This window comes from Arvicola amphibius, chromosome 3, assembly GCF_903992535.2.
Source record: "Arvicola amphibius chromosome 3, mArvAmp1.2, whole genome shotgun sequence".
Classification (NCBI taxonomy): Eukaryota; Metazoa; Chordata; class Mammalia; order Rodentia; family Cricetidae; genus Arvicola; species Arvicola amphibius.
Window position 1 is genome coordinate 151,631,811 of NC_052049.1, and position 60,948 is coordinate 151,692,758.

At 42.1% G+C, this 60,948-nt stretch overlaps 1 protein-coding gene across 4 annotated transcripts; it reads right to left on the minus strand.

The window, feature by feature from the left end:
• Positions 1-14,775: 14,775 nt before the first annotated feature.
• Positions 14,776-56,074, minus strand: Elovl4 (ELOVL fatty acid elongase 4). Of its 4 annotated transcripts, XM_038322571.1 has the most exons (10): positions 55,542-56,074; positions 54,983-55,113; positions 50,865-50,985; positions 47,056-47,164; positions 41,514-42,022; positions 25,684-25,871; positions 23,927-24,007; positions 20,748-20,919; positions 19,194-19,321; positions 14,776-16,882 (listed from the first exon to the last, which is right to left on the minus strand). In XM_038322571.1, exons 5-10 carry the CDS (start codon positions 41,611-41,613, stop codon positions 16,607-16,609), a joined length of 945 nt encoding a protein of 314 aa, XP_038178499.1. In that variant the 5' UTR covers positions 41,614-42,022; positions 47,056-47,164; positions 50,865-50,985; positions 54,983-55,113; positions 55,542-56,074; the 3' UTR covers positions 14,776-16,606. The 4 variants fall into 4 exon arrangements, with proteins under 4 accessions (XP_038178499.1, XP_038178501.1, XP_038178500.1 ...); XM_038322573.1 differs by having other exon boundaries at positions 41,514-41,840; positions 54,983-56,074; XM_038322572.1 differs by lacking the exon at positions 54,983-55,113 and having other exon boundaries at positions 50,865-50,988; positions 55,542-55,556.
• Between the last annotated feature and the right edge of the window lie 4,874 nt (positions 56,075-60,948).

Here is a 60,948-nt window from a genome sequence, read left to right on the forward strand (position 1 = left end):
CTAATATAACCTTTTTGAAAATGAACTTAAAAGTCAGATTGGGGATAATTTACTAAAAAATAGGCTATCATTCACTTTCTTTTTGCTACTATGGAAAGAATAATAACCATAAAAAGCACCCAACTTTCTCCAGAACCATTATAAACAAACTAATAATAATAAAACTAGTTTAAAAAATGGAGGATGAGTAGAACTTTCTGTACAATTCTGAGTTACATATATACTAAAGACTATATACACATTTTTACTTACGTTGAGTTAGAGATCATTAGCTACATTTGAAACAAATCCAGAAAGATTCAGTAACTTGTTCCAGATTACACCTAAGTGACAACGCTCAGATTTTAATCTCTCTCAGTTCAAAAAATGCTTTCAGTTTCGTTTTGAGAAATATCAACACGTTTTCTATTTTGGATAACAGGAGAAGCTCATCCTTGATTTTCTATCCTCTGATAGCTCTGCTAAATATATAGCAGAGATGAGCAAAATGTCAAAACCCATGTTAGCGGGAAGAGTAATAAGGAATCACAGCAGGTAAATTTCAATAACTTTTGATAAGATAGAATGCAGATCCTTAGCTGTTAAACACAAAATCCACTCAAAGAGAGCTGTCGTGAAAGAAGCAGCAAGCTCTTCTCCCACGGTTCCCAAACACAAGACTGATGGACTGTCAGAGTGGGAAGTGGGTCTGAAAGAGTAGATGGGTTTAGGAAGGCTTATACAGAGCCCCTCAGCCATCACTTCCTGGTTACCACCCTCAGCCATGAAGTTCATTCCATCAATTAACCTTTCAGAACTCTTTTAAAAAGATTATAGTGAGAATGGGGGTTGGTATATGTGGTGGTTTAAATGAGGTGTCTCCTGATGTCTTTTGGATACTCGGTCCCCAGTCAGTGGCACTGTTAGGGAAGGTTTAGGAGGTGTAGATTTGTTGGGGGTGTGTCACTGGAGATTTGATTTGAGGGTTTAAAGACTTGCACAATTTGAGTTCACCCTCTCAGCTTTGTGTTTGCAGTTCACGATGTGAGCTCTCTGCTTCACTCTTGCATAGTGGACTCTGATCCTCTGGAACTATAAGACCAAGTTAGACTTTCTTCTACAAGCTGCCTTGGTTATGGTGCTTCGTCCCCAAGATAAAAAACAAACTAAATTCAGATAGATGTGGAGTCTTGTAGGTGACATTACATGAATCTACGAGAGCCGGAATAAAAGGATAACAAAGATTTATTAAGGAATACTTACGGATAACAGCAAGGTAGAGAAGTGCCTCAGTCTTTCTGCCCTGGGGTCAATGATGGATGCAGTGATTGGATCTCCTCCACCACACAAGAGAGCAAGAGAGCCCCCTCCTCTTCCTTATAAGAGATTACATCCATACATAGAAGCCATGCCCTAAGGCTGGTACCCCAAAACTATGGGTGGAATGAATTTCCACAACAGAGTCTCTTCCTTCTGGCACTGGGAAGCCCTCGGCGTGGCAGCCTTGCCCACTCACACGAAGTATGTCTTCACAGCCAGCACACCCTGCATGACTACAGTCTTTGTCTTGTGTCATACTCAAACGGGGACATCAGGCGTGAGACAGACAGAACAGAATACATACACCAACTATCTGAGCACAGAGGAAACAAATGCAACTAAGGGAAAAAGACAGTCTTTGAAAATTTCTCCAATTAAAAATGTTAGAAACAAACAAACAAACAACAACCCTGAACGAGGAAGGAGGCTTGGTGGGTGCTTCACTTGCTGTGAAGGGTGAGGACTGAAGTTCAGATTCTCAGAAACCAAATAGAAGCCAAGCAGGTGTAGAGTCCGTTTGTGATCCCTGCTCAAGGAGGCAGAGATAGGCGACTCCTATGCAAACTGGGCTGCAGACTAGATAGAATGGTGAGCTCTGGGTTCAGGGCAAAACCATGCCTCATACTGGAGAGGATTCAAGGAAGGCTTCTGACATCAATTTCAGACCTCCACACCTGCATGTTGTACAGTGAGAGGCCCTATCTCAAAAAAAAAAAAAAAGGTGGAGCTGAGACTGGGGAGATGGCTTCTCAGTTAAAGTGCTTACCAGTAAAGAGACCAGCGTTCAGATCCCCAGAACTCGTGAAATGTCAGGTGGACTGGGAGCCTTGCCTGGAATTCCAGCCCGGGAACACAGAGATAGGAGATGTCCCAAGCATGTTAGTCAAGAGACTAGTCATAACAATGAACTCTAGGCTTGACTGCAAGACCCTGCCTCAGTGGATACGGTGGAAGAAAGATTGAAAAAGATTCCTGATACCAACTTTAGGTTTCTACATGCATGTGTGCACATTTGAGCACACATAAACTCAAAAAAAGAAAGAAAGCAAGAAAGAAAGAAAAAAAGAAAGAAAGAAAGAAAGAAAGAAAGAAAGAAAGAAAGACCCAAAGTCAGCCTCTGTGCTCCACACATATGTGCACATACATGCCTGCATACCTTCAAGCACACATGCACATGCATACACAAACATATCATGCATTCATATAGCATAGGCTAACACAAAAAAATAAAAGTAAAAGGTAAGAATGTTTATTTTCAAATACTATAAACCATTCAACTTCTCATGGCGGTTACAGCCTGAGAGTGGCAAAAATTTACAACATATTGCGATTTAACAACAATTTAAGTGTTTATTGGGGTTTTTTTTTGTATTTACCTATAATCTTCAACATTCAGTACAAGGAACAGATACTAGAGTTCTTAAGCAGAAAAGGTTTAACAGAGGAAATTGTGTTCCTTAAGGCACTAGGCTGGATGAACAGAAGTCAAGCACCCCTCATTCTGTTTTCTTGTCCATGGGGTTGTTGCCCATTGACTTGGTCAGGAGGCACTGCAGGCAGTTGCTGACTCTAGTGCTGTCAAAGCTGCTGCACATTAAAGGAACAGATGATGTGCATGACAAACATGGGATCCAGCCGGCATCCGGTGAAGTCTGCCTGAGCTGTCGTGGTACCCATCCCCTCCAGAATACTCACTCCTTCATCTTTTGCTGACAGAAGATGAATATTGAATACCCAGCACTGTGGCCTCAAGTGCTCCTGGGAATGGGGTTTGTTGAACACTACTCTTGTCCTAGATGAATTAGGGAGAGTGTACCGGAAGGGTAGGATGGGATGCCAGAGTCAATAAACAATATCCCACACAGTCTACCTGCCATGCACAGTCTTCTCCCAGGGTTTATCTTCCAAACAAAACCAGAGCAAAATCAACACATGGTGTTCAAATTTGCATAGTACAGCTGACTCTCACATAAGTCGGGTGCGTCCAACTTTCGGCCCACCACCCACATGTGGTACAGCATATGCATGAACGGGGCCCACCCAGCACACACACACACAAAAAAACTATTTTAAACATGAGTTTTGTGCTATAATTTATGCCTCAATTGTGTGGTCATTAAACATGAACTTGTAGAGAACGACTCACACCACACTGTTACACAAAGCAAACATTTCACGTTCTCAGTACATGCTTGCACACACAGCTTCAGTTTTAGTGCGGTGTGCAGCTTCTTCCGTGTTCTTTGCCAAGAGCACTGTAGAACTGGAACCCATAGATGGCACATGTGTTTGCAGTGACTCAGAAGGTCAAACAGAGCTCAGCAACAGCGTTTTAACCTGCCATTGCAAACAGTAGGCATCTAATGAGGACAGTTGGGGGACGTAAGCATTCTCATGTGGTTATTATGGGCACTTGCACATCTCAGTACATTTCAGTCACTGCCTGCCAGCTTTACAATCCACCTTCTGCTTCATGCAGCATCAGAGGCTAGATGTGGAAGAGCCCAAACCTTGCTTTCTACATTTCTGTCAGTTAATTTCCACAGGAGAAGAAGAACTAGTCCTTGGGCCACAGAGAATCCAACCTTAGTTCCTAGCACTCATATGCGGTAGCTCCCAGGGGATTTGACACCCTCTTCTGACCTCTCAAAGTGCTGCCCTTATGCACATGTACCCACACTCAGACACCACACACACACACACACACACACACAGAGAGAGAGAGAGAGAGAACTAAAAATGTTTTTAAACATTGAAGTTATCCATTGCATTTTGTTCTTTTTATTACAACATGACTTCTATAATGTCTCAAAAGAAAGCAGAAGCCCAAGAAAGCAAAGTTACACAGGAAGGAAGATTACACAATAGACCAATGGTCATGGTAAAGTATAAGGCATTCTGATTAATTGATAGGGAATTCGTGGAAGTTTTCGAGACTGTAATGTGAGAAGGTATACAAAAACACGCAGCCAAGTTTGGTTTGTATCAGGGACTGTGCCAGGAGAATCAGACAACAGAATAGAAAATAGTCTGTCTGCTCATAAAAATTGTGTTTTTTTTTAAAAGCTCATAAAAGTTCTCTTGTTATGTTGTAATACATTTAATGGCAAGAGAAACCAAAATCATTTTCTGATGGTGAGTTTATTAAACAATGTGCAGAGAGCACAGAGGATGTAACACACTCTGGAAAAAGGGGGAGAAATCTTCTCAAATCAACTTGTCTTCAACCAGCCGGAGGAACTAAAGAAACTAGAGGAACCTATCATAAGAGTCAGAGAGTAGCGCCACCAATTTTACTTTTATGCCTTGGCCGTGAGTGACAGCGCTGATGCCACAGATGTGATAAACTTGCCACTTTGCATGTGGGGTTAGATTATGTGGGGGAGGTTCGTGTGTGAGTGTGCATTGTGTGTGCAAGCCTGCATGCCCGTGTGCGCTGTGGAAGCCAGCAGTCACCCTCCGGGGTTGTTTCTCAGGAGCTGTCTGTCTACCTTGTTTTTGAGGCAGTGTGTTTCACTTGGCCATGAAGGTCTCTAACTAGACTCGGCTGCTGGCCAGAAAGCTCCAGGCATTCGCCTATCTCCCCACTCCCATCCCCCAGCCCCACCCCCAGCACTGGAGTTATAGAGACATGTCACCACACACAGGTTTTTACATGGATGCTCGGTTGAACTTGAGTCTTCCTTGCTCGTATGACAAGCATTTTACCCCATGCCCACAGCTGGCCACTAGAGGCAATAAAGATGAGTAGAATTATGTCGAATAAATGGTTTATTTGGTGCCATTAAAAGACACAGCTAAAGAGATCTATATAAAACCATGAGTAAAAAGTATATTAAAGCAATTTAATTTTCTTTGTCTGTTGTCAACATAGCTGGTAGAGTGCCCATTGATGGTAAGGAAGCAAGAGGAACTAACTATAAATAACATTGATAGGAGTCAATGCAGACGCTGCCCCAAACTCATGTTTAAGTATCATTGTATAATGTTTTAGGAAAATGTGCGTGCAAAAGTATAAAATGAATAGCAACATGCAAATTGCCATCAAGACTGTGAGCTTCATAAAGGCCGAGAGATTAATCACTCCCAGTTCCAGGAACTGGCACTGACTGAGGCAGCATCACTTACTAACAGAAGAAAGGGGACTGAGTCGTCGAGGCCAGATATTGAGATTTATTATTGGTAACATGTTTTCAAGTCCTTTATGGTATCAAAAACAACATTTGCATAAGAAACTGACAATAAGAACTGGCTTACAGATTTAGCATTTTTAGTGAATTAAATATTTAAATGAGATAAATGCATGTCTTTAAGGTGAAAATCAAGCTAGCAATACAGCTCAAGTGACTGAAACTAAACTCATGAGCAGCTCAAACAAAGGCCAGTGATTCTGTGCATTTAGACAGGGTGGCTAAACACAGTCCCATGAGCAATGAAAAGGATGTAACTGACGTTCCAATCAGATGCAAAGATCAAAAACAGTTTTAAGATTTCTTGGAAAATAATCAGTATTTTGTTGCAGCTGCAACCCCATTTTCAGCTGACGTAAATATATTCCTTACCTTTTCAGGTGGAATGCCTCTAGTTTCAATCTGGCATTTGACCTAAAGGCAAATTTTATTGTGTCTTTTTATTAGATTTTATAGGCTGTCTTTCCAGAGACAGACGCCCTTCCTGCCCTTTGCCGACAATCCTGTCGTAGTCACATCATCTCTGATAGCAGCTGTGTGAGCCGCTGTTTTCAAGAAGAAAGTGCTGATGAGCCCTATGGGAGGTCCAAGCACTCCCACTGAACCAAACACTAATGTATTAGGTCAGCGGTTCTCAGCCTGTGGGTCGCAACCCCTTTTGGAATTTAATGGCTCAACATCCTTAGCCAGCGGAGAAATGCAAATCAAAACAACTCTGAGAGTCCATCTTACAGCTGTAAGAATGGCCAAGATCAAAAACTCTGACGACAACTTATGCTGGAGAGGATGTGGGGTAAAGAGAACACTCCTGCATTGCTGGTGGGAGGGCAACTGGTACAACCCCTTTGGATATCAGTATGGTGATTTCTCAGAAAATTAGGAAACAATCGCAAGACCCAGCAATACCACTTTTGGGTATATACCCAAAGGATGCTCAATCATACCACAAGGACATGTGTTCAACTATGTTCATAGCAGCATTATTTGTCATAGCCAGCCTGGAAACAACCTAAAAGCCCCTCGACTGAGGAATGGATAAGGAAAATACGGTACAGTTACACAATGGAGTACTACTCAGTGGAAAAAAGTAATGACATCTTGAAATTTGCGGGCAAATGGAAGGATCTAGAAAACATAGTGAATGAGGTAACCCAGATCTAGAAAGACAAATATAATATGTACTCACTCATAAGTGACTTTTAGATGTAAAGCAAAAAAAAAAAAAAAAAAACAGCTTATAATTCACAATCCCAGAGAACCTAGACAACAAAGAAGACCCAAAGAGAAACATTTATGGTGTTGTAGGAGGCCGCTTGTTTTGTTCCCGGCTGCTCAGCCCCGAAATAATCACATAGAAACCATATTATTTGCAACACTGTTTGGCCATTAGCTTAAGCATATTTCTGGCTAACTCATATCTTAAATTAACCCCATGTCCATTAATCTGTGTATTGCCATGAGGCTGTGGCTTACCGGGTAAAATTCTCTCCTTGACTCTGCCTTCTTTCTACCAGTATTCAGTTTAGTTTTCTCTGCCTAGCTGTGTTCTGCCTTGCTCTGCTGTAGGCTCAAAGCAGTTTCTTTATTAACTAATGGTATTCACAGCATACAGAGGGAAATCCTACATCATATATGGCTCTAATCTACACAGGAAGTAGAAAAAAGACAAGATCTCCTGAGTACATTGGGAGCTTGAAGATCATGAGAGACGGTAGAACGGGAGGGGAAGGAAGAGAGGGAAGTGGAGAAAAATACATAGCTCAATGAAAACAATTTAAAAAGTTGGAAAAAAGACTCTTCATCATACCTACAATACATTTTTTTCCAAGACTGGTAACATGTCTAGGCTCTGGGGGCTACAATTCAGTCCACTATACAATCAATCTCTTTCCCATAAGCTACAGAGTAAACATAAACTGACTAGAGAAAGTAATGGATAGATAACCTGACATTTGTTAAAGACCTCTGTACAGTGAACATCCACATGGAAAACAAGATTTGTCACATTCAGAATGTCACAGGACCCCTTGTCACCAGTCTTCAATGTTAGTCTTTCCTAGTCCTTCAGAATTTGGCCAAATAATTATCAAAATTGCAATTCCGGCCATTTTTACCTTTAGAAAAAGTCACCAAGCAGATGTACAGCCTAAAGTCTTCTCCCAGAAAATTTTCCACACATCTTTTGGGGCCATCTCTTTGTGTGTGTGTGTGTGTGTGTGTGTGTGTGTGCGCGCGCGCGCATGCGTGTGTCTTGCATGCTTGGCTTCTTATGTGGGTGTTGGGTATTTGAATTCATGTCTTCACACGCTTAACCACCAAGGCATCTCTTTGGGGACCACTCACAAGCTCAGTTATAATGCTGCCACAGCCGATTTCCAACTGGTGTTTGCTTGTTACACAAAATGATTTGTAAGCCAAGTTTATTTCCTTTTCCAGTTTCTCAAGAAGGGGCCCAGCATAAATCAGAATCCCCCCCCCCCCACACACACACACACACCTGGCTTGGGTGAAGAAACTTTAGTGAAAGGTGGTATGTGCAAGTGGAGGCAGAAAGTAAGGAATAAACAGGGAGAATTGAGGTTCTGGGATGTGCGCAAGAGCTGGGTGCTGTTCTCCTGGTAGTGCAGGAGCAGAAAGGGACACTCTGTGAGAAGGAGGGAAGAGGCTTCACCAGAAGAGGCTCTGTTTTTGAGAGAGAGAGACAACCCGAAGTAGGGAGAGAGCATGGAAGAATCCTTCTCACTCTGGAATCTTTGGGTCACCTGGTCATGATCTGTTGACTGAAATCAGCTGGAGGCCAGTTGGCCAGAGAGCTTGCCATTTTCCTCCGTTTTCGGGGGCTGTTGCAAAATTCCACACCGTGGATATTTCACAAAGAAAGGGGTTAATGAGATTAAGGTCTTGGAAGATTGCCTGGCACATGGAGAGGGCCTTCCTACAGGTTTAAGACATGATACAGGGTATCACATAACAGAGCAAGCTAGCCAGAGAGTTCACTTACCTAGCAAAGCCACACTTGATCCATCCTACATTCATTCATCAGGGGCAAATCCCTCTGGCCCAAAGATCCCACCTCCAAATACCATTAACACATGACTTCATCACTTAAATCTCAACCTCCATATGAATTTGAGGGCTGCATTGAAGCCACAGAAGGAGCTGAGATAATGTAGTCGGTGTGGTTTAGCGTTTCAGGACATGTATCAGAGGTGTGCAGTCTGTCAGCCAGTATTTAAATAAAGCTCTGAATGGAAATATTGTGAGGTGGAACTGTGCTGTGAGGAAGATGAGGTGTGCAGCCAGGGCAAGCACGTTGGTAATCTCAGGGCAGCTCAGGCCATGTCCCTGCACCCTCACAGCCTCCCACTCGAGGAGGGAGCACTGCTGTGCCTGCTCTAGTTTATGAGATGGTGGGTCGGATAACACCTAGGCCAGGGTGAGCAGCTCAGTTTGCGGGATCATTTCATATTCTGTAGTCAGATACACAAATGCAAAGCAAAGCCCAAGCGTAATCTTGGAACTGTTTCTTAATAATTTGGGGACTAGGTCATGGCTTTTTACACCAAACCTAAAGTATTGTACCTTGATTCTAAATCAAGGGCTTTCAGCTGTCACCCCCAGAATGACTTTCTGTCAAACACTTTCAACACCATTTAATATGTTGGCTCCTCGGTCTTAAATAGAAGAGTAGCTTACACTGCAATTCATGGTGCTGCAAATCCTCTTGCCTTTGACCCCATTCAGACCTGGTAGGCTAATGGCCTACTTAATGAGAAAGAGATACACCCTCAAATGTGTGTGTTATTACAAAAGGCACGTGGTGGTTCTTTACTGGTGATGGGCAGTAGACATCAGCAGTTTGCTTACTCTGGAGGGAGTGTCAGCCTTCTCCAGGTCAACAGATGTAGTGTAAACTTTACTAATGCCATGACTGCTGTGGGAGGTCCTTCTGTCTATGTGTTGCTTTTTATTGGTTAATGAATGAAGAACTGGCTTGGCCTATAGCATAGGAGGAGGAAGGCGGAGTTAAGAGCCGCCATGGAGCCGCAGGAGAAAGACACAGGCATCTTTATCTGGTAAGTCACAGCCACGTGGCGATATACAGATTAATAGAAACGGGTTAAATTAATGTAAGAGTTAGCCAATAAGAAGATAAAGCTAATGGGTTAAGCAGTGATTTAATTAATACAGTTTCTGTGTGATTATTGCTGGTCTAAGCTGGCCAGGCGGCCGGAAGAGCAAGCAACCTCCCTGCAACACATCATCCTTGAATTTACCATTTATTTTTCTTCCTATATGAAGTGTCATTCTCCAAGAATCTTATTTTTCTCTTCAGGAAAATCAGGAAGAGTTAAATGAGAATGTGACAGAACCCATTACCTTGACTCTCTCAGACCTTCAGGAGGGCAAAGTCAACGGCTGACATTACCAGGTAAGGTGACGCTCGTTAATTTGGCCTACTGTTTCAACTGGGGGAAAGTGTTCTTTGACTTGGTCTCCCATAACATCCCTCTCCTCATTTCATGAGCTGGGGAAGCAGTGCAGGACCCAAGAAAGGTGGTGTGTTTAATTTAGCTGTACATGTGGTAACATGTGTACGTCAATGTGCCCCAGTGGGATGGACTCAGGCCAGAATTCCATTTGCCACCTGGCCTCTACTACCCCCATTTTGACTGGTGGCCTTATTATTAACTTGGGTGGTTAATGATGTAGCTGTTGCATGCTCCAGTGTCCCCCAAACTGCTTCTCTTCTCTCTTGATGAAAGGTCAAAGATTTATAAAGTATCCTCATGGACCATCCTGGGAAATCCCTTCACTGAGGTCACTCTGCAGTCAGACATCACGGGGCATGCCTACAGCCCTAGCCCTCAGAAAGACAAGGTAGGAGAAAAGCTGAAGCCCCCAAACACAAGACCAGCCTAGGCAACATAGTGAGACCCTGTCTCACATTCAAAAAGAAAAGGGAGACGGGGGAGGAAGGAAGAGAGGGAGGGGGAGGAAGGGGAAAGGAGAAACAGAAATGGAAGAAGGGAGCTCCAAGTCTGTGCTCTGGATCAGATATGAGAATTGGTAAGGGGACGTTCCTCACGACTGTGGCAACTCAGGCCTGAGGTCACCAAATTGCCTGTCAGTTACACCAATCAAGCGGACTTTAGTAAGCTGCCCATTTATTTCTGTTCCAGGCACATGATAATCAATTATAGCCATATCCTCGAGCTAAGCCATTTGAATGTTTGTTCTGACTCTACTGTTGTGATGATAGCTATGGCCACACTATCACTGCCATGTAGGTACCTCACTGAAGGGGCCACTTCAAAGACAGCTTCCTTTCCCCATCATCCCCAGCCTACAGGAAGTAGGCACTAAGCACTTTTTAAAGCATGTTGGTAGTCCTTATCAAACAGTGAGGGAATGGCCAAAAGGGTCACACATGGTAAAACCCCCAACCTTACTAGCTCTATAAGTCTTTTGATTCTCACCGGCATAATATTCCAATGCCTTCCTGATGTCATCACATTGTAATGAAGGTTGTTAGGTTAGACAATTGACAAACCATTAAGCCACTCCTCACTGGGGAATGCTATCCTCAACTCAAGAATTTCTGGTACGTTATACATCTGTTAATAACCTCAGTTCATTCTACAAATGTTTCATCCTGCTTTGCTTAATCTCCTGAGAGTCTATGATTGTGTGTTACTCCAGACCAAAATCTGCCAAATCCTGCCACTGCCCACCATCTCCCACCAGGACAGTTTCCCTGGAGCATGCCATGCAATTCTCCTGGATGCGACAGCACAAAGAGGAGCAGCATGGGAAGGGTCAGCCTCCCTTTGTGGGGTAGCTACCTCGGCTAAACTCATAAGAGTCTATGTAACCAAGGCCTATGGCACCCGATAAAAGAAGAGGGCCTGCTTTACCTGACCAGGCAAGGTCAACAGGATTGAGAGATTCATTTATCAGATGCAGCCAAATCTACTCAATACTCGCAATGCAATACTCACAATGCTTTACCTGACCAGGCAAGGTCAACAGGATTGAGAGATTCATTTATCAGATGCAGCCAAATCTACTCAATACTCGCAATGCAGTTTTGTGTCCTTGTTTCACATTTGCATAGGAAACTCTCGAGGTTGTGAACTTAAGTTTTAGCTCTTCAACCCGCAGGAATAAACTTTGGATCTCGTTTGGAGGCATTTCCGGTCTGCAACTACGAAGTACATGAGAGCCTCTTGTGGCACTCGTAGAGGCGCCTTGTCCTACCCTGAACCAAGAACTGAAGGTGGGAGCCACCTCTCCGGCCTCTGCAGTGCAAGCAGGAGCAGCCTTGTCACTGTCCTTGAGGTCCTCAACGCATCACGCATCACGATGCTACAGTGTGGCAGCCTGCCACCTGCCAAGTGGTCGCCTTTAATTCCAGTTCCATTCTAGATGACTTAGCTATGTGCCTTATGAAAATATTACCACATTTCCCATAAATTGCGGCTCCCTGTAAACTCAACTAAGGCAGGCAACTAATTCCATATAATCTTTAAAACCATTTCTTGATCATGTTTAGTGCTGTGCACATGCTGAGTTACATGTATGGAATTCAATGTATGAAACAGATACCATTCGAGGTACCTCAGACATACACATAGGCTGTCTCTCTCTGTCTCTCTCTGTCTCTCTCTGTCTCTGTCTCTCTCTCTCAGAATTAAATGCTCTTACAATTATTAGTAACTTGGAAACACGAAGGTCAGAAAACCTCCTTTAGCTTTGACTCTGACTTCAAATGCGCATGACTAAGTCTGCGGTGTCTGCTGTTACCATAACTGTCTGCATCCACAGCATTGATGTAGACAGCAGAGCACACAGGCCGGTTGTTGCCAATTTGTCTCGAAGAGCCCATGTTTTATCTGTACCACGAGAAGATGCACCTGCATCCTCTGCCTTAAAATTTCAGTTGGTTACCTTGTGCTGACAAAAGTTGAAGTTGTCAGAGAATCACAAAGGAATATAAGGAATGTAAATTTAGCTTTCCAGTCTGTGCTATGCTGAGGGAAAGCAGAGAGATCTCATTGTGCCAGTAAATGTCTAGCACACTAACAAAGAGGGAGCTAGAGTTACGATGTAATCAATCGTTAGGGTAGACCTCTAGGATGAGGTCTCTACTGTAAGAAATCTGTTCCTCAAACTCATCTGCTTGCTCTTTTGCTCCAAGCCCCAGGATATTTTCTTAGTGCAGAAAACATCATAATTCTTCAAGCCAAACCACAGCTTCCTGCCCCCTGCCACCCCTCAAATACAAAGTTGAAGAGGTTACTTTCTCTTTTGTGATCATGGAACATCTTTAAAAGCTTTCCTAATTTGAACTGAAATTAGAGAAACGTGAAATCTAGGGATGTAGTTCAAGGGTAGAAATCTTGCCTAGCATGCATGAGGCCTTAGTTTGATAATCATCACTGGGAGAGAATATATTTATTTATTAAATGAAAGCATGTATGAAGAGCTAATGCTCTTAACTATATAATATGCCTGTGGAATGTGTTGTCCAGGATGCCCAGATTAAGGACATCAGAACATAAGCCACAAGGTGGGGCACGACTTGTTAGCATAATGCTTCCATATCATGCAAGACTCATCATCTACCCACACTCCCTCATTTCCAAATAGCTAGGTAATCATTATTCTTGAAAGACTGGTCTGTAGGATCCTTTCCTCACAGGGAGGAGAGACTCGGCTAAATCTAATGTATCACAGGTGACAAAGGAGTTCTAGCCAGTTTCCCTTCGCCCCCTGGCAAACACAAAGCAAGGAATTTTAAACTAAGCAGAGGAACAAAGAACCGAAAGGCAGGGAGGGAAGAAGGGGAGTTCAGATGGTTGAGGAGAGACTGTAAGGAAGAGCTGAGAGAACAGCTTAGCTGTGTCCAAGATATGTGTAATAAACTGGAAACAAAGCAAAATTATAAACACTGGTAAGCTCTAGAATATTAAAAATCTGTTTGCATTTATTAGGAAAATCCCCTTATGCTGTCAGACATAAATACAAGTGACAGACCATCTCAGCCTGTCACCATCTGCATCCTCTCTCATGTGTAGGCCTTATTAACACAATCACCTCAGATATGGGGGACACACACCAGCCTGGCAGGCAGCCTGGGGCCTGCAGAAGGTCCAGGAGCAAGTCAATGGCTCTGCTAACCCTGGCTTTTATGACAAGCTGGGGAACGCAGAGGCACAAGTAAGCAACATTGCCACCAAGTGCCACCCAAGGGACAGCTATATGACTCCGTTATAATGTCTTGTCTCTTTCTGCTCTTCAGAAGCTAGAACTGGAAAATTACTGAAAGCCCTAAAAGTCTTATGACTATCCACCTGCACCAGGCTTTCAGGACTGCTTCTGAGGGCACTGTGGCTCTCGATCCCTCCCTGAGCAGCAGCCCTCGGCCACAGACAACAGAAGTCACTAGCAAGGGCCATGACAATGGCAGAGTCCACGTTTCAAGATGTGACCCTTTCGAATGTTCAGATGCCTGGAGTGTGGAATGGAAGAATTAATGAATTAGTAATGCCGAAGCCGAAACTAGCAGCTTGTCAGTGTCTGTCAGGAAACAGATACAAGAGCACAGGAGAAAAAGAAAAAGAAAAAAGAAAAAATGCTACAGTCATTTACTGCACTCGAGAGCTAGCTGTTTCAGGTGTTTATAGTCAAATATTTGAATGTGTAAATATTTAATAATTCCCTATTTTCTACTTAGGAAGATATTTTCATGAAAGAAATTTTAATACAAAGGAGGTGCAAGCCTCTTTCACTGGGCGTCAGCAGCGAGGCCTATGACTGTTCTGTGATGATTCAGAAACTGTCAAAGCTATTAAGAAGGGCTGTCATTTCAGCATTTAAAGTCATCTTCCATAAACTTATAATAAGGACTAAGTGATTTAAATATGAGCTTTCTAAGAGCCTCCTCAGAATTTTTTAGAATGATTATGTTTCATGTCTGAAAACAAATAGCACTAATTTTTAATTTTAAAAAAAAATGTGACCATAAAAACAACTTCTTAGTTCTACTGTGCTCCTGTAATCCCAGGGCTCTGCGGGGAGAGTGTGCGGTGAGTTCATGGATGGCCTGAGCTACACAGCAGCACCCTGCCTCGAAAATAAACAAATGAATACATACAAAAATAATAAACTGTGAACCAAAAACTCCGAGACCCAAGATCTGGTCTCATTGTTTTTCTATGTAAGAGGTTGGCAACAGAAAATAAATTAGAACAGAAACAAACAAACTGATTAACAAAAAGAATCACTTTTCCCACATCAGTAGTATATTTATTGTGCTGAAATCTGAGAGCAGGGAATGAAGGGGTCCGGGAAGCCAGTACAGAATGTTCACAAAGATTCACACATCTCTAGTCATTACACACTGGCGAGAAACAAAGTGTTGAGCCTCTTAGACGGCACTGATACTGTATGTGTTGCTAATTTTCTGCAATGCTCATGACTGCATGCCTTCGGGGGAAATGCAATCTCAATGCACAATAAATATAGTTTACAAAATATTCAGAAAGTCTGTACACACAGCAGACATCCTACACATGCAGTTTTGACAAGTTGGAAGGTTTAGAAATATTCATGCGATTTGTCACATTTTTTTCTTTCCATATGATCCCTCTGTGACATACCAACAAATTAATCTATATAAAAACAATGTGGAACAACGTCTCTTCCGCAGCTTTTCAGCTGTTCGCTTCTATTTCATGAAATCCGTCTTTTTTCCAGTTGTTCGTTTCTGTTACATCTTTTGTAAACACCAAATTTGATTTGAGAGACCAGCCTCGGTCTCCCATTTCTCTCGTCTTGCATTAACAAGTAACACCTTGTAACGGCAAGCACTGATGTACCGATCATTAGCACCAAGGAGTCAAGGTATTGCACCAAAATGCATTTATACTTCATTTCTAGTTATAGAGAAGATTTCTGCAACGTAGTCACAAGGGAAGTTAAGCGTCGCTCAAAATTAGACACATTGAAAGAGATGGGTAACATCGCAGAAATGCTTGGTGTGTGCTATTCATAAATGAAATAATAAAATAAACAAAAAAAGCAAGTTTGAAAGTTAAAATTAAATTTTACATTAGAAGACTCCTTGATTTTTTTAAGTAAAATTTATTTCATTTTGTTGTATTTAAATGTTCTTTCCAACAGAAGAGGTAGGTGTATGTCCACATATGAAAAATCAGCAACAGCCACAAATCAAAACAAGGAAAGCCTGATAAAATCAATATATACCCTTAGCATTCTAACTGCATGTAAATGTGACTACCGTAGATGTTACTAACAAAAACATGAGTTGTTTCAATCATTCAATAATCTTGATCCTCATAATACATTTCTGCTAATAATAGGAGTATTCAAAGGCTATCTTCCTTCCTCATCACAAAAATAAAAAAAAAAAATTGTTTCCCACAGTGATTTGTGCCGTACGTCATGGTGGCCTTTGGGTCACAAGACAGGATTTTATTGTTATTCTTTCTTATTTTTACCAACACCATCATCATCATCATCATCATCAAGCCTCTAAGATTCTACAGAGATTAGCAGAGTTTTCAAATTTAATTACAGCCAAAAGGGAATATTCTGACTACGGGTGGAGAGATTTTACCACAAGGGTCAATAAGTGAATTCAAATTCAAATGTATCCACAGTTTATCTCTGGACAAGAAAATGTCAGATTTGCAACCAGTAGGGAACTAGTGATTTTAGCCAAAAAAAAAAAAAAATTTCATAAAATTGTGTTTCTATGATCATCTAAAATTCAGACTGAAGAAGGGGTGAGTGTAAGACGGGTGACATTTTCACCCACTCGACAGGTGAGTGTGAATAAGAGGAGGGGCTCCAAGGTCACAGTGGGATTGCTTTGGTCTGGACAACATCAAGGCTAATAAAAAATGTTTAAAATAAAAACTTCATAAATAAAACATCTGGGTACCATTTGTAAAAGGTGTGCTCAGTCTGAAGGCGCACAGACCACATCTGCCTCTCTCCCCACCCCAGACCCTCTGCTTCTGTTGCCCCTGAAAGTTTCTATGACACAGGAGTTTCCTCACTGTCAGCCGGGTGAGGCCCAGGTCAGTCTACTCTCCTTTTGGCTTTCCGTTTTTCTGGGGTTTCCCATTTTCTAGCACTAGCTGCTTTTCTGACTTGTTCACACCGTTTGCTGAAATACCATTCGTGGCCGTCTTTCCCGCTTTGGACTGCTTGGGCTCATTGTATGTCCGCGTGTAGAAGTTGAGAAAGAGGAATATGAAACTGATTGCATAGGCGATCAGAGCCCAGTGCATCCACTTGGGGAAGGGGCAGTCGGTGTAGAGAGACAGCGCCGTGTGCCCAATGGTCACATGGAACTGGACCTGAAAAACAAAAGCAGCAGGACAGGGAACATTTTTAATCAGAGTAGTAAAAGGCTTCCAGTGTGGGTGTCACAATCTCCTATACAGTGGTCACGAGCCACTGTACTGTTTGAAAGTGTGCTACACTGTTGGAAAGGTCAATAGTCGCTGTCTCTCCCTCCTTGAGATCAGGGCTCCGGTGCCACCTGCTTAGCAAGGGCATTCTCGTGCTTTCCATAGATCTCCCACCTGTCACTGTGCTTTTGTGTTTAAACGTGAGCTGATAGCCATCTGAAGCTGATCCTGTCTCTGTCAACTGTCTAGCTCCTCATTAGACTGGAGCTCCCAGACGCAGGGTTCTGCCTTGCTGGCTCATTCCTGAGTCCCTGGCACACAATTTGGACATTTGAATACTCACTGAAGGGCATCTAAGGAGAGGGAACAAAACGGCGGACAAGAGTAAAGCAACAGTATCTGTAGGATCTTTTTAAATCCCTACAGTTTAGACTTCTTTTCTTTTACTAGGCTGTCAGCAAGCAGATACATTGACTTCATGCTTTTTCATTAAATTTTTAGGCAGGAACACAAAATAATGAGGTTTGGTGACATTGTCATACACGTGCATCCCAGTAGCTGGCTCAGCCTCCTTCTCCCCTGCCCACTGGTCTCCTCCGTCTTCTAAATATTCCTCTTTCTGACCGTGTCACAAAAGGATGCTCACTTAAACATGAACCTGAGCCCATAAAGCTGGCTCACTGCCTTTCTCTGGTAGGTAAGGGACAGGCAAGTTCACATCTGAACGAACACCATTCTTTAAAAACTTATATTCCAATTAAAATCAGTAAATGCAAAAGAAGAATCTTCAATTTTTATGAATTCTTCAAGAAGTGAAAATTCAAAGCGTTACGACATGCTTCAACAACAAACTTAAATTCTGGTGCACGGGTCACCGAATGGTCTGAGGCACAGGACTACAGGTTCTGTAGCGTAAGGGTTACCGTTTTGTAAGATCCGTATATTATTAAATTGCTTGGAGAAAATCAGACTCAGAAATTGAAGGTCAGGATCCTATCTGATGTAATGGGCAACTATAGTTTCTTTGTGAAAGATAGCATGACCCATATTTCTATTTCATTAAATATTAAGGTAATTTGTTCCACACGCATGATCAGTTTACATGAAATTTAACAATTCCCATGGCAAAAATCCAAAGTTTTAGAACTTTTGATTTCACAATGGCTCTTAGAACCTGTAGCACCGAAATAGGGTGTGTGTAGGGTGTGATTGAGTATGACGTAGCTCAAAGACAGCCCGGGGCAAACCCCCACACAAGAGATTAAACCATTTATATGATTTGGGTCCCTTTTCATTTTCTGGGGCCCACTTGGCTCTCAATGAGAGGCATGAGTTCTACAGACCATCTCAAGAGCTTCCACAAATTCTAGAAGTTTCTTGGAGCATCTCTTTGCTAATGAGTCCCTCACACCCAGCATTCCCCAAAGGTTGTGTTTCCTGTTTGGTTAGGCAGCTGTGTAGCAACTCCAGGCAGAGAGGGATATTTCTAAATGCGATCCCACTGATAAAAAACTGTGTGTACACTATGATTAAAGCATATTAGAATACACTCTGAAGCCTGGAGATTAGCCACCAGCTTGGATTTGCATTTTCAGTTTGATTACAGGCCACACCCAAGTTCTGAACAGGACTTTGATGCCTGCCCTGGGATGCAATGAGAAGCCCTACAAAGAGGAGTAGCTGAAAACCATCTGCCTAGAACACAAGAGTTCAAATCCTTGGCTCTGCTCTTCAAGCACAGAGTTTTACAGAACTAGAAAGAGCTCTCAAATCTGTGTTGGATCCCATCCCCCGCCCCTACCCTTTCTTGGCTTCGTGCTTTCTTTGCTACGCATAGAGGGTCTATTGGCAAGAACCAAAACATGGAGAAACTGGAAATTTACGCAAGAACAAGAAGAACAAAGAAAATAGTAAGTTAGGAAAAAGAAGACACTCGTGGAAAGGATTTTTCAGTCACCTATGACTCTATATACTTTGTGGCATATTTATATTTAACCATCCTGTCCACAGGTAGTTTTACAGACTTTCTGTCAGAGGGACAGGTTCTGAAACCAATCTTTAAGGACATTATAAAGCAAGCGGCAGCTGCTAGTTCACCCAAACCAGCCGTGACGCTGCATCTTGCTTATAAAGTAGATTTTGTGATGGAAAACAACCTAAAACACCTTGGCACTGTACAAATAATAAACTTCAAATATTTTAAATATTTTTGGTTTGGGCAACAACCAGAAGTAACTCTTCCAAACATTTAACTCACCAGCTGCAGCATGGTCAGGTATCGCTTCCACCAAAGATATTTCTGGATCCAGGGGCCAAATGCAGTCAGCCCGTAGTACGAGTACATGATCACGTGGATGAAAGAATTCATCTGGGCCCCAAAAAACGCTGTTGAGAAACGAGAGGCAACTGTAAGAAAAGAGATGCTGGGCAGGACAGCACTGGGATGGGAAAGCGAATGAGTCTACAGTACCTTCTAGGCTAGTCCCCAATAAGCTCAGTGATGCTACAGAGAAAGCTTCTCAAATTGAGCTTGACACTTTTCACCATTTAGCTTTGAGGGTTTTTTTTTTTTTTTTGAAAAAAGACATATAAATAATAATGTGTATTGCTAAAATTCAAAGGGTTTGTGAAGCAGTAAATTCTCAAATGGGGTATTCCGGCAAGTTTCAACAAACAGAAAATGACTGCTGCCCCCTACTTTCCTCTGTTTTAATCCTACCTAGCAGTAATTCCTTGGAAAGAGGCTATGGTGCTTTTAAGTGTTTATGGAGACTCGTGATACATTACATTACGGTCTCTAGAGATAGCAACATGCACACCAGTGCCGAAATAAAACTAATTTCTTAGGTTTCTACGTAGTTTTAAATGTGACAGCATTACATATATTGAGTGATGAATCCGTTTAGTTTACACAGATCTAGCAATATCCTACTCAGTCAAATGCAACAGAACTATTCTCTTTAGAATATTAAGTAAAAATACACAGTAATGTATTTTGCCGTGACGTGAGCTGTGGGGCAACTCTGAGTTTTGCTTCAAATTTCCTAGTGATTCTTAAGTGTGAAATGCTTAGGTTGTAAACAGCAACATAACGCCAGCCTGTGTCCTGTGTCCAGAGGAAAGGGCTGTTTGCCTTTCGTCCTAGGTAGGTTTCACGATAGCTCGTTTTTACTGAAAGAGTGACATTGAATTTGACTGCATGGATATCCACTCACTGCAGTGGGTAGAGTCTGTGAGTGTCAGCAGAATGGATTCACAACCAGCAGGATGGTAATTTTCCAGCTTTCCCCTAATAATATTAACAGACTGCCTTATCCAAAGGGCGTCGTCCTGGGAGAAGGGAAGTCGGGGCCTCTCTTCCCACTTTGAATAGGCGTGCACATCACCCTTAGTCTACAGCCATCTGAAAGACCAGACTAGAGGCTAGACTAGATTAGACTAGAGCTATGACGTCTCATCCTCTTCAGCATTAATGAGCTATGTCAAAGTTCACTTAAATGAGAAGCAATGAGGTCATATAAGGTCATATCAGAGCAGGAGTAAGCTGGACTGAAAATGAGGCATTGCGTCTTAGTTTCTATTGGATCAGAGCTGCCAATCAGTACCGTTCCCCACTCAAATTAATAGTTTTCTGGCATTTGGGCTTTGTGGTTTGTGTTCATCTTGGGAGTCGTCTTTAGGAGCTCAGTTCTTCCCAGATGAAGAGCTGAAGTTTTAAAGAAGTGAGAGGCACATGAATGGAGATGATTAACCATGAAACCAAGCTAAATGGCACGCTAGGGGGGTTCAGAGAGGCAGGCGGGGTCCTCACCTTGGCCGCCTGCCACCCACTTGATTCCGATCCACCACAGTGTGAACATGGTGCAGTGATGGTACACGTGAAGGAAAGAGACCTGGTTGTTTTTCTTCCTCAGGATGAAAAACACAGTATCCAAATACTCCACTCCTTTTGATACAAAGTACCACCATAAGGCAGCAGCTATCTGTAAGAGAGGAGAGGAAGATCGTCAAATACAAACTCTATTTCACGGCTTCCACTAGGTGCTGACAAATGCAGGACACCACACACAAAATGTACAAGGTGTACAATCATTCTGCGGCCAGGTGGGTTTGATACCTAACCATGTACCCGCCAGAAAACAAATCTGTGCTTTCTCGGCTTAGAGCCAAGCAGTGGTCACTGCTGAACACGGACTGAGCCGCCATCCCACCGCTGTGCTCTGCAGCTTGTACAGAAACCACATCTGTATACACTTGAGGGGTTCCTACAGGGCCTAGGTATATACAGCAACTAGTTTCCATATATTAATAAATCTCTCCAGTCCCTTTAGCTGTACAATACAGCATCTAATCACTGTAGCCTGTGTTAGTAAAATCTTTTAAATGATCAATTAAAAAAAACAAACAACAATAACAACAACTATTTCCTAGGTCACAAATATAATCCTGTTTACACAATGAAGTCTTTTCTCCGGCTCTAATTAAGACACCAGATGGTACAAAAAGATTATGTGACATGCTGGGGGATTAAGGATCCAGCAAGAGGTGACCTCTATATATGTTTTAAATCATTCCAAAAGGATCTGATTGTAACAATGAACAAAATGTAATGTTCCTATAGTAAACGTTTTCTTAACATCATATATATATCATATATAAAAATTAAAATATAAGTCAGTTCACAGCTGAAATGTATTTATAAATCTTTTTGTGACAGAGGCTAAGATCCCTTCCCTCAATTTACACCTTCATCTAAGGCCTATAATGTGTTTTTGTTTGTATGGTTTTTTTTTTCTTTTGAAAAACAAAACTCTTTTTTAAGTGCTGGGATCATCACTGGGGCTTCAAGGCAATTTGAAGTTCTTAATTCTAGAATCAGGCATCACTTAGGATAAGCATTCTCTAATATTACAATTATTATTACAATTTTAAAAGCTAGAGGAAGAAAAAAGAGAAAAACCAGAAACAAACATAGTGTTATGTTTAACCAGCTGACGAGCATCTACTTAACCTGAGCAATGCTGCTAGAAACCAGGGAATGAACTGAAAATCTGCTTGACATCACTTCGTCTGTCCACAGCAACACTATGTTTGATGCCCATGGTTACATCGCTGTAAGATGAAGTGACTACCCATTTTAGCATGGTAAACTGTAGGACAAAGTCTGCTTTCTCCTCCATGTGGACCTCCAAACTAGCCCGGGTCACACGTAAGGGCATTTCTGCTTAGTCGGTGATCTACACAGGCTGTCTTTGAATGGGACACGTCAAAATGAGGAATAATACCTCCTGGTGCATGCAACGCACACAAAAGGAGTCTCGGAGTAAACTGCTCACTTCCCCCACGTTCTCTCTTAGATGGAGATGTGGGTAGAATGAGACTCCGAACACAACTGGCTCAATTATCAGAGTTTTCGTCCTAGGTAGGTTTCACGATAGCTCGTTTTTACTGAAAGAGTGCTATTGAATTTGACTGCATGGATTTCCACTCACTGCAGTGGGTGGAGTCTGTGAGTGTCAGCAGAATGGATTCACAACCAGCAGGATGGTAATTTTCCAGCTTTCCCCTAATAATATTAACATACTGCCTTATCTAAGGGGCGTCATCCTGGGAGAAGGGAAGTCGGGGCCTCTCTTCCCACTTTGAATAGGAAGCCAACTCTCCACTTAGGAGATTCCTTGGCAATGCAGTTATCAGAAGAAAATCTGTCTCATAGCCTGTGAATCCGAATGAAGCGACCTCGCTCATTCTCTCAGTCACACCCCAGGTTTTATTTTCTTAACTGTTTCTAGACATGCTGATTACCTGCCTTCCAGCCCTCACCAGAATGTGAGTGCTTTGCAGGCAGCGACGTAATCTATCTTCTTGCTTGTGTGGTCAAGGCCCTGCCACTCTATACATATAATGCACATTATACATGCACTGAGCGAATGAAGTCAATGTGCCAAGCAAACATGTGACTTTTCATAAGTCTTTTGGTAGGGAAATTACATAGATATGAAGTACTAGGTACATCAGAACAATTTAGTTACAGTTCTTGGTGAATGTCTGTATATCTACCCTAAAATGCATACTAAAATGTATTTTTCTCAATGAATGTTATTACACACATATAGCTTTATTGCATACATATATAAAACATTCATAGAACATACAAAACATGCATTTATATAAACTGGGTTTGTTGAGTATAATTTTTATAGCAATCATAGGTACAAGAGATCATTAAATACTTAATAAATTACTATTTCTTTCACTAAAATTGAATGATAATTTTACTAATTGTAGGTGACTGGGAAAACAAATAGTATTTTATTAGTAGTGATTATTTTTTACAAATTTAATAAAGACCAACTCCATACCCGTACAAATTATCTTGTACCTCCTAAACCCTACATAATGAAAATATTTTCCTCAAATAAGTTAAGCCCTTGAGTTTCTATTTTTGACACAAAAGTTTAAAAACAAAATTGGAGACAGGATCTCACTATATAGCTCTGAAAGGCCTGGAGTTTGTTATAGAATTGGGTTGTCCTTGAACTCATAGAGATTAGCTCTCCCCAGTGCTAGAATTAAAGGTGTGCACTACCATGTCTGGCAAAAATCAAAAATACTTAGCTGGGCAATGGTGGCACACACCTTTAATGCCAGCACTCAGGAAGCAGAGGAAGGCGGATCTCTGTGAGTTCGAGGCCAGCCTGATCTACAAGAGCTAGTTCCAGGACAGGCTCCAAAGCTGCAGAGAACCCCTGTCTTGAAAAAGGAATCAAAAATACTGTTTACAATCAAATATGGAATGAACCATTTGTAAAGTACTACAATCCAATAATGTTCATTCTTACAACACCAAATAAAAGGGGGAAGAGCAGAGATTTCTTGATCTCACTCAACTCAATACATTTCACTCCCATACAACACACCGTTTATATCCTGAGAGTCCATAAAGTCAAACTGATTTTAGCAATCAACAGTATTCCGTGGTATACTCACCCTGACTTCATTGACGTTATTAGAATAATCCACTGTCTGGCAAATATAGCTGTATCCTGCGTTGTAGGATCCCATGAACAGCTGGGGACAAAAGGAATAACGCTGGAGTAAAGGTGTAGTGGACACAGCACTGAAAACAGTAAATCTGACACACAATTCGAAAGCTGCTATTTTCCTTAAAAACATTTCAACTACATAAAATATTTTAAGGTTAATTTTTTCATTGTTTTGTGATGCTGGGCATCAAACTCAGGACTCACATATGCTGGGGAAATGCTGTACCTCTGGAGCTGTATCCCCAGCCCTTGAATGGACATGTAATGTGTTAGAAGTTCTGAAATCCTTGGTGCAGTAGCTTTTATTATAATTTTAATACAGACTAAGTTTTAAAAAGCATATTCTTTTCACAAGTCATCAACTCCATCAAATACATAATAGCTTTTCATTATTTAGAGAATAGTTTATTAGTTCCTATAATTAAACTTGCTTGGGCAAGACCTTACATATTTGGCATAGTCCACTATTCCTACAAAAACTAGAAAAATACATTTAGTGTATTTTTAGTGTAGACCAATATGGATGTCGATTCTATACAATGCCAACTCAATTGAAGAAAATTTTACCGTCACTGTGCTGGCTAGTTTTATGTCAACCTGACACAAGCTACAGTCATTTGGGAAAAGGGAAAATGCCCCCACCAAACTGCCCTGTGGGCAAACATGTAGAGCACTTTTTGATTACTGGTTGACATTGGAAGGCCCAGCTCACTGTGGGTACTCCAAGAAAGCAGGCCGAGCAAGGCAGTGAGCAGTGTGCCCCGTGGCTTCTGCTTCAGTTCCTACCCTGACTTCCCTTTGTCCGGACTGTTGCCTGCAGAAGTAAGATGAAATAAACTCTTTGGATTCTGAGCCGAGACCTGTCCCACCTTAACTGATTCATATCTGGATCCAAAGGGGCATGTGCCCAGCACACCAAGTGAAGGTATCCAAATAAAGCGAATAAAAGGGACTGTGAAGCTGAGATTCTAGGGGCTTCGTTGCTGATGGTGGCTTGTCTAAAGAAGGGTTAATTTCTTAGTACCCATGCTTAGTTATCAGCTCACACAGAATTGTAGTAAGTCTCTTAGGAACGAATTCCTTAGGCTTTAGCAACTTAAAAATGTGCCAATCCAGCCTGCAGGATTTTCTTTCAAAATATCCTGGAGAATTTGCTGATGTCCAGAAAAGAGTGATGATTACCAGCCACGCCTGCAAGACAGCCAATTCCTTTCAACTCCAACACACAGCACAGTAAATTACGTAAGACGGCTCAGTGTGAACCTGGTACTTCCAAGTATTTGACCAGGTGTCAGGCCTGGAACTGATGAAGAAGGGCTCCAGGTCGCTTCGCAGCTCACCAAGTGCCGACATCCCCAAGAGGCACCTCTCTTGCCTCTGGGAACAGCCTTCCATGCTTGGCAGGTATTTCACCATTTGAGAGATGAGAAAGATATGACCAAAACAGCTGGACAGCTCCCAGTGTCAAACCAGTTGCTCAGAGTATGCTGAGAACCCATGCGTGCTTCAGAGTCCTGTCTGAACAACCCTCTTACTCTCTGCTTCCTATTTCTGTTACCCAGAAATTCTAAAGGTCTTCGAGTAGCTAACGGCCATGCTGAGGTGCATGCTGAGGCTGCAAAGGTAGTTTCAAGGGGTCTCAGTTTTCAATCCTTTCCAACAATCCCGGGGGAACTATTTGAGCGACGGTAGTAAACCTACCTCTCTGAAGATGAAAAGGTTAAGCAAAACCATGCCAAAATTATAGATGATGAGCACTAAGCGCATTTGAAATGGCTCCCGGTCTTTCATCCACTTCGGACCCAGCCACACGAACAGGAGATACAATGTGCTTATGCTTAGCGTTGGCCATGGAGACTGCATCAGCGGCCAGTTTTCTACGCGCTTATCTGCCGAGAGAATGAAACAGCAGGAAATTTACAAAACAAAATTTACTTAGGAACTGAAATGCCCTAATTTCATACCTGGAGTAAGTACGGATGACCGCCCCATGAAAATACGTGGTGCATCAAACAAGCACCATCAAGCTCTACAACTACTGTTGGAAAATAACTTTCCTTACTTAGGTTACATGGTATGTTTTATAAAGAATCAAGAAACGGGGAAGGGATGCACTAAAAATATAGGCAACAAGCTTGAGGCGAAAGCGCAATAGGGAAGTGATAGCTTTAAGATAATATTTTAAGGAAATACTCGGTTTCCGCACTAGGTATGTGAAATTTACTAGGCAGTATGGCGCAGCTCTCTATGTCCATCCCGGAAGCAAGCACAAATCAGACTGATGAGGTACTGGGCCATGGGAGCCATGAGATGGGATCGCTCTGGAAACGGGAGCTGCCATACAATCATATTTGAGGAATTAAGGTAATCTCTCTACAACTCTAACTTACCGTCAATAAGAACCATACTCAAGATGCGCTGCTACTTTTCCATTGGTGGTGTGTATCACTTTCACTGTCTATGAAGCTATCTGTATGCTTCACTTCCCTTAATTCGCAGGTGCATAAATATATAGAGTAGAAAAAGGAATTTCACTTAAAGTAAAGTGATTGCCCATAATATTTAAATATGTAATCAAGAATCAATTTTATAATTCAATATTCTCAAAATATTGGTAAAACACTGATAAATTAAGAAATTATAATGTAATAACAGATTAAGAAAAATCCATTTATATATAAAGTGTATTAAGATTAAACTTTATATTTCTAGAGTTAAACAGCATTTCACTCACTTATAATCAAATATCTAATTTATGCCTAGCAATACAAAACACATTTAACATTCTATTTTTAGCATAGTTTATTTTGAAAAATTAAAGAAAAAGTCTTTCAGCAAGTTCCTAGAATCCAACCTAAACAAATTTAATGTAGTGCTAATTACAGGAACTTCTATGTAAACTGACTTGTTTACTAAGACTATTTATGTAAAATGGTCTGCATTAGATAATTAAATACTAGAATACTGTTTTAAAATATACTAAGCAGGCTGGGTGTGGCTCAGAGGTAAAGAAAGGATCTCCTTCCCTCTGTAAACATATATATGCACACAAATCTATACATATGCTTAAATGCACACTAATCTATTTCTATAGATTGTCAACTGGAAATACAACACAAGAAAACATTAAGTTTTATGAAATAATCTTCCAGCTCGGGAAGAGCCATAATTACTATAGTTTCAATGAAATAACAGTTAATTAAAAGTGAGAAATGTAGGGGAGCATTTAAGCAGAAAGATTTTGACTTTGAGGCCAGTCTAGCAAATTGCAAGAGATATCATGTCTCGACAAAACAAAGAAGGGAATTTCCTTCTCTAGGGTCTAGCCAGATATGTGCAGTTCTCACCCCACATCAAGGAAACTTTTCTTTTCAACAGTCAGTGGCCATTATAGAAAACAACACCAAATCAAAATGCAAAGTTATAAAGCCCAGTCCCAAAAGATACATCTACAACCCAACCCCCACACCAATGGCTCAGGGATCGCTGCAGAAGAGGGGGCAGAAAGTCTGCAAGACCTGTGAGGTTGTCTCTACACAGGAAGTCTCACCAACATGGCTGCCTAAATGTGAGTTGGAACAGGATGGTTCTAGGAGCCACGTGAACGTGAACGGGGCGGGGGTGGGGGGGAACCCTCCACAAAGGGCTACAGACAACCAAGGGATGCCGAGAGTGGGAGAACAGTCTTCCCCAGAGAAGAACACGATGACTAGTTATCCAATAGCAAACAGTCAGCTCTGAAAAACATATACAAAGAAGGAACACACACACACCACCACCACCACCACCAACAACAACAACAACAACAACAACAGTTAAAGAAAAAGAGACCATGAATTTGAAAGACCAAGGAATGGGAGTACATGGGAGAGTCTGGACGGATGAAAGGGAACATGGAAATGACGTCATTATATATTAACCACAAATTAAAAAAAAAAAATGAAGGAAGTAGAAAAAGACAAGCTCTCCTGAGTAAACTGGGAGCATGGGGACCATGGGAGAGGGTAGAAAAGGCAGGGAGAAGGAAGGGGAACAGAGAAAAATATATAGCTCAATAAAAATAATTTTAAAAATAAAAAAACAAAAATGAAAAAGGAAGAAAAGATAATTACTTTAAGGAAAAACATCCATGGAAACAAGGAAAACTGCAAACATTTTATTTCCTTCTTCACAAAAAAAGGTACATCTACTGCTCATGGTAACTATGATCATACTGATTTAAATCAAATACTACCCAAATACTACCAGGTTTAAATTAAAATATTTCAAAAACAGAGGAAATAGTAAGCCAATCAGAAGGAGGAAGAGACTAAAACCATGTTGACTTGTGGTGACATTTGTCACAGGCCATGTGATTATCATATATGCTCGTTTATGGCTTAGAGTACATGTTATCCTTCAGTGATAATTATTGTCCTATAAATTTTTTCTGCCAGAGGCCCCCACAGAAATCAGTCTAGGTCTTCAGTGATGTGGACAAACTCCCGAAGCCTAGAGTCTTGTTCTGGGTTACAGTGGAGTTGCTGTAGGGTCCTATTTTCCACAAATGCCAGGGCAAATACTGACCCATCAGATGGAAGTCAAGAGCCAAAGCCATGCTAATGGGACAGCCGGTGTGGCTAGGAAAGAAGATGCATTCTGCAGAGAGACCTTAATGTCTAAGATCCTAGAGTATGGCTCACCTTTTATCTCACCACACAGAGAACTCCTACTGACTTCACAGAAAGTTCTGAGCAGTAAGTGAAAAAGAAAAAAGGAAGGAAGGAAGGAAGGAAGGAAGGAAGGAAGGAAGGAAAGCTCGGTCAATAAAATCCTTGCCATGTGAGTATAAGGACATAAATTTGATCCCTAGAATTCACATCAAACTGGCAGTGCCTCTGCATGCTTATAATATAAGTGCTGGGGAGGCAGAGACAGGCGGACTCCTGGGGCTTGTTGGACAACTGGTCTAGCCCGGTCCATGAGCGCCACATTTAGTAAGAGACCCTATCTCAAAAAATGAGGTGCCAAGTAATTAAAGAAGACATCTATGCATAGAAAACACATACACCTATATGAATACATATACACACATAGCTTATACAAACAAACACACACAAAAGAAAGAAAATAGGAAAAGAAAACCAGGATACCAAATTAGTTAGAAATTAAGAGTAGACAACGTACTTCTTTAATTCTTTTTTTTTTTAAATTTGGTGAGAGGTAGGGCGTCTCACTCTGTTTTCCAGCCTGTGCTTAACCCTGTGAGTTCAAGTGATTCTCCTGCCTCAGCCCCTCAAACAGTAGATAGAACTATAGTGTCCCGCTGGGTCTAGCTTGCTTCATGCTGATGTGCGGTGTGGGACACTGTCTCATTCCCTCATTCATCACAAACACTTAGAGAGGACTACCAGGGAGAGGCAGAGGATGACACAGGTCAGAAATCGAAGGCTCTACCACATCAGATGCTGAGGGAGGCTGAGACACAACTGAGAAGCCAGATGAGAGTAAGAAACTACAGGAAGCATGCAGGACACAGCCAGTGGATGACTGAGCTCCAGCTCTGGCCCTGTCACAGCGCACAGGACTCTAGGGCACAATCCCCCGAAGGTCCTTCATCTACAGACACGGGAGGGGAGAAAAGGAAGTAGATTAGCTTTAATGAAACAACAAGTTCTGGGAGGAGTTGACATGCACACTGGTGCTTTCATGGGTGCTGCAGTCCATTTCCAGGGCCGCTGTATTTTCTGTGAAGCCTCAACGGAGGCCTGGGATTCTCCACACATGAGTGATCTGCCTTCATTTCTAATATGTCCCTTAGTGATTGGCCTGGAGCTCATGATTCTCTTACCTCAGTCTTCTTGGGCTTGGCATGACAGGCATGCGTCATCCTGCCTTGCCCTCAAAGCTTATAATGGTTTCCATTTGTAACAACGTATTTACTGTTTCTTGAGGCTCATGACAAGCTGAACCAACCTGTTTACATGTGTCAGTATGGACAGTAACCACGTAATTTTACCTATGCTGAAAAGTCATATACAGTTACTCAACTATGTTGTCAAAACTTTCAAAGTGTTGTTAACTATTTTAAAAAGACAAGGGGTCCATCCACCTGAAATGAGTATGTATGTATGTATTATGTATGTATGTATGCATGTATCTATCTATCTATCTATCGATCGATCGATCGATCGATCGAGACAGGGTCTCACTACATAGCCCTGGCTATCCTGGAATTTCCTATGTAGACTAGGATGGCCTTGAACTCACAGAGATCCACCTGCCTCTACCTCTAACCAATGCTACAATTAAAGATGTGTACCACCATGCCCAGAGCATGAGCTTTCTTGAACACATCACTGACACATTTTTGTTTCCACCTTGATCTGTACCTTAAGATCACACAAACTAAATCCAGTCACATTGTGACTACGGGGGGCGGGGGGTGCAGATTACTTGGTCGCTGACCTGTGGAAATTCACCATTTATTGGAGGAAGGGACAGACTTGAAAACCCAACTGCTCTGCAGCAGGAGCAGAGTCCAAGTTGAGCAACAGGACAGGAAAAGGGACAAGACACAGCTCAACAACAGACATCTGAACTTTTACTCAATGAATAAAAGTATGCTAGCAGACAGGCAGGCAGAGTGGTCCTGTTTCAGAGACGGGAATTAGAGACTGACTCAGAGCTCCTTAGTTGATTGACAAGACCCTAGTAGCAGTGAAAGATAGACTGCAGGGGAAGGGGATCATCAGCAGTCATGGAAACCATGTCAGGCCTACTGATATATGTCTCTACTGGAGACATAGGAGCAAGAGCTGTTTAATGCACTGATTCCCAGGCCCACCCCAGGTTCTGAACTGACAACTCTGCAGTCAGGGCTCAAGCGTGGCTTCGGTGCTCCCATGGATTCTGGCTTGGCTTACGATGCATGTGTGATGGAATCCCAGGCTCCAGGCATTGCTCTTCACAGGAGACAACAGGAAGATAGATCACAGGGCAACATGTATAGATGTGGGGACAGTTACAGATGTGAGAGGAAAAGGGGAAGCAGAGTTTAGGACTCCAGCCATATTTATGGCCAGGAGGCAACTGAGAAAGTCAGAACAGTGTAGACTACACCAGCAAGAAGAGTAGGTCTGGGAGGAAGTGAGCAGGAAATGCTAAGCATCCCCATGTGAGATCCATCCCCTTGTGAAGTCCATCTTTGTGTAAGGTCCATCCCCGTGTGAGGTCCATCCCTGTGTGAAGTCCATCCCCGTGTGAGGTCCATTCTCATGTGAGATCCATTCCCATTTAATGTCCATCCCTGTGTGAGGTCCATACCCATGTGAGGTCCATCCCCGTGTGAGGTCCATCCCTGTGTGAGGTTCATTCTCATGTGAGATCCATCCCCATTTAATGTCCATCCCCGTGTGAGGTCCATCCCCACATAACGTCCATTCCCGTGTGAGGTCTATCCCTATATAAGATACATCCCTGTGTGAGGTCCATCCCTATGTAATAATGTCCATCCCTGTGTGAAGTCCCTAGGTGGGGATGCCAGGAGGCTCTGGGCTTACAGAGGGATTTCCAGGCAGGAGACAGGGGGAGGAGTCACTGACCATGAAAGTCATACCAGAGCTTAAGGTCACAACAAGGGCACCCAGAAAGAGAGGGCGAAATGGGAGCAAATCAGGCAGGGAGGCAGGGGAGAGAAAATAGCAGACACTGGGAATCAACTGTGCCTGCCTTCTGTCCCTCCCTTCTTTCTTTGAGGAACTCACTACCTTGAGGGTTGATAGAAAGGATTCAAGAACTGAACGGTTCCTGGTCTCTAAGGATCCCACAACGTCCCTCCTCCTTTCCAATGCACCTGCTCTCTCACAGGGTTGCCTGACATCCAAACAATATGGGTATCCCCCCTCACAAGTCCTTGGTATCATCTAGGGCTTTTTGTCTGCTTCCCAGTATCTTCTAGCTCACCAGATCGCCATCCAGCTGAGAGACTCCCCAGACTCACAGGTGATCGCAGCACTGGAAGCGTTACAGATAGGCAGTGTCTGACGTAGTGTGTTCTACCCTGGCTCTGTGACTCTACAATCGATAGCGTAAAGGGACACTGTTAAGACTGGGCATGCGGGGGCTGGAGAGATGGCTCAGAGGTTAAGAGCACTGACTGCTCTTCCAGAGGTCCTGAGTTCAATTCCCAGCAACCACATGGTGGCTCACAGCCACCTATAATGAGATCTGGTGCCCTCTTCTGGCATGCAAGCATACATGGAAGGAATGTTGCTGTATACATAATAAAAAAATAAATCTTTTTTTAAAAAAAAAAAAAAAGACTAGGCATGCGGTCTCAAACTCCACAGACCACAGTGAGCTCCTTCCTTTGCTGGGGATATCTGACTCAGTTTTAAAGCTAGCACATCTGCTAAAGCCAGTTCAAGAGAAAGGGAAATGTGCAGTAGGGGAAATGTACCCACAGAGAGATCTGAAAAACAAAATGATGCTGCTCATCCTAGAAGTCGAGAGCAGAAGGCAGCAGGTCCCTCTTATCCCTGTTTTATGAACTCGTAGTCAGGGGTTACCGGTCCATTCGACACTCAACGCTGCCAGTGATCTCAAAGCTTTAAGAAAATGACAGTGATGCCTGCCAGTTGTTAACGGGGCTCGCATTTGCATCTATGTGTGCATGTGCAGGTGTGTGCATGGGTGGGGCACTGTGGCTTTAACAGTCCTATGAACTAAATATCCACTGATCAAAATACTACCCCATTCTGAATTTTCACAAACAGTAGCTGGTAGCTCTTATCTCACGCCATCTGGCAAACAAGATCATAGTCACTATGAATGCAATTTTTAACAGTTCTAACTACTCCATCTTATGGAAGATTACTTCATCTCAGAATACATGTCTTTATATCTTAAGCATAGATTCCCATATGCAATGTCAGCATAGAGATTTATCAAAAAAAATCACTTTTTAGTTTCTTTTTGAAAATATGTATATGTGTTTTTCCTACATATGTGTCTGTACAGTGCATGCATGGCTGGTGCCTACAGAGACCAGAAGCAGGAGTGGATCCCCCTGGAACTGGAATTACAGATCTTTGTGAGCTGCCAGGTAGGTGCTAGGAATTGAACCCCAGCCCCTTTCACGGCTGAGCATCTCCAGTCCTTATTTTAATTTCATATACTAGACCAAATATTAACTTTGAGTTGGGTCTTTTTTGTCTATGATTTTGGTCAGATTTATTATGTTACAGGAATACAAATTTAGTAATGCTCTATAAGTAGTAATGAAAAAGTGAACTTAATGATACATAGGTGAAAGACGCAAAATTTCCCTCTTGGCGGCCATGATGATGGCAGGAGCATCAGCTAATATGAATAGCGCGTTATCTCATTCCCATGAACCTTGGCAGCTTGTATGCATATGGAAGGAAATAAAACGTTTCAGGCCAGTCCTCCAGGGTTGCTGTAAAGCTAAAGAAAAATGCAAAGCCCAATGTTCTGCTTCCTTGTTTGCTGCTTGCTAGCCAAGCAGGTACTTCTTCAAGTCAATCAACACCCTTGTGTTCCTTTTATAAAAGCCATTTTACAATAAGCTGAAAAAATTTTTTTAAAAAAATTGTTTCACCATCCAATACTGAAGAAAAGTCAAGTATAGGAATGCCATTATATTAATTTTATAGTATGTTGCTATGTTTTATTAGGCTATATTAATTATACATAATGATGGGTTTCATTTTGTGCATTTATACATGCACACAATATTCTTTAATTACGTCTCCTGTTCCCTTTCTGGTCCCCATGTCTCACTTCCACAGATCCCCGTCCACTTGCACAATGTCTCTTTCTTTCAGTGTCCCAGTGAAGTTTCCTGAGTGTGAGAAATGACCACTGTAATTGTGTTAAGTACATACTGGTGTTAGCAAGCGTATTTGTGATGTTGTGCAGCCAATCTCCACAACTAGTTTCACATTGCAAAACGGAAACCTCATACCTGTTAGATGCCAATTCCCCAGCCAGCTCCTTCTCTTTCCAGTCCCTGGCAGACACTGTTTTAATTTCTGTTTCTAGTCATTACTTTAGAAAGCTCTTGTGAGCGGGATGGCATGTCTTTGTCCTGGTGTGTTGGAGTTCAAAGTTCCTTAGAGGCATCCACATGGAAAATACTCTTTTATCGCCATGCTACATACTGCATCCATCAGCTCACCCATCAGCAAACATATTCCAATTGCTCCTACTTCCGCTACGGTGCAATGTGACCATCAACAAGGAGTAACCAAGATGTGAAATGCATAACACACATGTGTGAGCCTGAGTTTACATTTGATAAATAAAAAAGCAAACAGAAATGCTTACTCCTTCAAATGTTCCAGTTCAGAGTCACAAAATTAGCTATTTTCTGAAGAAAAATAAAGGTAATAATATTAAGTTTAGGCTTATATTTAAGTTATTGTTCTAGGAAAGATGAAAATTTGATTTAAAAAAAGTGGATTACACAGAGGATCTGACAATAGATGCCACGTACTCTATAGTTCAATCTTCATATGATGCAGGTAGCAAGAAGAGACCTGGGGCTGAACAGATGGCAGTGCCTAGGGAGCACCTGCTGCTCCTGCAGAGGAACTGAGTTGGACGTCCAGCTCCTACATGGATAGCTCACAATTACCTGTAACTCCAGTTCAAAGGGCTCTGATTCCCTCTTCTGGCTCCCAAAGACACACACACACACACACACACACACACACACACACATGCTCGCACACGTTTACACAGAGATACAGAGGCACACATGCCCATAAGTAAAAATAAATTAAATCCTTAAGAAGAGAGGCACAAAGAAATATGCCCAGACTATGTAAGAAGCCATCTTCAGAAGCTGCATACCACGTGATAAGATCACTATGTAATTGTGATTACTTTACTTTTTTGTTACTGCTCCTCCTCTTTTTACCAAATTAGTTCATTTACAGTTATTCGAGGAATTCTGGGATAGTTACTTGGTCATTACGGTGGAGCACCACAAAGAGCTGCTCCAGCTGTTACCCAGTGTCTTTATCCTTTTCTTATTCCTCTACTTGGCTCTTGCAGAACAGGCAAGACAAAGCAAAAACGACTAATTACAAATCTCCTCTTTTTACTAATGGAGGGGCACTAAAAAGGTTTTGGAAAACATTTAAATCATAAAAGATTTTCAGATTAATAACTGACATATATGTCTTTGAAACTTTGCTCTCTACTTGAAGAACAGAAATGTAGCATCTATACAGAACTCTGGATCCAGCTGGGTGTAGAGGTGCATGTCTGCAATCCCAGCACTCAGGAGGCAGAGGCAGGCAGATCTCTGTGAGCTGGAGGCCAGTCTGGCCTACATCACAGAACTATGGATCCAGGAAGATCCTAAAATATTATTACCCAATTAATCCTTGGAATTTCCAGGTGAGAAACGTGAAGTTGAGGTGAAAGGGACTTGTCCAAACTCTTACACTAAGTAGCAGCAGCCTGGTGACTGAAGCCAGGTCACCTGAAGCCCAGCCCCTATGTCTCTCCACTCACTGTGTAACACTACCCTAAAAGCCCACATCACAGTGCTTCAGCGTGTACGATGACAAGGAATGAGTGGCCAGCTGACTGTGTACCTCTATTTTGTTCTACTAAATGAAATGATAGTTGATTTTTTTAGATTTAGAAGACATTGACAGAAATTATGATTAAAAACAATTATTTTTTTTAAAAAAAAAAAACTTTCTACAGGGCTGGGAATAAAACTCAAAGGTAGAATGCTTTCTTAGCATGTATGAGGTCTGAAATTTAATGCCGACCACCCCCAAACACACATACACAAGGGGAGGTGGGGAACCTTTCTGCAATTCAGCATCATCTAAAACTGTATTACCACAACATGTAAAGTTACATGCGATTGCCAGGTGCAGTGGTACCTGAGGAGGCTGGGGGTGAGGGGGTGGGGAGAATCACAAGTTCAAGGACTGGACCACAGCAGTAAGACGTTTTCGAAAATGAAAAACAAAGCTAGATTAGGGGGGTCGTCTCTTGCCACGTGCGTAAGAACAAAAGAGAGATTCTCTAGGGCATGTTGAGGGGCAAACCATGAAACGAGGAGGCAGATCATACGGATGGTTTATATAATTCAGGACTAGAGTCATAAAAAAGAACAACCGTGGAAGCTGTTTTTCTCTCCTCATTTCCACGGGTCAAAACCCATATGACTTTTAAACAATAGATTCTGGTACAGAAAAAATCTTGGCTGATTTTATAGATGGAAAGTTGTAATAGCTGGGGAAAAAAAGAGACACGGAACGAGAGGAATGACACAATTCACTAAACAACTCTTGTCTGCATGGAAACAGAGACGTAACTCAAGAGTAGCGGCTCAGGTGAAAAACCTTACTGATGGTAAATCATTCACAGGTGACATTATTATATTATTTTAGAAAAAAATATAAAACATTGAATTTTTAAAATTATGACCGAGTACTTTGTACCTTAGATGATCACAAAAATCACTGTCCAAGATCTGTCACCCTGTCACCCTAATTGAAAGACTCTAACCACATAAAGCTGTCCTGAAACCAGTCTCAGAACTGTACTATTTGCCCCGCTGGGATCTGTGCATGAGGGGTGCTTTGTTATATGCTGTGGGTGAAGAGGGTATAGGAGTATCAGTCATTTAAGTGCAAGGGTGTACTTATCAAGTCAGACTGTGGTAAAGGAAAAATATCAACCTGAAAAAAACCCTAAAACTATCTGGGCCTCCCAGAAGCTTCAGAAAGGCTATGAGACAAAACTTCAGGAAAAACACTGGCTAGGGGAGAGACTAGAGGCCAGCCATATTCCACATATTTGTTTTCATGCTAGTGTGCAAGCGTGTAATCACAATACTTGCAAGGTGAAGGCATAACGATCTTGGGGCTTACACTGGCTACAGTGTGAGTTCAGAGTTGGCCTGATTCACATATCAAGACCCTACCTCAAACCCAACACCTTGTAGAGTGAGAGTGAGCGAGCAAGAGAGAGAGAGACAGAGAGAGTGAGCGAGAGAGCGAGAGAGCAAGAGACAAAGAACGAGAGAGAGAGAGAGACAGAGAGAGAGTGAGCGAGAGACAGAGAGCAAGAGACAGAGAGCGAGAGACAGAGAGAGAGAGCGAGAGACAGAGAGAGAGGGAGAGAGAGAGAGAGAGAGAGAGAGAGAGAGAGAGAGAGAGAGAGAGAGAGAGAGAGAGAGAGAGAGAACAGACATATAGACATATCTCCAGGGCTAATCCAAACACAAAATCTACTATAGAAATTAACACAGATGAAAACTACACATTAACTATGTGCAATAAAATGAATATCAACATGATGTACAACATTTAAAACCTGTATTCCTCCTCTGCAGCCTGGCAAGCCATGGGCTAAACCTCCTCTGACTCCAGTTTATTACAGCTGAATTAAGCATCCCCTCCCACAACAGGTTTAAATGACTCACTGGTCCTTTTGCAGTCCCAGTTTCCCTGGTTCAGTCCCCAGTTCATCCCCTGGGCCCTTAGCCTTTGGCACCTTTGCCCTGGTCTACCAACTCAAACATTTTCTGACTGTTCCCATCAGCCCACTCCTGGCCAGTGGGAAACTGATAAAATACTCAGAAAACAGAGCCAGGTAGTCTGCTGCTTTCGCCACTCATGACTGACACATAGGGCGGGGACACTGAGATAATAGGAGAGAACTCTTCTGGTTGTCCTGGGGCCCTCAAACCAGGATTTGGGGGGGGGGGGCAGAATAGCAGTTATTTCTCCTAGACTTCGTAAGCTTGTGACCCAGTGGCCTCTGTCCCCGGCCCGTATTCTGCATGGAAAGTACATTTGGAATAAAGAACTATGCATGACCTGAGTGCATTTACTTACACAATACAGCCTGGTTTCTCTAGTCTCTCATTACCTTATAGGAAACACCCTCCCTCCTATGCCACGCCTCTCACCCCCTTTCCTTTCTTCCTCTTCCAAAGTGAATTCAGGACCCCGACTGTTTATGCTCTAATTTTAACAATACACAAACAAGTACTCATGATCTATAAAGCCACTAAGTAACCAGAAGGAAACTGGCAGGAATGGATGAAGTGGACAGTGTAGCACTGAACAGAGGGGGGAGACTATTTAGATGTGTCGGTTTAGATGTTTGGATGGGAGTTTAATTAGTTATACTTTCTAGTCGTTTTCACAAATACAAGGTCAAATCAGAGAATCAAAAAACAGATGCGAGGGCATCAGAGCTGTCGCGCCCCTGAATGAAGTTTTACATCGGCCCATGCCTTCTTCCAATGTAAACAACAGTAACTTCCTTGTGGCATGCAGCTAGATGCCTAGTTTAGAAAATTCAAATTTATTTGTACTTTTTAAAAAAAACTGCACTCTTTTTAAACCTTACATTTCAATATATAAAGTGTTAATAATACAAGAAAAGTGACATTGTTCCTGTGAGCACAGAAACTCGTTGTTGGCTAGATATATGCTGTTGAAAAGCCCAGTTTGTAGACCTCCCTGTGGCTGTGTTCTATTAAATAGCACCATTTGATAGAGTTCGAAATAATAATTCACCAGAAGCTATTTGCTCTAAGAAAAATGTCTTAGGCTGCCAAATAGACTCTACAACCCTGTACCTTTCTTATTACAACAACACAAAACAGAACTACTTTACTTGTGCTCATGGGGGAACTTCAAGAAGAGGAAAACCCAAGGAACCAGTAAAAGGAAAAGCAGCCAGCATACTCCTCCAGTGAGGCACTCGGGGCACGGCGCCCAGCCCAGCTTGCTCTTCCTGAATAATGTCACCCTTTCGTCACACTCCGCACCATTTCTCAAGAGCATCCCTGTCTCCCACCCATTTTTATTTCCCTCTTTCCAAACATCTGACTCATCCACTTTTCTCCAGCATCAGTGGCGAAGCCTCCCTTTCTACTCCGTAGCCCCCTTATCCACATTTTCAATATTCATGGGAAAAAAAATAAATGTTCTTGGAGAAGAGAGGCAGTGTGACCTGGTTCCCAGAAGGAACATGCAGCACACAGAAGTGTCAGGGAAGCACAGGAGATCCAGATGTGAAAGCAAAAGGCAAGCAAGCAAACAAACAAAACCCTGAATAATGGTCCTCCGTATGCCCAGAAGCACCTCTGCCTGCACTGGGCAGCTCGTTACAGAAGCAAGGAGGGAGTCTCAGGTTTCGTAAGTGGATAGTCAAGAGCATGGACGAATATCTTCCCACTGAGCTGCTAGTAAGAGGTCACTTGAGTGTCCCTGTGTCTACTCATTTCTCAAGCTTGACCCATGAAAGTGTATTGTTTCATAGGTCCTTCAAAGCGTAGGAGCCAGCTTTCACTTGAGTGGACACACAGCACTGCCAACCCCACCCCGGGTCTTTCTCACAGACTCATTCAAACAGAATGAACCACTGTGGGAAGCCATACTCCAGCTTTGCTCTCAACTTCTCTTTCTGAGCCTTGAGAGATGAGAAGGCTCCAGGATGGGAAGGAGCTGAGAGACAGGACTGAGAACTCCTAGGCGTGGCTCTGGGTGCAAGGCGGCTGGAGGACCTCAACCACGTTGCCACCTGCCAGCAAGCATGTCTGAGGTTTAGCTCTGCACAGTTGTGTAAGGGGATGCTCTGACGCAATGCTCAGAACAGTATCAAGGAGATGAAGGGAAGGGTGCTCCTTCCCCAGGTATTGCACGTATCAGTGTGACAGCATTAAGGAAAAACTCAAGAAAGAAATGCCCCATTGCAACTGCCTTTAAGTCACCTCCTCTTCTAGCATCAAGTTTGTGATCTTCTGCTAAGTATCACGCTTTTCTAAACAAGTCAGTGAAGCCTCCACATCACACACACGGGAAAAAAATCGATTGTCTCATACAGAAACAATTCCAGCAAGCATTTTGTCTACCACATGCACGTACCTCAGATGTCATACTGTATCCATGCTATAACACACTGTCATTTGCCTTAGCAACAAACACAAAAGCGACAAAAGAAACTTCATTTCTGAAGACAGCTGTCATAACCTATATTGCTAACATCCTAATCTGCTTGGATACAAAGTCACACTGCAAACGGACAACAAAAATTTACATCATAAAACCATTCCGAGAATCCTTTAAACTTGACGTTTAAGATTTTGAAAACTTCTAAAAGCAAATGAAGAAATGGTAACACGTGACCATTTCTGTGACAATCACTTCTCCTAGGAAAACTACCTAAGTCACCCAAATGACTGTCCTACCCCTCCAACTGAACAGCTAAGGGGAAAGTTCGCTAATTTCAGTACGCTGTACTTATGCAGACTTCTGGGCCAACCTCTAGGTGCTGCTGCGGAGACCCCCTTCCCAAAGACTGCCTTCCTCCCCGTCCTCCTGATGGCACTGCACTGCGCAAAGCCAGCACCCTCAGTCGCCTAAGAGATTTGCTACTAGAAAGTCACAAAAACTAACGTCCTTTGGGGAGCTAAATAATGCTATTTTGCATTTCAGTCGAAATTATACTACAGAGAGGTTAACTAAATGGAAGAAGATACGAGCATTTTGCCAACGCCTTCAAGGAAGCTGAAGTAGCAGAGACAAGAACAATCGGAGCCCTCCTCCCGTTCCAGGCCTCTCTTTCTACAAGGAGTGTCAGTACGTAAGAGAAGTATGAGGCGAGCTCGGGAAATGCGGGCGTCAGGGCGCGGTGGTTCCTTGGCTGCACATGCAGCATCTGATAAATCAGCTCCTGCATCCGCGAAGCTGATGAGATGGGAGTGTGGGGGGAGGGAGGAAGACGCCTTAACGTTCGCATCCGATTAACCAGTGCACAACCGCGGCGCCCGCGCCGCGTCTGCGAGGACCCGGGCGTCCCAACAGCCTCAGGGCGCCGGGTGCGGGGCGCAGGGCCTTGCCTGGCGCTGAGGCCGGGGACTAGCGTCTGCGTCGTGGGCAGTGCGCAGAGCACCCATCAGGGATGGGTGAGGCCCTTTGCCTGTACCTGCTATGGACCACGTCCAGCGGTAGAACTCCACGGTGTCGTTGAACGCAGTGGACATCGCGTTCAGGACGCTGCCGGGCTCTGAGTCCATCAGCCCCATCGTGGCGCGAAGAGGTGCAAGCCGCGGCGAGAAGAGAGGCCCCTAGGGATAGTGGGCAGCTGCGGCGGGGACCCTGCTGGCAGCGGCGTCTCCTCCTCCTCCCGGAGCCGCGGCTGGGGATGCGGACGACGAGCAGCGGTGAGCAGCGGCGACAAGAAGCCGGAGGGCGGAGGAGGAGGAGGACCCGCCGCGAGCGCCCAGCGCTGCTCCTCTCTGTCGCGGCGCGCTGCAGCAGCTCCAATCCCCTCGCCCGCATCACGTGGCCGCGCGGGGCGGGGCAGCGCCTCCTCTCGCCCCGGGCGCGGGGATGCTGCGGTCGCGAGTGGTGGCCGGTCTGCGCAGGCGCACTAAGGCCTACCCCCCGGTCAACGAGATCGCCAGAGGGGGATACCTCGTACCCAGTCCACCTCCCCGCGCCTGTGTCCTCCTTCCCTGCCCGCCTGCCCACGGTTACCTCTGCTCTGCCGGATGCATCGTGGGAAAGTGGACCGAAAAGAAGGGGAGTTTGTGGACAAACATGTGTAGGCGAGGCGTTTCTGGTTCCTGCCTGTCATTCACCTCTATTTCACTTGTGCTTTTGCTGTCTTCGCCTTTGGCACGTGCTTGTCATCCAGACAAGGAAATGCAGGTGGTTTCACTCTAAAGGAATGCCATTTGTCTCATGCAGCGGCTATGGCGGTAGTCCGTGGTCATCCCATAAATACATTAGCATATTGTTAAACTCCTGCATGTACTGAAACACGGACCGATCAAAGCCATGTGGTTGTGCCGAATTAGGCTTCTGGTAGTTCAGAGAAGAGGGAGCCGTAAGAATAGGTTGAAAAGTCGGCTTGGTGGATTTGAAAGGATGTTGCTGAGGAGACAAAGGCAATTGACTCGAGAGAAGAGGGCCAACTGATTTTTTTCATTTTGGGGGAAAAAAAAAAGTTCAGATGAGATGGGAAGCAATAGAAGAGGCCACACCTGCGAGAAAACGACAAGAACAAAATGACAGTATATAAATTTCATAGTTTCCGACATAAAGCAAAATGTTTGTGAATGGTCCAGTAACAATTTCCTCTGCTCCTTATTCAGACGTCCCACCTCCTTTTGTTTCAGTTTCTCTCCGCCTGCTGATTTAGAGTTGCTTGTTTTAAAGGCCACCGTGTCGAATGGCCTGACACTGTCAGCGTGAGCGCGTGCTCCGTGAGTGCTAACTCGGTGCTCTACACGGCAAGTCATAAATATTTATGGTGACAAAATCATAACTCACACCACTTTCAGAGCATAATGGGAGTCAAGAACAAAGAGCTTCAGGGAGAAAGCGGGAATTAAAAGTAACTGAATTATTCTAGAACTCGGGCCACCAGAGCCATGTGGTATGATTTTTTAATTTGGCAAACTGAAGCTTCTCTGAAAAATTTCTCAAGTCCCAATTCCTAGTTATGATCTAAAATATTCTAATCAAGTCTCATTTCCTTTGGTAACCTAAGTGTGAGTTAGTTTTCCCTTCGCTTATAATATTGATTGCTACCTCTCCATTGTCTTGGAGTCTTGGATGTTTTTTAAGGAGAACAGATTCCTACTCTCACCTCACAAAACCTCTCCATCTTTGCTTATTTAATATCATGTGAAGTTGTCAAAGCAGCTCGACTCAAGTATTTCATTGGTGCCCCTCTTCTGCTTTGGAGGCCAATTTAAGCTCCTTATTCACTAGGGGGCGCTTGTCACATAAGGAAATCCTAGACAAGTCATGATCAATGTTAACTTAGAAATGGCCTCATACTTTATCACTTGGTCTGCCTTATTTGAGACCATAGTCATTTTTTTATTTATACTTATAAACTGTTCAAGCATACAAAGAAGAAACAGGGTCTTGGGATGTCTCCACTACTTTCCATAAAAGATTATAGTCCACTCTTTAATTCACAAGCAGTTTACAAATTCCAATGATTGTCCAGAACCAAAGCCTGCTGCTGTGGTTTGGATAGATCCCACAAAGTTCATGTGTTGGAACTTAATCACCAATACAGCAAGGTAGAAAGAAGAGGCCTACAGGGAACTGTGTAGGTCATGAAGGCTCCATCTTCATGAAACTGCACATTTGGCCCCTCACAATAAATACTTGCTGTCTACTTTTTTTTTTTTCCTGTGGGGTGACAGGGGGAAAACCCTCACTAGATCTAGGACCTTGATCCTCAGTGTCGTAGTTTTCAGAACTGTAAGAAATAAATCTGTGTTCTCTGTTAGTCACTTAGTCTTTGGCACTCCTTTGTAGCAACATGAAACAGACTAAGATAAAATAATGAGAAGTGGGGCTGTGGCTATTGCAGATACCTGGGAATATGGACATGGATTAGGAGTAAGGTGATGGATAGAGACCGGAAGAGTTTCAAGGATTAGCTATAAAACCTAGGCTTCCTATGAACGTTTAGAATGGTGTGATGCAGAAGAGAGATCTTGGGGAAGAATGACTGCCTAAGATTACCTAAGTGGTCAATAGCAGAATGCTGATGGACATATAGGTTATACAGGCTGTGTTGATGGTACCTCCGAAGGAAACGAAGATCACAACATTGGAAACTGGAATAAATTGTCCTTGTTACAAGATGGCGAAGAAATTGGCAGAATTGTGCCCATGCCTAGGGATGTACAGAAGGCAGATTAAGAGCAATGAGCTGGGATGTATGTATTGAAAAAAATCTAATCAAAGGGTGGGGCAGTTGCTTTTAGTTGGATCTGGTTAGACCTAGCAACTCTCCAACTTAAAGATGTCTGTTTATCCACAAACCTGCACGTGGCTCTGTGGCTCTTCCCTCTATCTCAAATCCCTTGGAGGCCTTCTGGGTCTAGGACTGTCTGGAGGGCAGCAGTTCGAGATTGGCTTTTTGTTTGTTTGTTTTGACTTGGTTTGGTTAGATGTGAGCAAATTTTCTAAATCCAACAAGAGCACACAGCTCTTTTTAAAATTTATTTATTCTCAGGCGAAACTGAATTTCACTTGAGCAAGAAATACATTTATGTGCCCAAGCATCCTGACTCTGGACAGCAAAGCACACAAAGGAGAGCAATCGCCGGGCGGTGGTGGCGCACGCCTTTAATCCCAGCACTCGGGAGGCAGAGGCAGGCGGATCTCTGTGAGTTTGAGGCCAGCCTGGTCTACAAGAGCTAGGTCCAGGACAGGCTCTAAAAAAGCTGCAGAGAAACCCTGTCTCGAAAAACCAAAAAAAAAAAAAAAAAAAAAAAAAGGAGAGCAATCTGGAGAAAGGTAGCTTTCTGGTGACTGACTAACTCCCACGGCCTTAGTGGTAGGTTTGTATTAAATTACAAACACCGTTTCTGTGAAAACCATTGAATCCAGAATGCATGTGATAGCGCACCTTCAGATATTCAAATGAATGGAAAGTCAGCTAAATAAGAGTGTGTGTATCCTTCACACAGGTATCTGTAGTGATTTTGCTTGCAATCACCATGTTCAGCAAACAGACAAAATGCCCTTTCCTAGGTAAATAAGTAAATACAGACTTCCGCAAAAGAATGTAGTTATGCACAAAATACTTAGAAATGCTATAAAGCCAGGTTCCCCTGGTTCTTCTTAAAACAAAGAATTCAGAGAAGACAGACAATTTCAACAGGAGTTTCTTGGCAAAAGCGGGCCAAAGAGAATAGTACACTCATACAACAACTAGAGCAGGCTGACCTCAAGTGCATTGTGGAATTTTAAGAAGTACTCTGTATGAATATTTCTGAAGTGGTTATTATATTTACTGGATAATATGACCATCCCAAATCATGGTGGAGTGTTACCTTTAAGGGTAATTCTTCCCACAATTCTCTTGAAATGCCATAATGGGGTAGGGATGTCAAAACAACAATGTAAATAATATTTTAAAGGTTGGGGTCTTTTAGAGGTACAGACTCTTCATTAGTGTCCATGTATGTCAATTTGGAAAGCTCCCTGGTACCTTCATTTTTAATATATAAGAAAGAACCTAATTGCAGATTCAAGGATATTTAGCCAGAGTGAGGCATTCTGTCAGTAGACATGTCTCTCTAGATCCACCTGGAATTTCCTTTAATTCCCACACATCTAACTTACTTATGTACTTATTTTCTTATTTATTAATTTTGTTTTTCAAGACAGAGTTTCTCTGTGTAGTCCTGGCTGTCATGGAACTCACTCTGTAGACTAGGCTGGTCTCAAACTCAGAGATCTGCCTGCCTCTGCCTCCTGAGTACTGCCATTAAAGGTGTGTGCCACTGCCTGGCCCACATCTAGTTTCTTATCTAACCAGGAGACATAGTCATCAATATATAATCTTTCTTGGTTGCCTCATGCCTAACTCCTTGTCTTCCGTATTTCAGAAAAAAACTCAATGGGTGGGGTCAGAGTATAATTTGCTGACCGAAATAAATCAATAAGACTAAGGCAAAATGGCTTTGCCATCATCAGCCTCCACAAGCTGATGGTAAGACCCTATTACTGAAGACAACACATTCTTGAGTAATAGGACATGAAGAAATTAAGCTAGCATTCAACGGATAGATTCATGTCCACCTCTGCTGGCTAGCATTCATAGTGCTAGAAGATGCTACTCATGATTCTGGAGGAGAACAGTAATCCTCACTCTTAGTCGGCTATGAACCCTGTGAGCTATAATAGCACCTGCCTGAAAGATATGTCCATTGATGCAATGATGGCACAAGTGTTATTGTGGTAACCAATAACTTCTTTATTGGACATCAAAGTCCTCCATAAAGTAGGACTCATACCTGACAATGTTAATGAGGTCAGGAGCCTGAGACTACATAGGTCAAGGACCCTAGGGAATACCTAATATAATTTTTCCACTCAGTGAACGCACCAATAAAACCACTCTTGATGATATATTGCTCTATTCATACATCCATGTGTTGCTGAACCTTCATCAGAAACACTTCTGTGTGCAGTAGATGATAATTAACACCAAGACCCACAACTGAACAACGTTCAGAGAGTGAGCACTCAGCCTGAAATTGGATGTCTTTAGCATTCCTTTTCCCTCAAGACTCAGGAATTTATATAGAATAGGAAATTAAAATATCGGAAGAGCCAGAGGAAGTGGACAACTTCAAGAAAATAGCGTTTTCCAGACCCAACAGGGAAAATGTACACATGAACTCACAGAGACCATGACTGCATACACAAAGCATGCACAGGTTCAAAACATGAACAAGTTCAAGTCAGAGAAAATCCCTACAATGAAAGAGGGAAAGTGAGCACAAAGCCCCACCCTTAGCCAAGAAACTATTTAATAGCTTATGGGAGAGAGAAAATCAGTTTATGTCAATGAAGTGACACTAGGCATATCAACCACACTCCAAGGTAGACCCCATGCTCAGGAGTAATTGGTCAACACATATTGCACTCCATGCTTCTATGTGTGTGTGTTTGATTTGGTTCTTTTTGTTTTGTTAGAGGGATAAAGAACATTAAGTTGGCCAGGTGGTGGTGGCACACGCCTTTAATCCCAGCACTTGGGAGGCAGAGGCAGGTGGATCTCTGTGAGTTCGAGGCCAACCTACCTGGTCTACAAGAGCTAGTTCCAAGAGAGCCTCTAAAGCTACAGAGAAACCCTGTCTCGAAAAACCAAAAAGAAAAAAAAAAGAAAAAGAACATTAAGTTGGATAGGGAAGAGATGATCTGGGAGAAGTTGGAGGAGGGGAAAGGGTATGATCAAATTATAAGGTATGAAATTCTCAAAAAAAACGACATTTTTAAAAGACTAAGGCTTTATATAGAAACAGGCTAGAATAGCCATGTGACACTAGATTAGAATTTGGCATAAAGCACAAACTTATTTGGGGATTAATACAGATATTAATGATTATGCATAGATGCATTTGTTATGTGGGACTGGAGATTTAGCTCAAGGATAGAGTCCATGCTTAGTATGGATGATGCCCTGACTTTTATGGCCCTGAAAAATAATTACCTTTGCAGCAAAACCTCCAAATAATTTTTGTTCATAGCCTACCTTCAAGATATCCACTTCATGATACCCATAAGTGTGTTCTACACATAGTGATGTCTTCCCCAGCAGTGCAGGACTGAAATAAGAAATAGGTAATCTGACAGTGGATAATCTAATCAGATGAAAGAAAAAGATGACTATTACAACCATGATAAGAATGTTGATACGAACTGTTGCTCTGATGTGGTAAAATGAACTAGCCTCTTGGTCCTGCTCCTCAAAGCTCTAATCATGAGAGCAACAGTTCCAATTGCAGCTTATTCCACAACACAGGGAACTGGTCTCTCTCTGCCATCTGCAGCATACAGCTTGACTCCGAGGCTCAGTCTGGCTCCACTCCACACCTGTCCTCGTTTGTCCCAGAGTCCTATTGTCACCAATAAGCTGAGATTTCCATCACAATGGAAGCAGCACCTTCACCAAAGGCTTCCCAGGCCCATTTCAGGGACTTCTACCCTGCCACAAGATCTGGAGTTAGCATTTCTACTAACTGGTTATGCCTAACTGTGAGTCCTCCTATGTCTCCATGGCCTTCCTTTTCAGAGAAAAGGATTATTTTACTTGCTTTTTAATTTTTATTTTACAGGAAGCCACAGTTAGAGACTTTGAATATTGTAAGGATTGTGGGACTTTTTAAGCCATGCTAAGCTCTATATTGTTGATTAACATGAGATCTTTTAGATAAACAAGAAAGAACAGGTTATGTTTTAATAGTGATGAATTTGTGTTTGAATTCAGTTGGGTAGGTAAGGGAGGATCTTGGAGAAGTTGTGGGAGGGGAAAGAGTATAACCAAAATATACTGTATCAAATTGGGGTCAGTTGTTCTGGCTAGTTTTTGTCAATTTGGCACAAACTTGAGTCCCCTGGGGAGAAGGATCCTAAATTGAGGAATTGCCTTCATCAGAGTGGCCCATGGGCATGCCTTTGGTATATTTTCTTTATTACTGATGGATGTGGGAGGGCCCAAACCACTGTAGGTGGTGCCACCCCTGGGCAAGTGGGGCTGGGGTGTATAAGAAAGCCAATTGAGCAAGCCATGAAAAGTAAGCCAGTAAGCAATGTTTCTCCGTGGTCTCTGACCCAGTTCCTGCCTCCAGGTTCCTGCCTTGAGTTCCTGCCCCAACTTCCCTCAGTGGTGGATTGTGATGTAAATAATATGATGAAATAACCTTTTTCTTTCCTTGTTCTTTTTAGTCAGTGTTTTATGATAGCAAAAGAAAAGCAAATTATAGCCGATCATTATGGAAAACCAAGTAAATCTTGAAATATAGGCTCTATATTTTTCAGTAATTGTGACAAAGTTGTCATACTTGATAATAAGGGGACCTGAAGATTTGGTATATTGATACCTTGTTCTATCTTCAAAAATTCTACATAAATCTTAAACTGCTCTAAGTAAAAAAAAATATTTTTAAATAATAAATAAGAAGCCAAAATATGACACTTTGAAGTAATTTTGAGTCTGGGAATTTATTCTGAGGAAACATCTACCATATATTTTAATGTAGATTTACTAATATCATCTGTAGAATTAGCACACTGAGATGCTTAGATGAAGTCCACCATAAGAAGTAGTGTGAGTTCTCAAGAAATTCTGCTACTGGCATTTCATTGCTACTAGAATTTATACCTGTTAACACTTTTATTTAAAACTGGCTGTGAATAACCCAGAATCCTCAAAGAACTGACAGTATGTTTCAGATAAGCAAGAGTGACCATAATAAAGGGTAAGTATTGATGGGAAATGACTCTTAGCTTGCTCTTTGACCTCATAAAAATAGTTAGTTCTACTGCCCAAGCCTGTAACATTAAATAAATGAAGCAACCATAATGAATTAGGTAACATTAGCCTCAAAAACACTATTGATGAGATGAGACTTGAGGAATGATGGCTTGAAACAAAAACAAAACAAAACAAAAAAAGAACCTCCCAATTTTGACAGAAGATATTCCCGTTTATTGGAAAATGTAATAAATAAAATATATGTCATGAATAAATATTAACTAATAGATCATTAAATAAACATCCAACTGAGTTTCTGTGTATGCTGGTTTGTAGTGTGTGCCAGGCTGCCTTTCTCCTAAGTATTCTTTGAGAGAAAGATGAGTAACATTTTAATATAAAGCACTAAGTATAACTTATGGCCAAGAGGGCAGAGGTTAGAACTCACAAGGTAGCCATTGTGGGGACAGAGCAATCATGCATGACTTTCCAAAACAAAGGTTCTTGTGATTAGTTAGGTGTGTGTCCCAGTTTCATTTCTGTTGGCATGATTAAAATATCCCAACATAGCCAGGCAGTGGTGATCCACACCTTTAATACCCGCACTCAGGAGGCAGAGGCAAGGAGATCTCTATGAGTTCGAGGCCAACTTGGTCTACAGAGCTAGTTCCAGAACAGCCTATGCTACACAGCAAAACCCTGTTTCCAAAATCCAAAAGGAGGGGGTGGGTATTTTATTCACGTTAAAATTTCCCCATCAATAAATGTAATTAAGACAATCCCCCACAGATACGCTCACATGCCAACTGCAGCTAGACCTTCATTGAGCCTCTCATCCCAGGAGAGTCTAGATCAAGTTAACAGTCAGAACTAACTGTCATAGGGTAGGATAACATTTCACACAGTAGTGACATTTTAAGAGTCAATCTTTGGCAAGGGAAAGTAAAAGTTAGATATGATCAAGACACATTATGTATGTACATTAAAAATGATCAGCAAATAAATACAAGATGTTCTTTAAAAACAAAACAAGCTTAAAGTGAGAAATAGAATTTCTGCTTATCTCAACAACATTGTACATAGAATAAGACGTGTTGGAAGACTGCCATGTCATAAGACCAAGGCAGGAGTATCAGATGGTAGAACCGAGGATGAAGACTTTGGGAAATCATGCTGAGGTGTGTGGGCCTTTTCTGTATATAACTGGTATAAAAGATAATAAACACAACAGTACTTAGTATCTATTTTAGAAAACATCCTTGATTTGATGTTTGAAAGATGCACTTCAGTGGTCAATACTCTCAACAGGGAAATCATGAACCTTTAGAGTGGTATAAGGAAGAGATAATTAGGCTGCAAACAGCAGCTGTAGATGTGGAGAAGAGAAAGGTTTGAGCTGAGTTTAAGGGAAAGAATTGGAAGAACTGAGCATGCGGGCACAGAAGGAGGACTCCACGTAACCCAAACCATGTCTGAAATGGTTTATATTTATATTTATATATTTTTTTTAACTTTTGCTGCCATAGATGGGCCCGGAAATATGAGGGTTCAGAGGCCTCATTTGCTGCTTCCTTTCCTTTCCTTCTTTCTTTCTTTCTTTCTTTCTTTCTTTCTTTCTTTCTTTCTTTCTTTCTTTCTTTCTTTCTTTTGGTTTTTATGATTAAATACTCTCTCTGCAACTAAGCCCAGCAGCAATTTCATCAGTGAATGTAGATCTGGAAGGATTGGCACCTATGAGCTAAGGAGACGCTGCTCCAACACGCCCCTGCTATCCTGACTCATCATTCGGTGTAGCTATACCTTCAGTATATGTCTGTGTCTCTATATTCCTCTACTCCATAACAGCCCACCATCGCTGCTTGGATTCCTATGATGAATCTCTGTTCTCTACGCGAGGGCGACCAGATCAAGCCAGTCCCATCCTAAATGCTACAAACCGCTTTCCAAACACCAGCTCTACCACGTGACTGCCTTCTACAGCTTTTTCTTCTCTATGAAGTAATTGATATCACTCAATGACCTATCTGGGCTAAGGAATATTCTTTGGAGAAAGAAAAGCAAATTCTTATTACTTGTGTTGTCCTTACCATAAGATATGTAGAATTAAGTTGCAGTGGTTTAACAATGACGTAGTTCACACCCCGTCACGAACATTTTTCTAGGTATCAATTTGAAGCCGAAGTAGAAGGAATATCATGCCTTCATTATCTACTGAGAGAATCATTTTGTTGAAAAATAAAATCAAGTATCAACAGTCAGGCTTGTCTAGCAGAACTGGAAATTCAACACATTTGCAAAATCTTATTGCAAAAAAAAATAGATCCAGTCACATTCCCTACATTACTAGAAATATTTTTGTGCAGAATAATTTAAGCCACTTCCCAATAAGAAATGATGAGTGAATTAATGTTGGACCACAAAATTGCGTACTCTCAGCAAGTTTCTTTCTGGTGGTGTGCATTTACTTCCTCATTTCTGACCGAGAATAAATAAGGGAAAGTCACACATTTTGAGTTCATGTTATAGAGTCCTAGCTAGAAGCATGCTTACAACACGCTGTTTTAACACATGGGATTCTACTTTAAAACATATTGCAAAGATCACAGGTTTCCTGAGCAGCAGGTAGGACACTTCTGTATTACAGTGGAAAGTATCCTTCACCAGCAGTCGGGAGAGACTTGGGTTCTATCTCTGGCCCTAGTATGTGTGGGAACAGGCAAGTCAATAGATTTAGTCTCTCCATCTGATAAACAAAGATAATCCCCGCCATATCTACTTTACACAGTTGTGTGGGATGAATATTTAAGTTTATTTAAAGAATGGCATTTGTTTTTACTACTGAAATAGTTCTCCACCATAAGTTTACATGGAAATTAGAAATGTCTCAAGACACAACCATATCTCGTAATTAATAATTGAATTAAATAACTACATATAATGTTCTAAAAATGATTTTAACCTGTGCGTCACGACAGGGCTTGAACAAGCCTTTCACAGTGGATCACATATCAGATATCCTACATCTCAGATATTTACATTATGATTTATAACAGTAACAAAATTACAGTAATGAAGTAGCAATAAAAATAACTTTATGGCCGGGCAGTGGTGGCGCACGCCTTTAATCCCAGCACTCGGGAGGCAGAGGCAGGCGGATCTCTGTGAGTTCGAGGCCAGCCTGGTCTACAAGAGCTAGTTCCAGGACAGGCTCTAAAAAAAAAAAAAAAAAAAAAAAAAAAAAAAAAAAAAAAAAAAAAAAAAAAAAAAGCTGCAGAGAAACCCTGTCTCGAAAAACCAAAAAAAGAAAAAAGAAAAAAAATAACTTTATGGTTGGGAGGTCACCACAACATTAGGAACTGTATTAAAGGGTGGCAGCATTAGAATGGTTGAGGACCACTGTTCTAAAAAGTTCTTCAAAAGTACAAAAAAGAAATAGCCATTAAAAACTATTTCTAGGCCAGGCAGTAGTAGTGCAGGCCTTTAATCCCAGCACTTGGGAGGCAGAGGCAGGTGAATCCCTGTGAATTTGAGGCCAGCCTGGTCTACAAGAGCTAGTTCCAGGACAGCTAAAACTGTTACACAGGGAAACCCTGTCTCAAAAAAACAGAAAAAAAAAAACCCTATTTTTTCCTAAGAGGAAAAGTTACAAGTATCCTACAATATGTTTTTTTGTGTGTGTTGAAGCTCCACCCCCAACAAAAATGATATAAAATGATTGTACAGATTTGATTACAATGTTTACATTGTAAACAAACTTAGATAGTTGCTTTTCTCATTCTTTTAAAGAACATCTCTTATTGGATGTAGGGTCAGCATTATTTTATCTTTCTTTCCCATTACATATAGTTAAGAATTAGCTTACAAGTACTTCTCTCTCTTCTTCCTATGCCATGTATTCTACTCAGACAGTTCATAGAGAAGCTACAATTCCTTCAACAAGTGATTGTTAAAGGAGACCTCATGAAATGCTACACAGCAATTTTCATGTCCCCCAAAAATGTTACAATGGAGAACACTTTCCACAGCAGCCTTGGTCTGCACCAGCACTGATGAGGGCAGTACATTTCACATTTCAGAGGAAATTACTAGCAAAGGAAAGAAAGAAGGCTCATTGAGGTCAATTACTGCACTAAGGTAAGAGTTATTGATGATCAAGACCAGCCTGGTCTACAAGAGCTAGTTCCAGAACAGGCTCCAAAGCTACAGAGAAACCCTGTCTCGAAATAGATAGATAGATAGATAGATAGATAGATAGATAGATAGATAGATAGATAGATAAAAAGTTATTTGAGTAGCAACAGTGTCCTAGCCACCTTTGTACTGTGGTCCTGAGAACCATCGCCCAATAAATTAATGTTCAATAGAGATGACAATTGTCGATTAAGAATTGCCTGAAAGGTGAATTAGTTTGTGTCTTTACTTAGGTATTTGGTCATTGTGGAAAATCTGGGTCAGCAGTAGTTAATGGATATGAGCATTCCAAATCATCAGCTTGCTAATGATGGCCAACTGGGCAGGCTCTTCCACCTTGCCCTGCCATTCACTTCATTCTTGGAATACTGTTCCTGCCATGCAAAGATTCAAAGTCCAGCCTATCTTCTTTTCCCTAGCACAGTCTTGAGAGGGCTGGCTCATTCCAGGCATTTCCTGTCCTGAGGTGCTCTTAGAAAATCTGGCTAATCTTGGGGCTACCCTGATCCAGATCCTCCTTCATGCCTATGAAGGTGCCACCCAGGGCCGTGACTGACACAAACATGTCAGCCCATAAATTAGCATACACGTTGATCTCCACTATTCATTACCTGGTGCTCATTTATAACCAAGAAGGCCTGAAATAATTACAAAATAAATATGAACTTTCATGGATAACCCTACTTCGGTTCCAAGAAATACTTTTTCAAAATCCTGCCTTAAGTCTTTTTAAATAAAAGCACCCACATCTGTGAGCCTGGGGATTCTGCTTCTGATGGCATGGACAGTGGATACTACTCGAGAACTGGAGTGGTGGAAAGGGGCTGGGCAAGAGGAAAGACAAAGAAAATAACATGTTGAGGTCCTCTGTTCAGTCATTCCCAGTAGTGGGAACTCATTTTCTTGCTTCTTTTAGTGTATCAGTTTTCATGTATCAATTCAATGTATCAATGATTCCTTCATGGATCTGGATTCAGATTCACCGAAGAATGCATTATTTGCAACAGTTCCACATGAGCAGCCAAGGAATAGTTGCCATGTGGAGAAAATGTGGCTGTCGGACATCTGACACAGAACTCACCTGCTGGGAGTGTGATCAATGTGATCACTTATACTGGTTTTTAAAAAAAAATTTTGAAGGTAGTGTGAAAAAGAATATAAAAGACTTCATCGCTTTATATTGATCATGTGTTGAAATAATATTTCTCCAGTGATTGCATTATGCTTTTAAATTTCAAAGAATGGGTAAAGTTTTAACATCAAATATGAAAAAAATGAGCATATGTGGGATTCCCCTCTGTATGCTGTGAATATGTTTTATTACCATTGGTAAATAAAGAAGCTGTTTCTGCCAATGGCTTAGCAGAGTAAAGCCAGGTGGGAAATCCAAATGGCGATATAGAGAGAAAGCAGGTGGAGTTGCCAGATGCCGTGTAGCTGCCAAAGGAGAAGATGCTCAGCAGAACCTAGCCAGTAGGCCACAGCCTTGTGGTGATACACAGATTAATAGAAACAGGTTAATTTAAGATATTAGAGTTAGTCAGGAATATGCTTGAACTATTGGTCAAACAGTGTTGTAATTAATATAGTTTCTGTGTGATTATTTGGGTCTGGGCGATTGGGTAACTAATGAACAGTCTCTTATTACAAAGGTTTGCACTATATTTTATTTGACAACACCAATGTATGATTTAAAGATATAGGTACTTTGAACAGTAAGTTAAAATTTTAACTCTAGATAATTTTATCTACAGTTTATTTTAATTATCTAAAGTTTTCATTTGTATTAATTTGAGTGTGATTCTTCATTTTAATAGATCATTTTAAAGAAAAATTATCTTTTAGAATCTAAGTGTAAAGTCATTTTCATCATATTTAACTTTCTGAAAATATATTTAAGGTATATATTTGTGTTAATAGTCATAACTTGTGTGAAAAATACTTGTTTTGTTTTGCATTCATTTTCATTTTTTTTTTTGAGAGAGGGTCTCACTTCGTACCCACTATTACTCACCATGAAACTTAGGCTGGCCTCAAACTCACAGCAAATCTACCGTGTCAGTCTCCCAAGTCCTGGTATCACAGGCATGAACCACCAGACCCAGTGAAAATCTTAATTATAGCAACTTAATAGGTGATAATTTTCTGATGAAAATAAGAACACAGTTATGAAGAAAAGTAATTTGTAAATTATGTTTATAAATTATGTACTTTGATGTTATCAACCTCTGAAAGATTACTGGCTCATTTACAAGAATGTCTAAAGTGTAAAGAGATAAAAACATTTGAATGCGTCTTATGTTTTGCTAAATATCAGAATGTAGAAACCATAACTTTAAACAAACATTTCAATTTGACTATTATTCAACAGTATAGTTTTGGTAGGAGGAAAGGACATATTTTTTATAGGTATTTAGTCTGACATTTAAATATTTAAACAAGAGGAATGTGGGGTTCCCTTTGTTCTCTTCTTGTGTACGTCACAAATGTCAGAGGGCTACCTTTTTTAATCATAAAGTGGACCCAGTTACCAGAAAGCCCCCAGCTAAGCACTCTTCCGAGTGGAGTGTCACCTTGCCTGAAGCCTCTGCAGTGGCCCCTGCTGTTCTGTCCTAGGCAGTCACAATGGCCTCTGAAGGTCTGTATGAATCTGTGTAGTCTGGGTGGAAAAGAGAGAATGAACTTGGTACCGTCCTTGCAAGCGTGTTCCACCATCCCTGCTTCTTCCAGGGTGAATTAAATAGTCTGAAAGTTGCTGAGACAGATTTCAGACACTGCAAAGCTTCTGCAGTGTGTGCAATGCCATACTCGTGGTGCCAACTTTTGGTAGAAACTGGGTCAAAGGGTGGAGTATGTAGAAGTGGTGTCCTTCAAGAGGAGCATGTGCCAGCTGAACAACAACAGGAGTTCTCCTGGAGATCCGCAGGAAAGTGGCCAGCTCACTTGCCTGCTAGGTTGGCTCACACATTATTTTACTAGTACTGGGACATGCACCAGTATGTCCAACATGAATAAGGATGTAAATGAATAAGGATCTGCACATAAATCAACCATCTTTAGACACTGATAGCTATTTCCAGTGACCAAATGTATAGGTTTGAATAATACAGAAATAAAAATGGACCGAGAAGCAGTTGTCTGTTTGGTTTTTTTCTTGGGGTAATAGTCCAGGACAAGTCTTCAATCTGGTCTAGACTTCAGTCTTTTATCTGAAAAAAAAAAAGAGAAAATTAAACTGCCTCCTTTGGAAACTAGTGTTAGGATCTGATGAGACTGTGTATGGTAAAGCACGTTGATCACCACACGGCAGTTAGAAAATACAAAACGCTGGCATTTCGGTTGCCCTCTGCGAGGTTTCCTTCAGAAACCTGGGACTGATCGCCACTCTACTGATACAGTCGTTGCTTGGGGTTGTTTGATGTGATTCTCTGGTAAGACATACTTCATTTCCCAATGACTGCGACCCAAATTTAAATCACCCAAATCAAATATCAAAACCATTGCAGTATGATTTTAAAAAATTGACTTTAAACTCTGATAATATAGGGATACTTTGGTTTCGCATTCTTATTACTCTACCTTTTTCTTTTGATTTTTAAAAACCAGAAGGTTTATTCATAAGGGGAGTATGCTGCTAGGACAACTGTAACATGTACCATTTATCTTGGTAAAAGCATCATCTGCTTTTCTTCCATCCACATCCACTCCTCTACTCCTCTATGGTATTGATGAGGAAGGGACCTCTTAGTTTGTCTCATTCTGACTGTTTTTTTTTTTTTTTTTTTTTTTTTTTTTTAGAAGAAGAAAGGCTCCCTGGTTGCCTGCATCCTCACCCAAGAGGAATCTGTGGTTCTGACTAGCCGAGCTGCAGGATACTCCCTGACATCCTTGCCCTGTCAGGTAAATCAAGGAGTGAGTGAGCCTCTGACAGCCACCGTGCTGAGTGTCCACGTACAAGTCCAACTCTAATCAGAGTTGTTATAGGAGAGGCTAATGTGGGTGACTTCTGTCCTGTACCCTATGGAGTGCCTTGCTGCATCTTTGCATAGGGCAGATAAATCCCCCATGAAACTTTGCAATGAAAGGAATGCAGCAACACAATGAAAAAAAATTACAGGAAATTGCTCCTATCACCAAAAATTCACATTTTATTATTTAGGAAGGAAATTCCAGACTACAATACAATAGAATAAACTGGTGATTTTTTTTTCTAGCCAACTTAAGAAAGGATTTGGGTTCTTACAGTCCAGTAGCAAGTTTTGTCAGGCCCCTTCTAGAAGAAACAAAAGGTCATTTTCTTTCTGGAGACACTGTCTTTAACGCCGAGGGTGTGGGTGGCTTTCTGGGACTTCAAGGCTTGTCATTACTGAGCTCATGTGAAGATTTTTTTGTGCATCAGGACAGCACAGACTTGGCTGTGATCTGAGCTGAAGCTGCCACGGGGTCCACCTGTCTGAGCATGTCTGGAGAAACTGTAACACCAGCTGTTTTTCTGGGGCCCGAAGAGAATGTGGAACAGCATGAGCTTTGTATCCTGGTTGGGCTAGTAAGCATTTTGGGTAAATCATGAAACTCTATGATAGATTTCTAACTAAAGGGAGGCCATTGAGTCTCCTCCAAGGAGCTCATTCTAAGAATGGGAGAAGGGAATTGCAAACTCCTCAGTCACATACCCTTATGCATCAGAGGGGAAAGGAGGCCCGAAAAGAGCTTTGCGACTGGCTCTCACTCAAAGTCCAGTTCAGTCTAGGATCTGGGTAAATGAGATATGTAAGAGCTTCAAGGGCGATCACTGAGTGCTCCATAGAACATCAACGTGCATGAAAAGATGTAATGTTTAGATTGAAAAGGGGAGAAAGGAGACAGTAAGGTGTTAAAATGGAAAAAAATCAAACCAGTTCAACTTAATAAAGCATTGGACAAGCAATACATTCTGGAACAGGACAACATTTTGGACCAAAGATGGGTCAGAATATCTCACCATACCATGCGCGTTAATCATATTTCTAGTAAAAGAAGAGGTGGAGACAAACAGAAACAACCGGATTGGCTGCAATTAACATGCTCTTCATATGGGCATGGTCTAATGCATTGGCAGCCTGTGATTGGCCAGAGCTCAAGCAATGAGTTTGTTTGCTGTCCAGACAGGTTTAAACTCTCGTTGTGCAGACCCGGATTAGACTTCCTTTATTATTCAAGCATGGAGACTGGTTCAGGCAAATGCATTTCCACTTACCTTTGATGGCTGCCAGTCTGCTACAGATCACCAAACTTAGATGCTGTGAACTTTGAAGCTATGTGTGGAGAGCAGAAAAGTTCTTTGCAGTTAGTGTAGAAGCAGTGGAGTTTATTAAGAACGAGGTGCTTAGGGGACTGTGACCGGAGAGCAGCGGTGGCTCTGGGAGGAGGAGGAGTATCCCTAGGGCAGGCATATCGCTAAATCCAGACTTGTTCCTGATCACAAGTGGAAAGCTTCCTGAAAATGAGAGTGACAGTCTTGGGAGCAAAAAACCAGACAGGGAGATAGGGAAAACACACTCTGATATCTGGGTGGTTTTCTTGTAATCTTGACTGTGAATACAAGCTAGTGTTGTCCTGGTTCTCTCAAAGCTAGATGCAGGTTCATGACCCAACAAACAGAAGAAGTCGCTGCCATTAACTACTATCTGGTCAAAACCACCTAGCCTGATTAGGTTTTTACAGTGTCCCTCGCTTTGCAGCTACTGTTACCATCATCACCACCACCATCATCATCACCACCATCATCATCACCACCACCACCACCATCATCACCACCACCATCACCATCACCACCACCATCATCACCACCACCATCAGCACCACCACCACCACCACCATCATCATCATCACCACCACCACCATCATCACCACCACCACCATCACCACCACCACCATCATCACCATCATCATCATCACCACCACCATCATCATCACCACCACCATCATCATCATCACCACCACCATCATCACCATCACCATCATCACCACCACCATCATCATCACCACCACCACCACCATCATCACCATCCACCACCATCATCACCACCATCATCACCACCACCACCATCATCATCACCACCACCATCACACCATCACCACCACCATCATCACCACCACCATCATCACCACCACCATCATCACCCATCACCACCACCATCATCACCATCACCACCACCATCATCACCATCACCACCACCATCATCACCACCACCATCATCATCACCACCACCATCATCATCACATCATCATCACCATCACCACCACCATCATCACCACCACCACCATCATCACCACCACCATCATCATCATCATCATCACCATCATCATCATCATCATCACCATCATCACCACCATCATCATCACCACCATCATCATCACCATCATCACCATCACCACCATCATCACCACCACCATCATCATCACCACCACCATCATCATCATCATCATCATCACCACCATCATCACCACCACCATCATCATCATCATCACCACCACCATCATCACCACCATCACCACCACCATCATCATCACCACCACCATCATCATCACCACCACCATCAGCACCATCACCACCACCACCATCATCACCACCATCATCATCACCACCACCATCATCATCACCACCACCATCATCACCATCACCACCACCATCATCACCACCACCATCATCATCACCACCACCATCATCACCACCATCATCATCGCTGTCACTTTCATTTGTATTCAGCACATATTCTCTGTGTGCAGACAAAGCAATAAAATAACCAGACACTGTTCTGGTTCTTATAGAAGTCATAATCTGGAGTATAGCATGGATAAACACACATCCGTCGGACATTTTGTAACAGCTATTTCTTTTAAACTAGATGCCATTTGGTGGGTTGGGCACATCAGTGAAGAAGTACAGATCTAAGGATCTCATGCTCAAAGTATATGTGGTTAGGGAGAACAAACAGTAAACGCAAATGAACAAGATTACTATTGATAGTGATTTTTTTAAAAAAAAAATCTGTGCAAGGATAAGCGTAGGGATGTGATGAAGAACTGGAAGAAAATCATGGAGGTATAGTGCCATTTCACTTGTATTTTAATAAATAAAACTTGCCTGAGCATCAGAAAAGTAAAACAGCCACACCGGCCAGCCTTATAGACTAGGCAACAACAAGACACACCTTTAATCCCAGTAGCCACACTAGTTGCCATAGAAACCAGGCGTTAGTGGTGCACACCTTTAATCCCAGAGTTAGAGAGGATTATAGAATGGGAGGAGACGGCTCTCAGTCACGATCTCATTCTGAAATTCCTGAAGGCAGGACCCCCATTCTCAGACGAAGGTCGTGGTAAGAGCCAGTAGTTGGTTGTTTTGCTTTTCTGCCCTTCAGGTTGAACCCCAATTTCTCTCTCTGAGTTTTTATGAATTGGGCTTCATGGAGGGCTTGTAGTTGCACAAGGTCTCATTAAAAGCATGACACAGGGCAGGGGTTGAGGGTGCTAGAAGGCATTCATGTTGGGAGAAAGCTCACAATGGCCTGTAACTCTAGCTTTGGGGAGACATGATGCTATTGTGAGCACTGGCACTCAGATGCAATCCTTCTAAAGATATACATAACTTTAAATAAAAACTAATATTTTCAGGAAGAAAAAATAACGTTTGAATGTAAAAAATGAACTAAGGATAACTCCTGAATATATATAAAGATCTATGGATGAGGATTCGGGCAGAAATTGAAACAAAATGAAGGGCCCTTGGACCAGGAAATGTCCTACTGTGCTGAAGGAACAAAGATGACCATGAGCCGGAAGCTACTGAAGGAGGAGAATAATGCAAAGATAGTTTGCAGAATTGAAAAATGTCCCCTTGGACTAGGAATGTAGAGCCGAGGTCAAATGCTCACCAACATATTCAAAGCCCAACTGCAGAAATGAAAAGGGGGTAGATCTTGCAGAGACTTGGAGATT

Excerpts from the sequence above, each read along its gene's own strand:
- Elovl4 (XM_038322571.1), bottom strand. The coding sequence starts at position 41,613 with ATGACAGGCAGGAACCAGAAACGCCTCGCCTACACATGTTTGTCCACA. Across the intron at positions 24,008-25,683 it reads ACCTTTTCATCTTCAGAGAG|CTGTTCATGGGATCCTACAA; the intron begins GTAGGTTTACTA and ends TTTTGTCCCCAG. Across the intron at positions 19,322-20,747 it reads GTGGGTGGCAGGCGGCCAAG|CGTTTTTTGGGGCCCAGATG; the intron begins GTGAGGACCCCG and ends GTTTCTCAACAG.